Raw genomic sequence first — 59,486 nt, forward strand, 5'->3', positions numbered from 1 at the left:
CGGAGTGGGGACCCAAAGCCCATCTGTAGGCAACTGGACATTCCCTTATGAAAGGGTCACGGGGAGGAGCCGGTCAGGGTGCGGTGTAGCAATGATGAAACATACAACTTTCCTCTAGTTCCTAAATGCTTCCTCCCCCCAATCCCCACTATCATGATACCAATTCTACCTTGCAAGCCTGGCTAGACCAGAGGATGTACACTAGTACAGATTGGAACTGGAAACACAGGGAATCCAGGACAGATGATCCCTTCAGGACTAGTGGTGAGAGTGGCAATACTGGGAGGGTGGAAGGTGGGGTAGAAAGGGGGAACCGATTATAGGGATCTACATATAAGGGAGATGTCGGACCGTGTAAGATATGACAAAATAATAATTTATAAATTATCAAGGGTTCATGAGGCGGGAGCAGAGAGGGAGGGGGAAAAATGAGGAGCTGATGCCAGGGGCTTACGTGGAGAGCAAATGTTTTGAGAATGATGAGGCTTTATACAATTGATATATGTACGAATTATGATGAGTTGTATGAAACCCCAATAAAATGATTTAAAAAAAAGACTAGCCTTTTTAAGTCTAAGGAGTACTGTAATAATCTAACACCTACTGAGCTCTTATTATGTGCCAAGCACTATTCTAAACACCGTATAAGTATTAATTTAATTCCCATAACGCTGTGTGATAGATTGTCTATTGCCCTTATTTCACAAATGAGAAAACTGAGGCACAGAGTTTCAAGAGCACACTTAAGGTCACACAGTAAGTAAAGGCTACAGCCAACATTGAAATAGTTGGGAAATGGAATCAATCACTGTGCTGCACAGTAAACAGAAAGCTAGTGTGTATGCATAAATATATGTAGCTAGTTTGGGGAAAGGTAGGTGTTTTTATTTTCTCGGCAAGTATGAGGCAAGACCCCTATCAATACCTATGGTATTATATTAATGACCTCATGGTATTTTATTGTATGACTATACCATAATTTAAACAATCAGTTCCTATTGATGAGATTTTAAGCTTTCAGGTTTTAGCTATTACAATGTTGCAATGAATATTCTAGCTCATATATCTTTTGATAATAAATTCCAAAAGTAAAATTCTCACATCTGCACACCAAAAATTTTAATCAGACATTGTCAAACTAACTACCCTCTGTTGAAGTTATACTCTTATCAAAAGTGAATGAGAATATCTATTTTCCTCACTCTTAACATCATTTGGTGTTATCAATCCTTATAATATTTGACATTCTGATGGATTAAAAAAAGATGCCTCAACACCTAATGTCCAGATCTTGGTTTCTGAGTACCATTTTTCTAATATGAAAACTGGGGCTCTAATTTAATTATGAATAGTTGATTCGAGGGTTGGGGCATGCAAAATACTAGAGAAATCAGGAACAATTTGTAGTGCCAGACAAACCTAAATTAGGGGTATTCCATAAGATAATTGACAAGTAATTTTCCAAATTGCCAAGTAAGGAAAGGAAACTATTAAGGAACTGTCACAGATTTGATGAGACTACAATATCATATGCAATATCCGAGAGACTAGACTGTAGGAAAAACATAGCATCAGGATTGGCAAAAGGCTCCTGAACACCTATGATAAGCAGATGGTCCAGCCTTCCTTTTTTATTGAAGTCAAAACGATGTGAAACACTTACTGATGAAGTTCAAGGACTACCACCTTCAGTGTGGATTACACCTTAATGTAAAGAAAACAAAAATCCTCTCAACTGGACCAATCAAAACCATCATGATAAATGGGCAAACGATTGATGTTATCAAAGATTTTGTTTTACTTGGATCCACAATCCACATTCATGAATGCAACAATCACGAAAACAAAGGATATATTACACTGGGAAAATCTTCGTACAAAGAACTCTTTAAAGTATTAAACAGCAAAGACGTCACTTTCAGGGCTTAGGTACGCCTGACTCCAGCCATGGTATGTTCAATCACCTCATATGAATGCAAATACACGACAACGAACAAAGAGGATTGGAGAAAAACTGATGCATTTACATTCTGGTGTTGGCAATGAGTATTATGCATATCATGGACTGCCAGAAGAAAGAACACATCTGTTTTGGAACACACGCAGCTGGACTGATACTTGGAAGCACTGATGGTGAAATTTGCCTCGGGTACTTTGGAGAGGGCATCAGGAGGGACCAGTCCCTGGAGAAGAACAAACATCAGGCTTCGTAAAGTGGAGGGTCACAGTGATAAAGAGGAAGCTCTTCAACATGATAGACTGACATACTGACTACAACCAAGGGCTTAAATTGTGAGGATGTGCAGGACTGGGGTGTTTCCTTCAGTTGTACATAGGTCCAGTGAATCAGAACCAACTCCAAGACATTATCAAGAAGACGTGATAATGAAATGCAATGTAGGACCCTTGATTTGATCCTGGATCAGAAAAGGTAATTAGTGGAATAACACAAATTTTAAAATATTTGTAAATCAGTTAATAGTACTGTACCAATATTAGTATCTTGGTTTTGAAAAGTGCACTATGATTATATGTGATGTTAACATTAGAGGAAGGTATACCAGAATTCTTTGTACAATTTTTGTGATTGTTCTATTAAATCTAAAAAAAGAGTTAGCTCCTTGTCCTAATTTGCATTACTTTTTTAGCAAGTCTGAACAATTTTACAGTTTATGGCCAGTTATATTTCGTTTTCTATGATTTTGTTCTTTTTCCCACTTTTCTATTGCATTGTTATTAGCCTTTGTATGTTAAGAAAATGACATATATGTTGTTTAGGAAATTAACTTCTTAAATGTGACAAGTACATTTTTAGGTTTTCTTGAGATATCTTATTGGTGGGATTTTGTGTAGATGTGTACAAAGGGGCTTCAAAATGTTTATGAAAAAAATGGACCAACAAATAATGGTAATACTTTTTGAAGCCCCATTAACAAATGTTTTGAGCTGACGATTTTTCCTAAGAAATATAGTTTCAAAGTGGCTTGAAGTCTTAAATAATGGTCTCCTCCAGTTTTTCTTTCCTTCTGTGGAACTTGCATTTATTTTTAAATTTACATACAGTAATCTTTTTGTTACAGTTCTGAGTTTTGACAAATGCATAGTCATGTAAATACAATCAACATAAATTTCCATGATGAAAAAAATCCCTTGAGCTTTCACTTTGCAGATACAATATACAGAAGAGTTTCATGATTTAATATACTATCCCTCATGTTATCCACTTGTAACCCTTGCGTCCACTGATCTGCTTTCCAACATTAATAGGTTTGGAGTCATATAGTTAGCATTTTGAGTTTGGCTTCTTTTGCTTAGCATAATACATTTGAGATTCATTCATGTTGCTACATATAGTCATCAGATTTTATTGCTGAGTAAAACCCCATTTTCTGGATATACCAGTTTGGTTTTCTATGAACCAGTTGGAAGACATTTCCATGTATATTTCCCTCTATAATTAGTAGTTTATATGCCTACTTAAGAGCAGAGGTGAGATTTCCACTGAACAGGAAGGGGTTTCTTAGAAGAGTCTGCTTAAAAGTATATCCCAAAGAAACAAGTTCAAGCTGCTATGTCATGATTCAGTACATCTTGACCCTTAAACTCTATAGAAAATTGGAGAACTCATCCTAAGTGAATTCAAAGGAATAAGAGTATGTCCTGAGTATTTTCAGATGATATCTCTATAGCAGGTCTAGAAAACATAAAGGAAAACAAGTCACTAGCTAAGTATATTTTGCTCTTTAAAAAATACTGAAAAAAGTAAAAATCAACCCAAATCACACGACTTTAAAAATGTTATAAAGCAAAAGTCCTCTTTTTGATCAATCTAATTCCATCTTCTAAATGTTGACAATGTGGTAGAATATATATATAATGGTTTTCAGTTTTCCACTAAATTTATTCAGATATATCTCTATATACACATATACCTTACATACAAATATTTTGTATTTTTAAAAAAAGTATTAATATTATACATATTTCTAGACTCTGATTTTTAACTTAAGACAAAACTGTGGCTATCAGTCCAGGTCAGAATATATGGATAGCAATTGCTCAGATTTTAAATAGCTGCATAGTATTCTATTGGAAAGGATGTGTCATAATTTATTCAGACAATCTCCTATTGATGGATATTTGCATTGTACCTGACTTATTTTGGAGACATCTTACTGATACACAATTCACACACCATACAATTCATGCATTTAAAGTACACAAGTCACTGGTTTTTAGTATATACACACAGTGGTGCAATCATTCCAATTAATTTTATAACATTTTCACCAACTCCTAAAAGAAACCTTGAACACATCAGCTAGCACCCTTAAACGCCTTCATCTCTTAATGTATCTATAGAGTTGCTAATTATTAGCCTTTCCTATAAATGGAATAATATAAAAGGGGCCCTGCTGGCCCTGTAGATTAAGCATTGGGTTGCTAAGCAAAAGGTAAGTAGTTGGAACCCATGATCTGCTCCACAGGAGAAAGATGGGACCATGATTCCAAACAGATTGCTAGCCTCCGAACCCCTAGAGGGCCAGTTCTACTCGGTCCAAGCAGGTCACTATGCATTGGAATCTACTCAACTGCAGTGGTATGGGTTTGGATGATTAATGATGGTGACCCTTTTTTTTGGGGGGGGGGGGTACACTAAATCCATGTATTTAAAATCAGAGCACATCTAAGTTATAAAACCTCACGTCTGCTACACAGCTAACTTTTGGGGGGAAGTATTCATTTCTTCCTTGATCCTGTTTCCTACAAGTAATGTGAAGCTGCTGTCTGTATTCTGAAGATTATAGCTGACAAACACTTGTTTGTTGGTCTACCTGGCTAAATACTGGGCTAGACCAGTGGCTGTTGTGTCAGACGTGTCTCAAGGAGGGAGGGGAACGCAGGAATGGAGTCATAACGGTTGCACATGGCTATGGCGAGGTGTGTATGTGCGGCGCGGGCCCAACCCATAGAAAAAGCAAGACCATCAGTCACGTAACGTGAAAGTGGTCAAGTTGCTCCAATAGCCTATCGCTGAAATTAAGCCAGGAGACGTCCTGCTGTGACAGCTGGCGGCTCCCTCCACGCTAAAGAGTGCCACCACCTGGAGCCTACCTTAGCTGCAGTTCCAACCAGAAGGGTGAGATGGAGTGCTGCAGAGACACAGGGTAAGACCTGGTGGCAAGGTGTGTTTTCACTTCTGGATTCGTGGGGCGGGGCAAGGCCATGAGCATCTTTTCATGAGTACATATTTTTCAGATAAAGTGCAATCCAGATCCTTCGTCCATCGTAAAATTGAATTATTTGTCTTTTTAGAATGAAGTTTGGTACATATATTTTGGATACAAGTCCCTCATCAGATATGTAATTTACAAATATTTTCTTTCGTTTTGTGGGGTCAATCTTGATCCTGTCCTTTGAAACACAAGTTTTTAATCTTGAATGAAGTACAATTTATGTTTTATTTCATTGCTTGTGCTTTTGGTGTCACAAATAAGAATCCACTGCCAAAATCCAAGGCAAAAAAGATTTATTCATATGCTTTTCTTCTAACAGTGTATGGCTTTAGTACTTATATTCAGGTCTTTGAACCACTCTGTGTTAAGTTTTATATATGCTATGAGGTAAGGATTCAACTTCATTCTTTCGCCTATGGCTACACAGTTACCCCAGCACCTTTTTTAAACGAATAGACATTTCATTGTGTCCAGCACCTTTTTTTTGAAAAAGACTTTTCTTCTCTCATTGAGTAGTCTTGGCATCCTTATAAAAAATTAATTGATAACTAAAAATAAAATTAAAAATTACTTGATAACTGATAAGTGAATTAGTTTTAGAATTTCAGTTTTATTCCATTGATTTATATGTCTACCCTATGGCAGTACTACATAACTTTGATTTCTGTGCCTTGTATAGAAAAGATTTTGAAACTAGGATACCTAAGTCCTCTGAGTTTGTCCAAGACTGTTTTGTTTCTTATGGGTCCCTTGAATGTCTATATGAATTTTAGAATAAGCTGCCAATTTCTAAAAAGATGTCAGATGGCATTCTGACAAGGACTGCAATAAATGTATAGATCAATTTTGGAAATATTGTCATATTAATAATATTGTCTTCTAATCAATGGAGACAGGATTTCTTTCCATTTATTTAGGTCTTAATTTTTTTCCAACAATGTTTTATAGTTTTCACAGTATACATTTTGGGAGTTTTGTATACTCCACTTATATTGGAAACTTTGATAAATGCATTAGTTCTAATGGCTTTTTAGCAGACTGCTTAGGATTTCCTACATAAAAGATCACATCGCCTGCAAAGATAATTTTGTTTCATCTTCTCCAGTACAGAGTTAACGGTCTTGGAAACTCGATGGCAGTGAATTTAGTTTGGGGGGTTTTAAAAAAATCCAAATGGCTATTATTTCCTTTGTGTTGCTTAATTGACATGGCTCAAAACTCCAGTACCATGCTTAATAGCAATGATGAAAGCAGGGCCCCTGTTTTATTCTAGAGAAGAATGTGGATTCTGCTGCTGCTGGGGGGTGTTCTATAGCTGTCTATTAGCTTTAGCTGGCTTACAGTACTTTCCAAGAATTGTTATTTCCCTGTTGGTCATCTGCCTAATTTTCTATCCATTACTGAAAGTGGTGTGTCAAAGCCTCCAATTATTATTGCTGACTTAACTATTCTCCTTTGTGACTTTCAGTTTTTGTTTCTTGTATTTTGGTGTTTACGATTAGGTATCTAAATGTCTCTGTTTTCATGTTATTTTTATCATAAAATGTCACCCTTTATTGCTAGTACCTCTTTTTTACTGTTGGTATTTACATTACATATCTTTGCTTTTAACACTCAATTTACACCTTTGAATCTAAAGTCTTTTTTCTAGTAGACAGAATAGAGTTAGAGTTTTCCCTTTTTTTAATCCCATCTGACAATCTTTCTTTTTTGATTGGACTATTTGAGTTGTCCATGTTTAATGTAATTATTGATCAGTGGATATCTGGCTGCCATTTTACTGACAGGTTTGTATAGGTCTTGTGTCCCTGTTTTTCCTTTAATCCTCTAGTACTGCTTTCTTTTGTATTTCATATTTTCTAATGTAATATTGTAATTTCTTTAACTATACTATACTTTTTGAGTTATTTTCCTAGTGATTGCCCTAGGGCTTATCATATACATCTTTTCAGAATTTGATTCAGTCTTATACAAACTAACTAAATCCAATGAGATATACAAATGTTATGCCTATATAATTCTACCCACCCCCTCCCCTTTTTATGGTATTACAGTTACATATATATTACTTCTATAAATTACAAAACCAGCAATATATTGTCATGATTATTTGTTTACATACCATTTTATCTTTTAAAGAAGCCAAGAGATGACGGAAATAGAAAACACAATTTCACAGCTTTGGGTACATTAATCTTATTTCCTATTTCTGTTTTCTCAATTTGTTCCTATAGATTTATCATGTAGTCATTGCTTTAGTCCAATACATCTGTGATTCTATCCACCTCCTCTGTGCTATTATTTTCAACCATATTTCTTTATGCTATAAACCCAACATTATAATGATATCCATTTTGTTTTATATAGTTGCTTTTCAAATCAGCTAAGAAAAAGAAATGAACATTTATACTGTCTTTTATAATCACTATTTACCTTTCCCCCTTTCACATTTATTGTCTGTTGACATTTGTTTTCAGCCTACAGAGCTTCCTTTACTATTTCTTGTAAATTGGATCTCTTAGCAATGAATCCTTGCAGGTTTCTATGATCTAGGAACGGCTTTATTTCACTTTCATTATTGAAAAAGCTTTGCTGGATATAGGAGTCTGGCTGAGCCATTTTGTTTTTCCTTATATGTATTCTGAAAAATATTATTTCACTGCTGCTTCCACTGTTTCTGATGAGAAGCCCACTCTTAACCTTACTGGTATCCCTTGTTTTATCCATGTTGTTCTCAGATTTTCCGTCTTTGCCTTTCAGCATTTTCACGAGGAAGAGTCTATTAGGGATTTCTTGCTGCTCATTGAACTTGGATGTTGTCAAACTTAAGATGTTATCAGTCAATTAGATCTTAAAATGTTTTCTGTTGTTTTCTCTTTTTCTCCTGTCATTCCTATTGTATATGTGTTGGTGTGCTTTATGGTATCCCAAGGGATCCAGACTGTTGACATTTTTTACTCTTCAATGTTTCTCTTCCTCAGCCTGCACAATACCAATTTATTTAATCTTTACAACTCAGTGAGGTCATTCTTATTATTATCCTCATTTAAAAGAAAACCGAGGCTTAGGTTCGGTGAACTGTCAATTCCACAGGGTGATAAGTACAGCTATAACAAGTTGTACTACTTCCATGTAACTCTATTGTCTATTCTCCAGCAGCCATAAACAAACAATTGGGGAGTTGGGGATGGCTACCTGTCTTCTAGAGATTTCTTTCTTCCCACTCCCCTTTAATACTCTTCACTAGTATATTCATTCCTCTTCAAAAATTCAGATATCTAATATCATCATCTATGAGAAAATAGGTTAATTTTATTGCTTTGAATTGAATGATTATTTCATGGTGGCTATCTTAAAGCTCCATAAGAACACCAATGTGTTAATTTAAATGATTCTTTAAAAATATATATATAGCTTTTTGAAGCACTGACCACATAGTGGGGAAGCACTCATTAAATGTCAACTGATTTATGAAACTACCTACTGCTATTGTTGATATGTAGGCCTAGGATTCTGGAGGTGGATGAAATTGAAAACAGATGAATTTTAGTACCGGTACATAATATTTCAAAATTAAACTCATTTTTTCTTTTGTTCTGTGAAGAGGAGACAGTTGGGTAAAAAACATAATCTCGCCGGACAAATATTGAATACCCCAGAAAAAGTATAAAGATTAAAGAATCCTTTCTCATTCATTGTGAGAAAAGGATACTTTTTGTGCCCTACCCTTCATTCTCGGCATGTCACCTGGCCATATAGTCCTTGATCGTAGAAGATGTTTTCTTTCTAGTCTCTCCAAGGGATTGTCCTAATGACTCCCCCTACTGTGTTCGTTTCTCCCTTTCAATTCTAAACAAACTGCTACATATACACAAACCCTAGATCTAAGAGTCTATGTCAAGAAAGACCGCCCAGGACTCACAATCTCTTTATCTTTTAGCTGTCACTGATTTCTGTGGTGTTATCTGTAGCACATGATAAGCGAGAATCAGTCTGGAGGTTTGATTGTGGTGTTTTGTTCTTTCCAAACTCTATCACCAATATTTTCCCATGGAGTTTATATCCATTTACTAGGTGCAATGCTTGCCATGCTACATCCTTATCTAAAAGAGAGAGAGAGAAAAATAACACAGATATTAGTATTGAGGACATTTTTTTTTCAAAACCATTTTATTGGAAGCTAATACAGATATCATATTATTCCTCAGTTCAATCATATCAAGCAGTATTGTACAACTGCTACCACAATCAATTTTTAAAACCTTTTCTTCCTTCTTGAAATCATTGATATCAGCTCCCCTTTCCCCCTCTTCACCCACCGTATAACCCAGAAACCCTCCTTCTGGTTGTTTTCTCTATAGGTTAATCAATTCTGGGTTTTATGTAGTGAAAAACAGACAAACAAACACATAACACAGATTTAAGAAGGCTACCCACAATGACAAAATTCCATCAAAGATAACCCCCAATATGAAAACATACCAAAAAAACCCACAGAAAATATTAAAACCAGATCTAGCCCAAAGTGTATCAGAGGGAAGATCAAGCGACAGGGTTTTAACTGCTCAAGTTAGAGTTATCATTTTGATCTCCTATAGTCATCTCTACAATATTCTTTGGTAACCAGTTTATTCTCATCCTTCAATTATGGTCAGAAGGAAATCACAGAGGTTTTTCCTTGTGTAGATCCGGCAAATGTATTTTGTGCTTCCACTGTCATCCAAGCCTTCTAAAAAACAGAATCTCACCACTTAAGCTCGGGTATTACTCCCTCATTCAGCTTTGGATTATATCATTCACAACACTTGGGTCATGGATGTTGATGTGCTTCAATGGCTGCTTGTTTGGAAATATTTTTGACAGGTGAATAGTCATAGGAGTTCTCAGATGGAATAAATAAGTCTCAGAATTCTCTTATAGGCAGGTGGGAACTTGAGGTGTGACAATATATTGCATATAGCAGGAGTATTCAACTTGTGGGCTCCTAGCTGGGATGTGTAAATAAAGGATGGAATTATTGCTAAGACTCTATGAATTCATCCATAGACCAAAGGCCTTTAGAATGAACCAGTAATTTGATATATAACCCAACTGCTCAAATATGTATAGCTGCTGTTATGATTTATTAAAAAGTTATCTATTTAAAATTGACATTGAACTTAGGTCTTTAAATTAATGGATCATATAATGTAGGGAAAACTGAGAAATCCTTTTTAAGTTTAAAAGGGATCTTCACAATTTAAAAGATGGGAAAGCACTGGTATAGAGGGTTCACTAACCTTAAATCAGATAGAAAAGGTGGTACCAGTCTAGATTAAAGCAGTAGAACGTGTGTGGCAGTACTGATGCTTGGAAGTACTTGCCTACACATATGTGAGTAGGTAAAAAAACGATGAGTTTAGGAACGATGGAAGGTATAGCCCCTACCTAACCTCCTCCTATCTCAAAAGATATATTATCTAGTCTGTCATAGAAATGGAAATTCCTGTATTATTCTACTGAAGCCATGAGTTTATATAAGAAAAATATTTAGAAGACTGTATCACCACCCATTAATTATGAATTATCAATGAATTAGCATATTAGATTGCAGTCACTGAATCCTAAAGGCAAGTACATGAATTCTGATCCAAATACCAATCTATTAATTAATAAGAAGTATAATTATCCCTTGAACTAGAAATACTATTGTCAGGAGAGGCCAAGTAAATTTCATTATAGTAGGTAAGAAATGCCAGGATTGTGGAAATTGTGATCCACCTTATTAAAATAGGACTATGGGGTAAGGTGGTCCTGCACTGTCAATGGAGGAAAAAAACAAACCAAACTCACTGGCACTGAGTCGATGCCAATTCAGAGCGATGCTATGGGGTATGGTAGAACTGTCCCCTGTGGATTTCTGAGACTGGAACTCTTTATGGGAGTAGATAACTCTGTCTTTCTCCCGTGGAGGGGCTGATGGTTTCGCACTGCTGACCTTACGGATAGCAGCCCAACGAGTAACCACTATGCCACCAAGAAAGCACAAAAATGGGATTTGAATAACTCTAAAAACATATTTTCCTTACTTCCTTATTCAAAAGCCTGTTGATTCCTGGGCTGTGGAAAAGTCAAAGAGCGATCATCGAAATCAGAGCGGTTACAGGTGGTCTCCGGGGAATGTGTGCGTAGTCATTTAGAAAAGATACTTACCGGGGAAGGTGATGAAAGCCTGGCCCCTCATGCGTCCAGTCATCATTCGAAATTGAATTGGAGGTCCTTTTTTCTCCTGGAACCGGGCGAACAATGAGACCAGATCCCTTTCAGTCACCTGAGGGCTAAGGTTCTTCAGATATAACACCTAATACAAACCAATAACAACAGAAATATCACATTAGGAAGGTAGGCTAGTCAAATTAGTTTCAGATAAAGATGGTAGATTAAATATATACATCTAATTGAAGTCCTTCCAGAAATACCTCTAAAATTATAGGGATATTTTTTTGAACAAAACAAAACAAAACAACCCACAAGGTCAAGAATAAAAATGAAGGTAAGAGCAAAAATATTTTAGAAACTGGAAAATAATTGACTAAGTAGGAACTGATTAAACACACCCAACAAAGTTGAATCTCAAACCCAAAGTGGAAGAAAGCCAATCCATACTTGAGACTCCTCACACCATTCAAGAATTTATACCTTTGGTAGCTCTGGAAATGATGTGAACAGATAGATAGGTTTAAAATAAGGTAAATAAGTTGAAAACTGTTTCAAAACCAATTTGAACATTGTAAACACCAATAAAGAAACGTTTCAATACCTTCTCCTACTATATGTTACTGGGTGATGTCCCATCCACAATTCTAGGAAAATATTGGAGATCCATTCTCTGAAGATGGGAATGCCAGACCTGGTGAGAGTGTGTCTACTGTCTTTGAGGGCAAGGAGATTAAGACAAAGAATGTATACTAAATTCCAAGGAGCCTTGTCTGTCCTTCTGGTTGGCTCCTAAACTACTGGGAGCACCCCGCCCCCCCAAACAAGAGTTTGGAACCGTTTCCTCTGATAAACCTCAAAACTACATATCTACAGAAACTAATTTAGGAGGAGAATTTCTCCAACATACGGTTCAGCCAGATCATCTTAAAATGAAGCACAACATCAACAAAGACGTCCAATCAGCTTTTAGTATCCTACTATAAATATGAACATACATTGTCAGATACCTGAGTAAAGCTTTTAATGTGAAAGACAGGGACCAGAATATACGGAACAGAAAACAAATAGGGGAAAATAGAGATCATAAGGGGAAAAAATTTCAAAAAAATCATTAATACCCCAGAAAAGAACTGGAAATATATATACATATGAACATTCTAGAGAACAAAGAAGAGTTCTGATAAATTAGCTACCATGAGTTACAAACTTTATAGCTTAAGAAACTTAGGAACAATTCAGATGGTAGTTGCCAAAACAAGCTGAAAATTAAGAGCCGACTTGAATGACCTAACAAATGAAGTATATGAATAAATGCAATAAACATTGTAAGAAATAAGAGAAACTTTTATGTCTTCAAGTCTGTAAAAACTAGATATTCTCCTGTTTAGGATTTAGGTGTAGTATTTTTTTTTTAGGTATAGTAACTTAGAGGTGAGGGCAGTCAGTTATTGACTTGTGATTCATCTAAGTAATTTTAGGTGATCTAGAGTCTTGGCTTTCAAATCCTCATCATGAAAGCATCATCAAATTAAATAGCCACAGAAAGGAGTATAAGAAAACAGACTACAAGTTTCTCACGAGTTATTTAGTACTTAAGGCGAGTTATTTAGTATTTAAGGCGTATACTAAGACTGTTGAAGATACAGCAAGGCTCAGAAATATGATAAACATTTCCATAAAAAAGAAAAACTTCTAAGTGATAAGAAAGGAATGAAGCTCTTTCTGGTATTCTTATGAATTAATTTGCATGCTTTTAACTTGATATAAATGGCATATAAATTGTATGCATTCTCATCAATGGTGCTTCAAAGTGGGAAAAATGTAATAAAAAGATAATAAAATCTTTCTATGAACTTTTTGAAGCCTCCTCATACAGTTTCTTATCCCTTTTTAAATACTTTAATTTTTACAAAATATTGACAAAATAGAGTTCCTCTATATTCTGTACTCAGTTTCTCTATTATTAATATCTTATATTAGTATGGTACATCGGTTATAATTGATAAACTGATATTGGTTTATTATTATTAGTCCATAGTTATTTTGACTTCCTATATTATTCCCCTAAAGTATTTTGTAGGATTCTTCATGACTGAAATTTGTCTGATAACTTTCTCATTGTTAAATTGGGGTTGTGGGGCATTGAGTTGAAGACAATGGAGGTCAACTGCCATTTCCATTATATCATAACAAGTATACTTAACACCAACGTGAAGTATGGCTGCTGATGTGGATCTTGATCACTTAAATGAGGTCGTGATGTAAAGGTTTCTCTATGGCAAACCTACCAAGCTCTTTCTCCCTTTCTGGGGAGAAGCCCTGGTAGCATAGTGGGTTTTGTATTGGGGTAGTAACCACAAGATCAGCAGTTTGAAATCAGCAGCCTCTCCAAGGGAGAAAGATGAGGCTTTCTATTTCCATAATGATTTACAGTCCCAGAAATCCATAGGGACAATTCTACTCTATCCTATAGGATCACTTGAGTTAAAATGGACTCCATGGCCGTGAGTCCTTTTCATGACATAATCTTTGGAAGGAAGTCACCATGAACAGCCTGCAGAGTAGGGAGTTATTCTGCCCTTCCTTGAGGGTTGGCGTTATCAATGTCAATCATTTGGAATTCTTCTCCAAGGGAGATTTATCTATTCTCTCCCATTTATTTATTTATCCAATCCCTTTATCCATATCTGCATGGATTCGTGGATCTTTATTGTATACTTTGGGTTATAATCCTATACCATTTTAATTTTTGCACAAAAGGCTGTATTTTTGAACCTTTGAAGCTCCTGTGACATACCCCTAACAATGGTTTCTATGTTTATCTTGAGCACATTCTGGTATTAATCTTACATATTTCCTGCCCCAGTTTTTGAAATAACAGTTTTCCCAAGAAGCCTGAGTTATTTTTAATGGAAAATAGTATTAGCAACTAAGAGCAGGATATTGAGGCTATTGGGCTATCAAAATTCTAGGCTCTCTCGGCTGACGGATCAAAAAAGATATGCATAACTTGTGTATATACACTTATAAATATTTCTATAAGTAACCATCTGTAGCTATGGTAAGATATAAATACATTCTGATGTCTCAAACTCTAACCCCTTACCATAGGCTCCCCCTTACTTGCAAACTTTCATTGTAATGAGAGCTAGCTCTTTTACCTAATGATTCTGTTACATGCATAATAGTATCAGAATCATTAACCTATACCCTCAGGGGAAACAACTTTATGAGCTAGAGTATAGTGTTTATATGCAATCCATTAATTTTTTCCCACGTGTTTAAAATGAACTTGGTTGTCACTAAAGACTCCAAGTCCATTTCAATTTGACTTTTCCTCCTTTTCTTAGCCACTCAATCAATATTTAGGTTCAAGAGGTAAGTCTTCTGGAGGCCTCTCCCAGCCCCAAAGAAGCACACTGTGTACAGATACAATGCATTTCAAGAAATGAAATAAAAAACAATATTCAGTTAAATCTTCCATAAATGTGGTGTCCCCCCCCCCTTTCCCTAGCTTCCCTCCTCAATATCCTAATCCTCCCCTCTCCCTGTCCCTGGCCTCCTGCTTTCAGTCTTACAGACTCCACACATTTCCAAAGACATTTAGGTGAACAACCTTTTCCCCTAGTTCTTTCAGTGAAATTAGTTAATAGCTCTGTAATGCAGTTTGATTCTCCTGTAATAGTTTATCATCTTTCATGCCCAACCCCCCAACCTCTGAAATTATTTTGAAGTATTTGTATCCACAGAATATCAGAAAGGTTATTATTTTATTTGAGTGTTAACAACTCTGATCATAACAAATTAAGGATAACATTTGAGAACGACAATTTAATTGTGCACATGTGGAACCTGTACATGTATCAAAGGCAGTGATTTTAATAGAACATGGGGATGATGCATAATTTGAAATGGCAAAGGTATAAAGGCATGTGTCCTTTTATCTAACTTTTTTACTCCTTATGCTGAATACATCATCTGAGAATTATATAAAGAAGAATGCGGGATCAGGATTGGAGGAAAGCTCTAGTAATCTCTGCTATACAGATAATAGAACCTTGATTGTCAAAAAAGAATACGACATCATCAGTTACTACAGAAAGTCTAAGATTACAGTCTTCAGTTTAGATTATACCTGCATATGCAGTAAACGAAAATCCTCATGACCTTACTGCTCAATGCCACCATGATAAATGGAGAAGAAACCGAAGATGCCAACAATTTCATTCTACTTGGCACACCAACAACAGTCACGGAAGCAGCAGTCAAGAAATCAAATGATATACAGCATTGGGCAATTCTGTTGTAAAATGCCTCTTCAAGGTTTTAAGAAGCAAAGCTGTCACCTCTAAAGCATGTGAAATTTGGCTCATGTTAAAAAGAAGACAGAAAAATTGGTGTATCCAAACTGTACTGGTGATGAAGAAATATTGGGCAGAGTTAAAAATAGTCAATAAGAAAATGGATAAGTAAATTATGGTGTTTTTCTATCATTAAATACTACATACCTCCTTGTGCAATGGAAATAAATTCCAATGCATATTGAGTGAAAAATTGAGTTGTAGAAGAAATATATAGCGTATGATAGAGTTTATGTAGTTTTAAAATGTGTAAAACTATATGTTGTCTAAGTGATTTACTACTAGCCAAAAGGTCAGTGGTTCAAATCCACCCAGAAGCAACTCAGAAGCTAGGGCTGGCAATCTATTTCTGAAACGTCACAGCCTTGAAAATCCTACGGATCAGTTCTCCTCTGAACACACGAGGTCATTGGGAGCCAGTTACATCAATGGCAACTAACAACAACAAATATTCAGTAAAAAACATAAAAACATGTAAGAGCCTTAGCTCTGGAATAAACTGAAGGGAATGGGAATGGCAGAGGATACATAGAAGTCTTCATGTATAGCTATAATACTTTATTTTTAAAATTAAAGAAACATGGAAAATGCTAAGACTTTATTCAGAGGACTCTTTGAGTACGAAGGTGTTTGCTATAGTATTCTAAGTTTTTATTAGTAATTAGTAATGTTTCATAACACATAAAGAGACAATTACCCTGCAACTAATAGCAAGAATATATTAGAAATTCAAACACTAAAAGGAACCTGCTTTCATAGCCCTAAAAAATACATAATACATACATAAAACCTGGGACTGTAAGAAACGACCATTATTTGGGGGGGTTGTTTATTAAATTAAACACAACAAAGCCTATTTTGCAGAAGTTTGTGTTGCCTCTGGGTGACATAATAATGAAACTTTTATTCCACATATAACACATATACTATGAAGGTGCTACAATGATTTATCTGATCAGTAAAACAATAGTTATAACTTCACTCAGATGTATGTTTGCCAGGTCCTCAAGCTTTTGAGGACCTGCGTTTGTCAGTGCTGCTCAGCTACCTGCAACAGAAGTCACAGGAAGACACATGTCAGGTGAAAGCCATATAGAGCATTCTGAATAGAAAGCTCATGTGGCAAATGGCACCTATGAGGCAATCAATTATTTATTGATTAGTTCCAGAGGCACAATGACTACTGGATATGGTGGTCCTATAAGAATTCCTTGATTATTATTTTAAAATATTATTATTATTATTTCCATTCAGAGCTTCAGCAGGTTTAAACTTGCATTTCATAAAAGTAACTTTAAAATTCCCACGGTGGTTTAGAAAAAGTATAAAGTGGATCATAAGGACTATGTTATATTTAGACTACTTATGAAGTATGTAGAGGATCAATAGTCAAAGTGGAGAACAAACATAATCACTACACCTTCCGTGATTCTTTAGCAGAATCAAAGCTAATTTAGAAGTATTACATTAGGGAGAGGGAAATAGAAGTGAGAAGCACCCATTTTTTAAAATTGATTTGGCCTATACCTTGTTTGGCTCCCCTGGATTATATGAAGAAAACATGGGAATTTTTCGGATCTCTTCCTCTGACAAACGATTTCTCTGGATCTCATCTTCTGGGACAAATGTTATTGGCTGCGTCAGCTTCTTAGGCCCAGTCCAACACTGCTGAGGTAGAATCTCAATAACTTTTGCCACATGGAGACTGGGACCTTTACCCTGTGCTGCCTGTTTTCCCTTGTCCTGGAGTAATGACGGGTTCTCAGCTGTGCCACTATCTCCCACTGATGTAGCTGACACCAGTGAGTGGGAAGCAAAGGGTTCACCTCTCATAAGTTGGAACTCTTCAAGACGTTTTTTCATTATCATCTCTTGGTAAAAACTTTCCAGGTTGTTCATGGGATCACCTTTGTTCTTCTTTTGGGGATCATCTGGATCAAGACAAAGAGATAGGGAAGTTCTACAAAGCCTAGCAACGCAACCTTTGATAAATTTATAAATTCAATCTTGGATCTGAGATACAGAAACTCTGCTGGGGTAGGTCTTTACAATTGGTGATAAATGACAACAGTATATAGCATCCCAAGTGAGGTTGGGACTATGAGGAAGTAAGTGGGGCACCTAAGCTGCACAATTTAAGGAGGCACTCACTCTCAGGTTATATAAGTGCATGCAACTTTAATGAAGGGATAAGGACATTTAAACGATATAACTAGTATGGCATATATTTCTCATAATTCATAAAATTAATAATTCCTTAGCATCGTCATCTAATACCAAGTTCAAATTTAAACTGCTCTATCTCAAAAAATTATTTTTTTAACAATCGGTTGCTCAATTTAGGATCTAAACAAATATTTTGCTTTTAGGTCTTTTAGGTTTTTAAAATTCTAAAACAGTACCCCTTCCTTCTAGGCTCCCAGTCCATTTCCCCCCATATCATTGATTTATTAGAGAAACCAGGTCATTTACAAAACAATTAATGATAAATATTTGATTAAGAGCTTCCTCATGATATTAATATTCCTTTATCTATTTTCGATAAACTGGTATTTAAGTCTAGAGGTATGCTAGCTAATACAGTATCCACTAGTCACATGTAGCTATTTTAATTAATTTTTAAAATACCATTTCCCTAGGCCTACTGGTCACATTTCATGTATTCAATACTACATGTGGCTAGAGAATACCATGTGGGACAGAGTAGATAAAGGGCATTTATATCACTGCAGAAAGTCAAATTGTAGTGCTGACCTAGAGATTTTTATTAAATGCAGGCTGAATTTTTTTAAGGGAGAACAATGGTTCTATGTATATCGAATTGCATTGTCTCAGAAGATATAAGCTTGGTGGAGCCATACATAGTGACACTGAAATTTATCAATGAATTCAGGTGGTATTAGCCTGATCTTTCCACGACAAATATATCCCATTACCTTTCACCTAAAGCCTTTAAAGAAACCCTGGTGGTGCTGTGGGATAAGCATTGGGGTACTAACCACAAGGTGAGCAGTTCAAACCCACTGACCACTCCGAGAAAGAAAGTTGAGGCTTTCTACTCTCAAAAAGATTTAGTCTAGGAAACCCTATGGAGCAGTGTTACTTTGTCCTATACAGAATCACAATACTCAATACTGAGATACTCACAGCCATGGAGTTCATTCTGACTTATAGTGACCTTATATAGGAAAGAGAAGAATTGCCCCTGTGGGTTTCTGAGGTTGTAAACCATTAGGAAAGCAGAAAACCTCATCTTTCTCTCCGGGAACACTTAGTGGGTTCACACTGCTGACTTTGTGGTTAGCAGCCCAAGCCATTGCTATAAGTTGACTTGATGGCTTTGGATTATTTGTAAGGTATTTTACAGCTACTGATGACCACTGCCTAGATCTATTAACTTATCAACGGTTATAAAATGAGGATCTCCTAATTCTTTTATGTCTTTCTCATTTGTTAGTTGGAATTCTATAATGAACAAACTATCATAAATGATTTCATGTCCCTAAATAGCTCGCTGAGAAAAAGCAAGATAAATTTTGATTATTTTATATTTCTTCTAGGAAAATTCCAATGATAGCCAATGATTATTTTTAGTGTCATTAAGAAGGGACTTATTTTTGTATATTTGATGTTTTTGAATTACCTATAGTCATGATTCTTTTTAATGTCAAATTATCCTACCCAAACCTGGAATAGTTTTCTAGAGATCCCTTGTTTCTATAATTGAGAAATGGTTTCCAGAAACCACAGTACATTGCTAAAAGTGTTCATTGCTTTTGGGTTGTTGTTGCTTCTAAGCTTTTGTTCAGTGGCAAAGCTAAAAAGACAGATTTTTATAAAGAAGGTCACAAGGAAAGGACAAGCCAGCCAGGGTGGAGTATAACACTGACAAAACATACAACATTCCTCTAATTCTTTAATGCTTCCTCCCCACCTACTATCATGACCCCACATCTACTTTACAAATCCGGCTAGACCAGCATGTACACAGATACAGATAGGAGCTCTCCACACATGGAATCCAGGACAAATAAACCCCTCAAGAACAATAATGGGAGTAGCGATATGAAGGTAGGTGGAAGGAGGGGGAGAAAGGGGAAACTGATTTCAACAACCGATGTATAATCCCCCTACCCAAGGTGAGAAACAACAGAAATGTGGGTGAAGGGAGACAGCGGATGGTGCAAAATATGAAAAAATGAGAAGCTGATGCCAAGGGCTCAGGTAGAAAGAAAACGTTTTGAAAAGGATGATGGCAACATATGTGCAAATGTGCTTGACACAATGGATGTATGGATTGTTATAAGAGTTGTAAGAGCTTCCAATAATATTATTTTTAAGGTCATGAGTCTTATTGGTATGTACAGTTAGGGCACTAGGGGTCAGTACAGGCTTGATGGCACCTAACAACAACCTCACGCTATATATGAAAATTAAACCAAAATGGACTGATAAAGAAAACAGGCATAAAGCTTCTAGACCTTGTATTTTTACAATGGATTTGTAGATATGATACCTAAACCACAAGCCACAAATGAAAAAGGAGATACACTGAATTTCATCATTATTAAAATAATATGCATCAAGGGACAGCAAGAAAGTGAAAGGTAAAACAAAACAAAAAACTGAAAATGTCCCCCCAAAAATGGGGAAAGGATTAAAGACACATTTTGCCCATGAAGATACAAAAGGCTATTAAACATATGAAAAGATATGCTTAGCATCATTAATAATGATGAAAACCTCTTTATTAATTAGGGTAATACAAATAAAACTCACAATGGGATACCACTTCACACTCATTAGGGTAGCTACAAATTAAAATAATAAGTGTTGGTGAGTATGTGGAGAAATTGAACACTTATACATTGCTAGTGGAAATGTAAAGTAGTATAGTTATGGGGAATTATTTGGTGGTTCATTGAAGTTAAGCATAGAACTGCCATATAACCAAACAAGTACACTCCAATAACTACCAATTCCCTAACCTTGGGATTGTGTTTGTCTGCTTCTTCTCTCTAGGGAATTCCAGCCTAGAGTTCAAGAGAATATTTTAGTTCCTTAGTTCTGCTACAAGTGAGTTCAAGAACATCAACTGAGACTCTTCTCAAGAAGATCAATTAATCCTGGCCATATACCAGTGTTCTATGGACATCCTAAACCAACAGACAGCTCTACAAGAGTAATTAGTGATGGCGGTGCGGGTGGTAGGGAGAGATGCCTGTATAGGAGAAAGCAAATGCACTTCTGATGGTGGGTATGATGGGTGGGACACTCCGACATTGAGAAAAATGCTTAGAATACACGTGGTAGGATGTTCCTAATTAGCCACTGAACAGAGACCATTTCACCCAGTGGGGTTTCCAATTTGGTTTCTTCTAGTTTGTTCTGTGATGAGTGTTGTGTATGTCAAAAGGAAAAGAGTCCTATGTCCCAGTTGTCTATAGGATGCTGCCTGTGTCACCAGGGGGTGGTTACAAACTACGTCAAAAGTAAAGGGGAGGATTGTATTCCTCAAGATGGAGCAGAAAAATCAAAAGTGGGGGCAGGGCAAGTTATTGAGGAGTTGGATATGTAGTTTCTGTTGTTAAATTCCAAAATTGATGATCTGAAATGTAAACTCCCACCTAATTCATAATACAAAATTATGTTTCAAAAGGGCAGATGATTTCTATCTCTGAAGGATCCATACAAATTGTCGATAAGCTTACAAAAATATACTTATTATAATGTTACATGGAACCACCAAGATAATACACACAGTATTATTTACTGACATTGTTAAAAAAAGAATAAAAAGTTAAACAGTGTCAAGTGCTACCTATAAGAGTAGGAGAAATATTACAAAAATACTAGTCAAGTCCGTGGTGAGGAGGGAACTGAAATTTTTTGAAGGGTATATGGTGCATTAGGAGTACTGGCAAGATTCTATTTATTGATGTGGCTGGACATATGAGTTAAAGAGTTCTTTAGCATTATCTATCCCACAATAAAAAATGGCTTTGAAGAGTGAATTAGAGTGATATCAGTAAGATAGTAGCATAAGCAGCTGCACATTTCTGTCTTCCCACAGAAACCAACAAACCAAAAAAGTAGAAACTAGAAGGATCAACTTTGTCAGAAGACTGGAAAATAGTCAAAGGTTTACAGACACGAAGGGAAAACTGAATCATGAAAAAGGTCACTTTAAAACAGCAGACACACTTTCTTGGTCTATTGCTATGGACCCCATCTCCTCCTGCTCCGCTCATCAGCAGTCATAAAGCAGTCATAAAGCCAGCACTCTCAGACCATCCTTTGGTTCCAGAGGGAGCAAAAGCAGAAAAGTACTGCACGTGTTTGTTCCAGCCTTCAGGGCTACCTGAAGGATTTATGGAATTCATTTGTTATGCGCCTATCTCAGAACTCATATGGAGTGAAGAAATTGAAGAAATTACTTTCAAGGATACAAACACTTGAAGTTAAAGGATATGACTGACGCACGTACCAACAAACAAACAAACACATTCACTGCCACTGAGTCAATTCTGACTCATGGCCCTAGTAGTGAAGTGGTTATGTGTTGGCTGCTAATCACAAGGTTAGCAGTGCAAACCCACCAGGCACTCTTCAGGGGGAAAGAGTAGTCTTTGTTTGTTGTTGTTTGTTTGTTGGTACGTGCGTCAGTCATATCCTTTAACTTCAAGTGTTTGTATCCTTGAAAGTAATTTCTTCAATTTCTTCACTCCATATGAGTTCTGAGATAGGCGCATAACAAATGAATTCCATAAATCCTTCAGGTAGCCCTGAAGGCTGGAACAAACACGTGCAGTACTTTTCTGCTTTTGCTCCCTCTGGAACCGTACTCCCATACGGCTGAAGCTGTCAAGGTTTTTATCTTACTGTTCATTCAAGCAGCGGTCAAGAGATGAAAAGACGAGTTGCATTAGGTAAATCCGCTGCACAAGACCTCTTTAGAGTATTGAAAAGCAAGGATGTTATTTTAGCTTGGGTGCCTGATCCAAGCTAATGGTATTTTCAACTGCCTCATACACATGTGAAAGTTAGACAATGAATAATGAAGACTAAAGAAGAATGTATGCATTCGGATTGTGGTTCTAGAGAAGAATATTGAAAATAAGTACCATGGACCAAGTAGAGGGGCAGCGTAAAAGAGGAAGACCCTCAAGGAGATGAACTGACACAGTGACTGCAATAATGGGCTCAAGCATAGGAACAATTGTGAGGATGGGGCAGGACAGGGCAGTGCTTCATTCTGTTGAGCAGAGGGTCACTATAGACCAGAACCAACTGGACGGCACCTAACAACAACAACTCCTGCAAAGAGCTGTAGTCTTGGAAACCCCTAAGGGTAGTTCTACCTTGTCCTGTAAGGTCGCTGTGATGAAGTACACAATAGATACCTAAAACCTGAGCTGGGAGAAAAAGCCAGAGAGATAGATTCTTTGTGGAATTACAGTATTAGAAAGCAGCCATGGATACAGTGGAATTTAGAAAGGCAAGGGAAAGCTGTACACTCAAAAGTACCAGAAAAACACTTCACCTCTAGCTGATCCCTAAGCTCAAAGCAAACCTGGATAAGAGTTGAAGGAGTTCCTCCATACAGAGTAAACTTAAAAAGACTAGTAGGACGTGCTTTCTTTATAATAGACACCATTCAAGCAAATCTGTCAAAACAAGTGGTACTCTTTGCAAAAAAAAAAAACACCAAACTACTCTACCTTTCAACAACAGAGAGCCCTACATGAATTTCTTATAAGGAGAGAGAATTTGTTATAGTATATTATGATAGTCATCATATTATAATACTGGTAGCCCTGATTTACAACACACTCAAATTATGTCTATCTGTTTTTGTACATCTTAGCATTAGTGATCTGTACTACATACAATGCTGCAGCATCTAACTTGCTGATGCCACCGTTCCTTCATGTTCACTCACAGATTTTCACTGTTATGGTTTATAAAGATACTGATAATAAAAGGCAATAACAGTGAAACTAAGAAAGGGAAATATTTGACTGGTGTCAAAACTGACTTAGGATGGAGTCAGTGGAACAGAATGCTGTCATAAGCCATAGACCACTGTATTCAAATGTCAAATGCCCCCTTTTCAGTAAGAAAGTCTAAAGGCCTACAAAGAAATAGGAAAGAACAGTTCATCCAAAAGAATAACATGAAGTAAAACAAGTACCCTGAGAAAGGTAAGATGATGGACTGTTTAAAAAAAGACTTTAAAACAAACAAATGGGGATGATCGGTAAGATTCACTACCAATAAAGTAACATGGAGGTTTTGAAAGGTAGTCAAAGGCAGATAAAAACGGATCTAGAAAAGGGTTTCAGGTTTGCACTAAATCCTAACTCCAATTTAAGACCAATTAGCTCTTACATAATGACTCTGCTAGATACTCTCCCTCAGGAAGGGAACGATAGCAGAGTGTGGTGAAGATATTAGATAGCATCCGACTATCAGATCGAATAGTGTCTGGGGGCTTAAAGGCTTTTCTCCAAACAAGCAGCCATCTAAATGCGATGTCAACTAAGTCCACATGGAAGAAGCACACCAGTGACCCAAGGACTGTAAATCATTTAATCCGAAGCTGAAGGAGGGAATGACATTAGAGCCTAAATTTTGAGAACCTGGTTTGCAGAAGGCTATGGATGACAGTGGGAGCCTAAGAAATATTTGTGGGATCTACTTAGGAAATAAGCCTCCAGTGATTTCTCTCTCCATACTAGAGTGATGGGAAGAAACTGGTTTCCAGAGTTCCTTGGAGAGATGAGTATAGAGGATCAAAAGGATAAACCTGACTTGAACAGTTAAAATCTTGTCAGTTGGTCCCCGTACTCCCCCCCCCCCCGCCCCCACTCCCCCTCTGACCTGATCTGGTTTCCTCTATTTTGCTTGTTTGTTTATATTGGGGTTTATTTCAGATGTGTTATGTCATAGGGGGTCCCTCTTGAACTTTTGTTAAATGTTTTTCAGTATATGAAACCCAGGAGTGATGAAACTATAGGAACTGCAAGTAGAATAAGGGTTTCTGGGGGGCACCGTGGTGAGGGGTGAGGATGGGTAAAAGGGAGCTGATGTCCAGAAGTTCAGGAAAAAACAGAATGTTTTGAAACTGATTGTGGTGGTAGCAATTATATAATACTACCTGATGTGATGAACCATGGAATGATATATCTGTATTTACTCCCAATAAAATGATTTTGAAACAAACAAATATATTAAGTAGGCTTAAAACAAAACAAAAACATAAATGAACTGAGGGAAAACAGGAAAATGATGCAGAACAGAATGAGAACATCAATGGAGAGAATTATACTGAGGGACAAGACAGACTATCGGAAATGACATGTGTCAGAATGCAAAGGGAAATTCACTGGAGGGGCTAAAATCAGTTTTGAGGATAGAGAAGAGAGAATGAGCAAACGGGATGAGCAAACCATGCACACTTATTGAGTCTACATAGTAAAGAAGCTGAACAATCTCCAAGCAAGAGACACTATAAAAGATCCATAATGAAATATGTTATAATTTAAGTATAAAGTGAAACAGACACACAACCTTATCCACCAGAACACACCCCTTACCAAGAAGGTTCATATACCATATAGCATCTTAGTGACAAGGTCATACGTGGGACTCACCTGACACAATTGAAAATACAGTAGCCCCATTTATATATTTTGTAAGTGAAAAAAAAGCAAAAGAAAAATAAACTCAGAGCCATTGAGTCAATTATGATCTACAGTCACCCTACATAGGATAGAGCAGAACTGCTCACTAGGGTTCCTGAAACGCAAACTTATGGAAGGAAAGAGCCTCATCTTTTTTTCTGTAAAGCAGGTAATAGATTTTAACTGCCCACCTTGCAGTTAGTAGCCTAATGTTTAACCTGTGGTAGCACGGGAGCTCAGTAAGTGAGGAAAACAAAATTATTAGATGCACATGTTTAAGGAAAAAGTCCTCGTAACAATTACAGTTCCTCTTTCTGTAAACAGTCATATAGCTGGGATTTAGAAATACTTTCATCATCTATTTTTGCATCTAGATCTATGACTGTACAAGTCCCAGAGGTGAAAGTGCCAAAAGGTGAAGTACAATTTGATAAACTTTGAAAATGCTACGTGTGTGAAATAAATGAATCAGTAAAAAGAAAACATTGTATGATCCCATTTTTATGAAATATCTACAATAGGGAAATGTCTAAAGATAGAAAGTAGGTGAGTCGTCATCAGGGTTGGAAGAAGGGAAAAATAAGGAAGTATTGCTTAATGGGTACAAAATGATGGTGAGATGATAAGAAATAGTCTTGGAACTAAATAGTGGTTACATCACACAAATATGAAATGATATACTTCAAAAGGCTAAAATGGAAACTTATGATATATGAATATATGTATATATATATATAAATAAATCTACAATAAAAAGAATAGGATGTAAAGAAGTGAAAATACTGAATACAGAAACTCTTCAAGTGGTGTTGACCAACCCAGGGACAAGGGGGCAACAAGTGATCCAAAATTAGTGGCAAGGTCGGCTATCAAAAGATACAGCAAAAAAAAAAAAAAAGATACAGCATCTGGGGTCATAAAGACTTGAAGGTAAACAAACGGCCATCTAGCTCAGAAGAAACAAAGACCAGATGGAAGAAGCACATCAGTCTGTGCTATCAAGAGGTGTCAAAGGGATCAGGTATCAGGCATTATCAGAACAAAAAATCATATCATTGTGAATCAGGGGGAGTGAGGAGTGGGGAACCAAAGCCCATCTGTAGGCAATTGGACATCCTCTTAAGGAGGGATCGCAGGACATCCTCTTAAGGAGGGATCGCAGGGAGGAGACGAGTCAGTTAGGGTGCAGTGTAGCAACGATGAAACATATAACTTTCCTCTAGTTCCTAAATGCTTCTTTCCAACCCACTATCATGATCCCAATTTTACCTTACAAATCTGGCTAGACCAGAGGATGTACACTGATATAGATAGGAACCGGAAACACAGGGAATCCAGGGTGCATGATCTCTTCAGAACCAGTGCTGGGAGTGGTGATACCAAGAGGGTGGAGGGAGGGTGAGGTGGAAAGGGGGAACCAATTACAAGGATCTACATATAACCTCCTCCCTGGGGGACGGACAACAGAAAAGTGGGTGAAGGGAGACATGGGACAGTGCAAGATATGACAAAATAAAAATTTATAAATTATCAAGGGTTCATGAAGGAGGTAGGAGAGGGGAAAAAAGTGAGGAGCTGATGCCAGGGGCTTAAGTCGACAGCAAATGTTTTGAGAATGATGAGGTCAATGAATGTGTAAACGTGCTTGACACAATTGATGTATGTATGGATTGTGATAAGAATTGTACAAGCCCCAATAAAATGATTTTCAAAAGAGAAAAAAGAGAATAAAACTCTTCAACAAAATTTCATTATGAGAAGACCTAAATCTCCAAAAGGCTATTTCAAATGAAACCTTTACACAGAAGAACACATACTGTACGGTTCCATTTGTCTGACATTTTTGAACTGACAAAACGAATGCTGGAAACGATCAAAACCCTGTGAGAGGGTGGGTAGAAATTGGGACGGAGCAGGATAGAACTTTCTGGGTTGATGATAATGTTCTATGTCTTGATAAAGTTTAGGTGATACTGGTACGGTGGTATACTGGAGGCGATCCAATGACTGTGTGCACCTCTTCCCATTTTCTGTGATGATATGTTGGCCACGTGGGAGTATGTTCACCAAAAACACTAGCAAAAGGTAAACATCAGTGTCTTTTTGTCTGGGCAGGATGCTTGCAGGCTGAGGCGAATGGGGTGTAACAACTGGGGCTCGTGACTGAGTACGCTGTCCGTTGAGTTCTGGTTCAGGAACAATGTGCGGGCGTGGGAGCCCCTTGGATCTGTGAGTGTGGATGGCCTGGATGCGAGGTGGGGTCCTGCCCAAGAGCCTCAGCGGGCTGTTCCACTCCTCTTCAGGCAGCGGCGCTCTAGGTGGCTGGTGCCATCCAGGATGAGTTGAGCCTCAGGGGTTGCTGGGGCGGTGCTGTGTGCGTCCTGGCACCACTGGGCAGGTTCCTCAAATTGGACGCAGCCCTGGCTTTGCTCAAGATGGTTGGCCTCCAGCAGCTAAACAGGTCCCTGTTCTGTCAACTCTACAGCCTCTATGAGTCAATTCAGGAGTACAAGGGAGTGTGCCAGGGAGCTTCCAGCCCAGACTGCGTGCGGGAACTGGAAAATAACTTTTTTGATGAAGCGGAGGCGTTATTTCCAGGAGCAGGACCAGCTGCTTGACAGCAGTGAGTGGGGAGCCCCTCGGGATGTGATGCTGTCCTTCTCGCCTCTGTCAAGTAGTAAGTAACTGGATCCTGGAGCCCGTCTAGGTTCCTCAGGAGGACTGTGACTGTGGGGGAAACGCTTATGGTAGGATACACCTCAGCACTTGCTTCTCGTTCTTGCAGATGATACGCCTTTCACGGTCCTTCTGTGCTTCTCCAGTGGATGGCATGTGGGCTGGACAATACCAGGTTACTTTGTGAGCAGGCGTTCTCATGAGCACATGTGGGTAGTCTGCTTTGATGAAGGGAGTTTCAGCCTGGACAGACCTGCAGGGCTTAGCAGTCGGTATCCCTGACTTAACTCTTGCTGGGGAGTCATCGCATATACTGATGAAAAGGTCTCTGCAACCTGCCCCAGGGGTGTTTGACTCGGGTGGTGATGGTGCTGGATAACTCACTGCCTTAAAAACAGCAGGACACCTTCTCGCCTCAAGGTTTGGCCTTCGGAAAAATAACATTTCACTCTTTCCCTTTCCTCCAGATGCTTTATAGCTACTCTTGCTATTTAAACAGCTTCCTAGTTACGCTGTTTAGCTTTGCTTATCTGTAAGCTGCATTACTATTTGTCCAAACAAGTCAGTGAAAGAAAGCATTGTGCTGAAGAAGTAAACATTTTAGATCACACCAATCTAGAGTTTTTCCCCTTTGATCTATAAAAACTTGAGATCGGATGAGATCCGGCATGTTCAAGATGGTATGGCCGTAGACAAAAAAAAAAAAAAAGTGAGATTCCCCCCCCCCACACCAGATATAATTAGGTGGAAGGAAGATATGCTGAATGAAAAACAAATCTGGGCAAGCTAATGCTCTGTTTTCTTAGTTGTAAGATGGTAAACTTTTTGTTTTTAAAGGTTTGAAAGTAAAAGGCTATATTTTGGATGTACCAGTATGTAAACTAACCTGCTCCTCATAAAACAATGATTACTTTAAGCCTTAATATTTTTATTAAACTATTTAATGAGAACTTTAAAAAAAAAGTCTTTTTGTCTATTAAGCTGGTTGTTAAATAAATATTTACTAGCAAATCACTACACAGGTTTGGACATCAGTCAAAAATTCAGCAAATGAACACTTAATGTATTTAATTGCATGCACATTAAAAAAATCATTTTATTGGGGGCTCCTACAACTCTTACCACAATCCATACATACATCAATTGTGTCAAGCAAATTTGTACATTCATTGCCCTCATCATTCTCAAAATATTTGCTGTCCATTTAAGCCCTTGGTATCAGCGCCTTGTTTTTTCCCCTCTCCCTCCCCACTCCGCCCTTCCTCATGAACCCTTGATAATCTATAAATTATTATTATTTTGTCATGTCCTACACTGTCCGACGTCTCCCTTCACCCACTTTTCTGTTGTCCGTCCCCCAGGGAGGAGGTTATATGTAGATCCTTGTAATAGGTTCCCCCTTTCCACCCCATCCTCCTTCCACCCTCCCGGTACCACCACTCTCAGCACTGGTCCTGAAGGGATCATCTGTCTTGGATTCCCTGTGTTTCCAGTTCCTATGTGTACCAGTGCACATCATCTGGTCTAGCCTGAGTTAAAAGATAGAATTGGGATCATGATAATGGCGGGGAGGAAGCATTTAAGAATTAGAGGAAAGTTGTAGTTTTCATTGTTGCTACACTGCACACTGACGGGCTCAACTCCTACACAAGACCCTTCTGTAAGGGGGTGTCCTGTTACCTACAGATGGGCTTTGGGTCTCCATTCTTCACTCCCCCTCATTTACAATGATATGCTTTTTTGTTCTTTGATTGCATGCATATTTTACACGAAAAGAAAAAAATGGAACTCAATTGTGGTAGTTATATAATCTGTTGTCAATTTGAGACTTAAGAGTGAAGGGGCGGAGCTTAGCCTATCAATTGGGTTGCAGCTTGATACCTCATTTGGAGGTGCTAAGGAGATAAATAGCCACTGGAGGCCAGATACAAGGATGCCCTGTGAGACTTTATTAAGGATGAGCCTGATGGAGCTACACTGAAGCAGCCTGGAGTTGGAGGAGCCACATGGAGACCCACACCAGCGCTGAGATGCTTCTACCACCAATGGATCCACTAGACTTTTCACCCACTGGCCTGTGATTTTCCTGCATTCGGCATCATTGCATGTGTTTTTTGAATCTGAAGAGGAATTTATAGATTGGTATTGGACATATGGGCTAATATTGGACTTATGGACTTGATCTGGACTGGGCTGGGATGTTTTCTCAATATTCAATTCCTCCGGTATATAAAGCTCTTTCTCATACACATATGAATATCTCTGGATTTGTTTCCCTAGTCTACCCAGACTAACATAACAATATTTAACCCTAGCTACTCATATACATACTGAAGTATTTAAGGAGGCATGTATCTAGTCAGCAATTTATTTTAGATATATCAATATAATTAGATGCACACATACAAGGATAGAAAGATGCATGATAAAATGAAAGGTAAATGGTAGCATCTAGATGATGGCATAATGGGTATTAGGATGCAATTCTTTCAACCTTCATGTTTGAAATTTCTCATTACAAATGGAGTGACAAATATCAAGTGATTATTAATATATATGTATTTAATATAATTTTTTTAGAGTTCCAACTTTTACATTTAATTATGAAACCAACTGCTACTTATTGTGGGTATACTGACTGGAGAAGACACAAGTACATAGTTCTTCGAACAGCTAAACAGCTGAAGGACATTTTTTTGATAGTGGGGATAGGTCCTTGTTGGAAATATATATGCCATGAATCTTGCAAAAGATACAACTTATATATTAAAGTTGTGAAAGGAAACTGCAATTATTTGGGATAACTGACTGAGGTCCTTGACGAGAAAACAGGTAAGGAATCAACCCAAAGGTATAGAGATAAAACCTTAGAATCTTCCCAGGTGACGCCTAGTGGGAAATATGTGTACTACAAAAGCTGCGCCCCATGGAGCTGTTTTCCCTTTTTTGGCTGGAGGTTACTGGCTCTTATGTATGCCTAATACAGGGTGAGAGTCAAGTACACCGATTTTTGTGTATGAACAGATCTAGATTTAAGTCCTAGAATGGCCATTTACAAACTATGACCCTGAGGAAATCCTTTCTCTCTGAAGCTCAATTTCATCATTCATGAAATGGACATTTATCTCCAGGGCTGTTTTAAGGTTTAAATGACTTAATGTGCAAAAATGCCTAGCAAAGAACTGGCCCAAATTAAACCTTCAAAAACAATTATACAGTACAATTAAAAGTCCCAATTACAGATAAGATGAAGTGAGCTTCACCGTATCTTGTTTCTTCATTCACTCACTCACTCACTCACTCACTCCAGTTCTAAATCATGGAGAGAATGCATGCAGCATGTGAATACTGTGAAAAGGAAATGATTGCAGGTGGAATGACCATGAAACCCAGAATTAAAAATAACAAAGGACCCATGCCCAGATATAATAACATTTCTGCAGATAGAAAGAAAAAAAATTAAGCCTTACATATATACTTAATGGGTTTTCCATAAACATACCAAGACAATTCAATGGGAAGTATAGTCTGTTCAGCAAAAGGGGCTAGAGCAATTGGATATCCATATGCAAAGAGATTAATTTAAACTTTATACTATACACTAGAACTAATTTAAAATGCTTCAGAGATCTAAGTATATTGCTCCAACTATAAATATTCTAGAGGAACACACATGAGAAATCTTTATGAGCTTGGCTTAGAAAAAGAAATATTAGTTATAAGACCATAAAGTAGAAGTAATAAAGGAGGGGAGAGTTAGATTTTAATAATATTACAAACTTTTGTACCTCAAAAGATATGATAAAGAGATAAATGACAATGGTGGAACAAAGACATCCCTAAATTTTCTCCTCTATAAAAGCAGCCCCCTTCCCTTATTGCCATTGAGTCGCCTCTGACTCCTAGGAACTCTACAGGACCGGGTAGAAATGCCCCTGTGAGTTTCTGAGACTGTTTACGGGAGTAGAAAGCCTCATGTTTCTCCTAGTGGTTTCGAACTGCTGACTTTGTGGTTTTAACCACTATGCCACTAGGGCTACCACTGGCAAAAACTGTTGGAATCAACTTCCTCTCAGGACCCTGGAAATTAACCAGGGCTTTAAACTGATTCAGTCATGGCTGATGGCATGTAACCAGAATGAACCCTAATTATCAGAAAAATGTGGGAGGACCATAATGACAATGGAAGGGGGAAATTGCGGGTCAATGCCATTAGAACTTAATCTTCCTTTAAGGAAAGAAGGGCAGTGTGTGCTTTGTACAATAACCAAATTTCCATGACTGGCAGAGCTGTAAACAGAGCTCCTTTGAATGTGTGTCTCTCTCCAGATTCCGAGCAATAGTCCAATCTCCCACACCAGACTCTTGAAAGGACTCTTCTGAGTGCCTCATTCCAGGGCTTCCACCTGGAATTTTCCCTGTTCTGGTTATTCCACTACACGCACATTTTCGAAATTTGGATCTGTTCTGACTTCACTTTATCAGCTACAGCTGAACTGGTTCGAATTGGATAGAGGCTCTGAAATTCACCAAAGGCTTACAGCAATCTGTAGAGAGTTTACTTGTGGAAAACCACTGAATCTTCAATGAACCTTTGTGGCATTTTCACTTTCCCTGTTTGGATCCTTTTTTCCTAGCTCTATGCTTTCTTTGAAAACCAACAACCCCAAAAGCACAGTCAATAATAGCCTGAGGCCTGGAAGGTACTGAAGGAGCCCTGGTGGCACTGCGAGGTAAGCAATGGGCTGCTAACCAGCAAGTTTGGTGATTTAAACCCCTAGCCACTCAGAGGGAGAATGACAGGGCTACCTGCTCCCAGGAAGACTGACAGGTTCAGGAACCCTGCAGAGGAGAGGGTTGCTATGAATTGGAACCAACTTGTTGGCAGTAGTGGTGCCTGGCACGGGAGGGGGAAGAACAGGGTTGGTGCTCCTTCAAACTGTCACTCCCAGGGAATTGTCATTACTTGACCAATAAACTGGGTCCCTGAAAGACCACACAAACAAGGTTGCCTTTATGTGACCTTGACAAGGACAGGGAATACCTCCTGACTGGTCCCACTGATGAGTCACCATACAGCAGAAAAGAGGAGGCTAGAGGCCAGGAATCTGACCATCCAGGGCCCTGCCAAATAAGGACATAGTGGTGTCTCAGCCAACCAGGGACAACGACCGTTTTTTGAAAAAACCCAGCCCTGAGCTCAATGGCCCCTGTCAGACATATAAGAAGGTCCTGCCAGCTCTGGACTGCCTCTCACTATTTTTACCCTTTCGGTAGTGTAGGCCTGCTGGGGGCCTGTCTGCAGAGTTTCTTGAGTTTATTGTTCTATAAACCTGCTATTCTGCTTCCTCCTGTTTGTTCAGTCTCTGCATTGGTGCCACTGTACCACTCCTTTTGAGAAGCCAGTAGCACTGGGATTCACCAGGAAAAGGGATCACTGCACCCTAACAACCTGACTCAAAGCTCACAAAGAGCTAACAGCCTTTTCCCCAGAAGCTTTTGTCAAAAACTATCAGAGGCAGCAGTTGAGTATTGTGGCTCTGGTAGACAAACAATAGGTTTGTCTGATGGACAAAAAGCTCTGATGGAAAAGTCAGGAAATAGATGTCCACAGAGAGCTTTGAAAAGCTCTAACATTTGGGGGAGGGTGGGGATCTAAAAGACCATATGTGTGTATTCATGCCCAGGGCTATATGGATTCTAAGAAAAGATCTGAAAAATCCCAAAGCTGCCATCTCTGACACCTTGAGGCTTTCAGAAAGCAGGCAATGAAGGCTAAGGTGGAGTTGTGAACTGCAGGGCTGAAAGTTGAAGATGTACCTAATACATACACAGACCCTCTCGATAAAGCCTGAGACATGCATTGGTTCCAGGCACAATGGAAACATTATTCTAAGCAAAAGAAGCCATACACAAAAGGCCACATATTATATGATTCCATTTATGTGCAACATCTACCATAGGCAAATCCATAAAGACAGACTGTGTTGCCTGGGTTTGGAGTGTAATGGGGGTTGAGAGTTAGTTCTCTTTGGGGTGATGACAGAGTTCTGAAATCGGACTGTGGTGATCGGTGACCAAATCTGTAGGATGATTGCACATCACTGAAACTTACGATGAATAAATGCTATGGGTTTTAAAAGTATAACTCAATAGCTGTGAAAAAAATGACCCAACAAGATGTTACATCTAAAACACTCATTTTCAAGTGTAATGATATAGGATAAAAGGAAAATGGAACACCCGGAAAAAAATACCGAGAATGTGCAGCTTTGTGGGGAATGTCACCAATGTCACCTGTGAAGAAATTCCTGAATGAGAATCTAAACACCTGCATAAACCTATACCAAAAACATCCTTTTAAAAAAATCAACAAAATGGAGAGAAAGTATTTCCAAAATGTTGGAGAAAAGAACCTCTGAAAATCCTCTCCATAAAAACAAAAACGAATACTGGAAAACTTTTCAAAACCAACTTCCTTAGAACTTTGAAAATTTGCCAAAGGTGTGAGAAATTTTGACAATAATTTTACTCAAATCTCAGTGAGCTTTCTAACATTTTCCCTTGTCCTAACCCCGTGTTCCTCCCTCCAGCTACTCAGTAGGCTTCAACACTTATCTACCTCACAACTATGGTAGTTGGAAAAACCAGCAGACGAGCCCACCCTGGAAGGGGCCAAATAGGTCTGGAGCACCTAAAAAAACTCATCCACAGAGAATTGCCAGTTTGATCTGTCTCTGAAAGCTACATTCTGAGGTCTTGTCTTTGACCTGGATCAGCTTTTACTCTGGGGGAAAAATGCTATCTCCAGAGCATTAGTTAACAACATTCAATTGGGTTGTTGAAGATCAAAGCTGCCTGAGATAGTGCAACACACTTGAACTCTCAAGAGGCCTGATGAAAAAATTAAAAGGAAAATAGGGAAAGAGATGTTAATATGGGGTCTAGAAAAGCTTGGATACATTTCGGGGAATCTAAGCCATGGATGTACATGTACACACACACACACACATACACACACACGGATGTACATGTACACACACACACACACACACACACACCTGCCCCGACAAAGGCTGGGAGATATTCTGGTTCAAGAGATTTAGGGCAAAATCTCTCTAATCATTACAGGGCCACTTACTATGATACTAAATAGGTTTCCACAGCCCTTTTGAAAATCAGCCAATGAAATTCTTATGAAACATGACCATCTGATATGCAGCTCATCGTGAGAATGGTGTAGAACTAGGCAGTGTTTCCTTACAGTATGCATGAGATCACCATGAGTCAGGGTCAACTTGATAGCAACCTGAATGCTAACTGTAAGCACTGGACTACTATCCACAGGGCCAGTGCTTTAAACTCACCAACCGGTCCATGGGAGATTATCTGCTCCCATATAGATGTACAGCCTCTGAAACCCTATATAGGGTTGCTATGGATCAAAATCAACTTAGTGGCAGTCGGTGGTTTTTAACGAAGCAGAAACTTAAGTAGCCACATATAAAAGAGAATACAGAATTTATCTGATCTGTCTACAAAGTCCCTAGACAAATCGACAACATCAACAAGAAACTCTGGAAGAGGGTCAAGATGGCATCCAGGTAGAATCACCCACCAGGTACTCCTGCTGTTGTTAGATCAGAAAATTAAGAAGAAGACCAATATTGGAAGGCTTGGTGTTAAAAATAGATTCAGTGTATTAAGGTCTGGTTCAATCTCCCCCTGAGATTTTCGCCCACAGATGAATTTGAGAACTCATTGAATTGCTAAATTCACCACATCTGCCCTCGGGCTCTGTTACCTCACCACATCCAGCAGGACTGCGTCCACCACCCTTCCTACACCTAAGAATCGAGAGCCACAGCATGCATTAATTTCTCCAGGCTGCTGTCTAAAGGTTGTCATAATCCCAGGCTTTCAGAGAGCCTCCAAGAACTAGCCACAAGACCTCACACTGGAGTTTCCCTCAAGCTATCCACCCCATTCCTGCATACTCAGGCTTTGCATCCTCCCTTCCCAGGCAGGAACAAAGTGACTTCATCAGTAATCCCCTTTCTCCATCTCCCCAGCTCTGTGCCTGGCAGCATGGGTAGCGATAGATATTTAGACTGTAATTTGCAGCAATTGAAGAGCTGCTGGGATATTTAACCGTGACAGAACATAGTTTTCCCAGAGCACAGCCTGCATAGCTGTGCAGGAGAGAGCTGAGAGTGACACAGGAGAGCAGCTGGGGGAGAATTCAGATCTAGTTCACCCCAAACACACTCAGCTAATCTGGCCCACTTCCCTAGGTGACAGAGCGGCACAGTCCTGATACCAAGGCACCCCACAAGCCTACTCTAAAACAAAAATTTTTAAATTAAAAAAAAAATTAATGCCTACAATTCCAGGCTGTGTTGTTTTGTATAATTTGAATGTAAGCCTCCAGAAACCTGGCCCTGGTCCATAAGCATAATATTAACATAACAAGAAAGGAAGAATTCTAATCCTTAGAGCACAGCCCAGGATTTCAACATAAAAAAAAACAAAAACAGGAAAAGCCAGGGGCTGAAAGCTACAGCTCAAGCAAAAAACTGGTTCTACCATTTTGGGACTCCAAAGAGAGTCTTTAAAAGACTACAAATTGTGGCCAGACAGTCCAGACTAGGCCTGTGCCCATGCTGTAGGCCCACCCCAACTCGGCCCGGTGGCATACCTTCAGTTGCTGGCCACAGCCCACCCTCCGAGGTCCCCCCGCCACAGGCCACTGAGTTGGGTATGCAGTAGCCTGACCCACCACCATAGTATGCCCCAGGTAGTCCCTGAAACTACTCCTACCAGTCATACAGAGAAAGAGTTCAAGGCCCCTCAGTCTCCTGAGAACATGGTGCCCAGTTTTTCCAAAATAACATGCAGACAGAATCATACCTCACACCCTCAATAAGAAAACAAGAAAATAAAATGCAACAGTTGAAGAAGTTCTAAACACAACAACACTCATAGAAGAAAAAGATGTTGATCTGCAACAACAAAAAAATTCAGAATGCTGATTGGAGTAATACAGGATATGAGGGAGGCAATGCACAATAAGGACACAGTGATAGAGGGGATGAAGTCCACCCACCAAAGAGAAATACAAGAATTGATGGATGAGGCAACAGAAACACAAGATAAACAGACTAGAAGAGGCGAAGAATCGTACCACCCAACTCGAGGACAATCAGACAGACTTCAACAAATGGGAGAGACAACCAAATATGATCATCAAAGAGGTGGAAGAAAACCTGAGAACAATGACAGATGCTATGAAAAGGAACAATATTCGAATAATTGGTTTTCCAGAACAAGACACAACAAAGAAGTCATTGAAAATCCCAAAAGCTCCATAGCAGGAGTACTGGCAGCAATAGAGGAATATAGAAGAATGCCAGGATAAAAGATCAACAAACAGAAGTCTATTGGTTTGCTATATACATGGGACAAGAACATGGACAAGATGCTCAGCAAGGCAGTACCTTACACAATAGCCAAGAACAAATAGAAATATGTAGGGATATATTTAAGAAAAACAACAAAAGATTTATACAAGGAAAACTACTCGACCCTACTCCAGGAAACCAAAAGCGACATCCACAAATGGAAGAATATCCCATACTTTTGGACTGGGAGACTCAATATAGTAAAGATGTCAATCTTACGCAAGGCACTATAAAAGTTTGCTATCCCGATTCAAATACCGACAACCTTATACAAAGAACTGGAAAAACTGAGCACCTATTTCACATGGAGAGGGAAGTCCAGAACTAGCAGAGAACTCCTTATGAAGTCAGAGGGCTCCCCTTACTGACATTAACACCTACTACATAGTCACAGTGGTCAGAAGAGTGTGGTTCTGGAATAATGGCAGATGTTAGACCAATGGAAAAAAAACAAAACCACCCAGAAATAAAATTATTAGCATATACACAACTGATCTTTGATAAGGGCCCCAAAAGCATCAAGTGGGAGGTGGATGCCCTCTTTAACAAGTGGTGCTGGAAACAATGAATATCCACTTGTAGAAAAATGAAACGAGATCTTTGCCCCATTCACAAGAACAAACTCCAGGTGGATCACAGACCTAGAAGTAAAATCAAAAACTATCAATGAAGGAATCGGGACAAACCTAAGAACTTTGGCTCAGGGAATACATAGGCTAACTGCAATAGGGAAGGGTACACACACAGGTGAACCTGAAATCGACAAGTGGGATATACTAAGGATAAAACACCTGTGTGTGTTGAAAGACTTCACCAAGAAAGTAACAAGAGAACCCACAGACTGGGAGAGGATTTTTAGCAATGACACAACAGACAAAGGGCTTATTACTAAAATCTACAATACCCTCCTAGCCTGCAAACAGAAAACACTTAATCCCCTGAGGAAGCGGGCAAAAGACCTGAAAAAAGTTTTACTAGTGAGGAAACCTGAATGGCCAATAAACATATGAGAAAATATTCCCGGTCATTGCCATCAGAGAAATGCAAATTAAAACAACTATGAGATACCACCTAACACTCTTGAGGATGGTCCAAATCAGAAAATCGGAGAACAGAGAGCGAAAAATGTTGGAGGGGATGTGGTGAGATAGGAATTCTCTTCCATTGCTGGTGGTCAAATAAATATTTATAGCCACTGTGGAAAACCATCAGGAGATACAGTATTAAAAGCAAATGGAAATTGAGTTACCTTATGACCCAGCAATCTCTCTACTGGTCACATACCCAGAAGAGGTAAGAAATAGACCATGACCACTCATCTGCGTGCCAATGTTTATTGCGGCACAATTCATAGTCACAAAGAATTGAAAACAACCTAAATTTCCATCCATATACCAGTGGATTAGAAACCTCTGGCACATATACACAGCGGAGTACTACACATCATTAAAAAGTACTGATGATCACATGAAGCACGGCGTTTCATGGGACAAGCTGGAGGAAATCATTCTAAGCAAAGCTACCCAATCACAAAAGGACAAGTACAACATGAATCCACTGAGGTAAGTATCATCAGCACAGTAGGTATAGGAGAAAAGCCACTTATCTCACACTATACAGGTTGAGGTACAGGCAGTTGGGTGAGGGATAGGCCAAACCCAAGGATGTACATGGCATTCTAACACAAAAAAGGGGTAAGGGGAGAAAAGGGGGAAAAAGAGGGAGACAATGGCACTGGGGGAGTAGGGCACTAATCCACCCAGGGGGAGGGTATTATTTATGTCTCCACAGAAAAGGGAGTGTGAGTACAGAGCCACCACATTGCGCCAAACTTTGAGGGCAACATAACCACATGGAGCAACTCATGAACAGAGAGAGCTACAGGGCCGGTCCCAATCAGAGCCAAACTGACACCCCGTTCCCCTAGAAGTATGTGCTACAGAGGACAACACTAAACCTATAGGTTGGGGAGAGGGGTCAGCCTGCCATGTCCATACAGAAGCAAACCAAAAAGGAAAAGGGAGAGCAAGGGACTGGGTCCTGAGGATGACGTCCATTCATGGAGATGCTAAGGCACAGGGAGAACTATAGGGCAGACAACCACTTGAGACATGATGTCCCCTTGTTGAAGCATACCAGGACAGAGGACAATACTGGGGACACAAGGGGGTGAGTGAGTCTGGTCTGACTGCCCCCACAGAAGGATAAACCAAGAAGGAAACATAACAGATCAGTTCCCGAGGAGCCCCCCAAATATACTTCAGGCTAGGAGGGGCAGTTCCTGAAATCTCCCAGGACCAGTAGGGAGATAGTCATAAAGGTCAGTGGATATACCTGGAATTATGTATTCTTTGTTTTTTGGCGTTGTTTTTTTTCTTATCTTTTTATTCAATCTTTTGTTTTCATTTTGCTTTGTCTCTGTTACTGTTGGTTTGCCTACCTGTATAAGACAAGCATGGAAAGCATGCCTTAGGAGAAAGCAACAGGACTGACAATTTCGGAGGGACTTTGGGGTGGAGGAGGCAGGAGAAGGGAGCGGTGAGCAAACAACACCATAGACAGGAAAATAACTAGGATATTGAAATCAACAACTAGGTGGGCATATAGATGCTGGGGGTATTGGAGGAACAGCAATCTAGCGGAGAGGGATTACTAAGAGGCAGAAGGACAAGCGTGATGTTGGAGCATGCGGAAGATAAAAGGAAACGGGAAAGATCTAGGAAACAAAACTGTGGACAGAGGTCTAAACATAGGTGTGCACTTATGTAATTATATTATTGATAAAAATAAAGGTATTTGCATATGTGCATATATTTATATGGCAATACATTATTGAGGAAGTGAACGGACTTTGGGCCTCTGCTAAAACTCTCCCTCAGCCCAAGAATACTTTGTTCTAACAACCTGGAATTCTGTGATGCTCATCCTCCCAACACGATTGCTGAAGACAAAATGGATGTACAAGCAAATGTGATGAGGAAAGCTAATGGTGCCTGGCTATCAAAAGATATAGTGTCTGGGGTCTTAAAGGCTTGAAGTTAAACAAGCGGCCATTTAGCAGAGAAGCAACAAGCCCACATGGAAGAAGCACACCAGCCTGTGCAATCATGAGGTGTCGATGGAATCAGGTTACAGGCACCAGAAGACCCAAACCAATCTAAAACAAAAAACATATTGTTGAGAATGAGGGGGTTCGGAGCAGGGACCCAAAACCCACTGGTTGACAATAGGACATCCCCCTCACAGAAGGGTCACAAGGAAAGGATGGGTCTACCATGGCTCAGGGTACAGCACCCATGAAACACACACTGTTCCACTGATTCTTTGAAGCTTCCTCACCCCCACTATCATGACTCCAATACTATATTTCACGTCTGGCTAGACTGGCGCATGTACACTGGTACAGATAAGAGCTCATGACACACAGAATCCAGGTCAGATAAAGCCCTCCGGAACAGAAATGGGAGTAGCAATTCCAGAAGGGTAGGGAGAAGGTGGGGGGAAGAGGGGAAGAAGGGGAAACTGAAGGCAAGGATGGACCTCTCCCCCAGTTGGGGGAACGAACAACAGTAATCGTGGAGGGTGGGAAACAGCGGTTGGTGTAAGATATGAAAATAATCATAATTTATAATTTATCAAGGAGTCATGAGGGTGGGAGGTGGGGAGGGAGGGAAAAAGAAGAGCTGATATCAAGGGTTCAAATAGAAAGAAAATATTTAGAAATTGATGATGGCAACATATGTACAAAGATGCCTGATACAATTGATGTATGAAATGTTATAAGAACTGTAAGAGCCTCCAATAAATTGATTTTTTAAATACCAAGAAACTCTAGGTGTGTGTTGGGGGGAAACATTTCTAGAATTGCCATGCTGTACTATTTAAAATGTCCAAATTTACCAAAAATTTCGACTTGGAAAACAAACTAGGAAAAAATGGAACATGGACAAGGGAGAAAGCTATCATCGATAGAAAGTGTGTGGAGAAAGCACAGACACAGTGCTTGCTAGACAAATATTTTAAATAAGTACTTTTAATTTTTCTAACAGCTAGAGGAAACTGCATCTACAGAACAAAAGAAGTTTGAGAATGATGTCAGCATATAAGGGATAACATAATGTGTTAGGGGTTATAAAAACAGCAATAGGAATTCTGGAGTTGAACAGCATAACTGAAATGAAAAATTCATTCGAAAGACTCCAAAGAAGATCTGATCTGACAGAAGAAAGAATCAGTGAACCTAAAGAGAAATCAATTGAGATTACCCCGTCTAAGGAGCAGACCGAAAAAGGAATGAAGAAAAATTAACAGTGCTTCACAGACCTTGTGAAAGGCTATGAAGAATACTAACATTTGTATATTGGGAGTCCCAGAAGCAAAGAAAGGGGCACAAAGAATATTTGAAGAGTTAATAGCTGAGAGATCCTGGAATTTGCTGAAAATACTACTCCACACATCAAAGAAGCTAAATGGACTCCAAGTATAATAAACTCAAGGAGATTATTCTACCTAGACTTAGCAGAATACTGTCAAAGACAAAAGTCAAAGAGCAACTCTTGAAATCAGCAAGAGGGAAGAGACTTATTATGGATAAGTGTCCTCCATAAGATTAATAGTTGACTTTTCAACAGAAATTATAGGGCTAGAATATACTGCAATGACAGATTCAAAATACCCAAAGGAAAGAAATACCCATTTCTATATCCAGTAAAAGCTATTCTTCAAAATTGGTGAGACCTGATCATCTGGAGAAGGGTGGTGGTATGAGCACCTCCACACTGTTTACACACATACACACACACTATACAAACATACAAACAAAAGTACTTTGGAAGCTATTCAAAGGCTAATAGCAATTATGCAAATACTGAGGCAAGAAAAAGATGTCGAAAACAGTAAGAAACCTCTGATTTCCTTATGTATTGCACCCTATCTCTCTGTAGCTCTCAGCTGTCCTCCACATTAGAGAAGGAGCCTGATATAGTATACAGAAAATATATAGTAAAATGGCAGGCAGAAATCCTATCTTCTCAGTAATTACATGAAAGCTAATGAAATGTAAATTAATTAAACTCTTGACCCAGAATGCAAAGATTGGAAGGATGGATTTAAAAAAATAAAATAAAATAAAATAGTAATCAGAGTAGAACTGGGGTTTAGTAATTTAAGTCTTGCTTTTTTTACCTTGGTCTGTCTAGCCAAAGAATTATGAATTTTGTAGGTCATTTCAGGGAATCAACTTTTGGTTACATAGATGTTTTACTGTTCTGTTTAATTTATTTTCACAGTAATCTTTATTTCCTTCTATCTGCTTCATCTGGGTTCAACTCGCTCTTCTTTTTCTATGTTCTTAAGGCAAAAGCTTTGGTTACTGACTTCAGCTCTTACTTCTTAATATGGGCATTTATGGTTATAAAATTTCCTCTAAATACTACTTCAATTGCATTCTGTAAGTTTCAGTATGTTGTGCTTTTGCTTTATTTCATCTCAAAGTAACTTTTAATTTGCTTTGTGTTCTCTGTTTGGTCCACTGACTATTCCCAAACTTACTGGTCTACAGCCCCCTTTCTAGAAAAAAAACAACCAAAAAAGTGCTCAGCCTCCCCCTGGCAATTAAATTTTTGTACTACAGCCCATAAATCAGATAAAGTGTAGACCCCCTGGATCCTTCCAGTACTTCCCAGAGGGTGGTATCTCCTACTGGGGAAACACTGCCATTGTGTTGTTTAATTTCCATTACTTAGAAATTTCCTGAATAGCCTACTGTTATTGAATTCTAACATCCCTCCATTGTAAAAAGAAGTTGTAGATATCCTGGTCTTGTTCCTGATCCTAGAAGGAAAGATTTCAATCTTTCACTACTAGTTATGATATTAAATATTAACACACAGATAAGGTTGATTTCTGAAAAAAAAATTTTTAAAGGTTGATTTCTGATAAAAGGCAAGTGCAAATAAATGGGAAAATATTACTCTTTTCAGTAATTGGTACTGGAAAAATTGGATATTCTTGCACACGAACAGTGAATCTTGAATCTCTTATCTTACATATAAACATCAAGTCAAAACGGATCATAGATTTCAATGTAAAATGTGCAACTTTAAGACTTTTAAAAGGAAACAGGAAGGAAAATTTTCCATGACCTCATGTTAGGTCATGGTGGCCCAAACCCACCAGTTATTCCAAGGAAGAAAGATTAGTCTGTCTGTTCCTGTAAAGATTTTGCCTTAGAAATCCTGTATAGAGTTGCTATGAGTCGGAACTGACTCAAAGGCAATGGATTTAAGATTTTCGTTTTGTTTTGTTTTTGGTGTTAGGTAAAGAGTCCTGAGACTTAATAACAAAAGCACAATCCATAAACAAACAAAAAATGTTAATTTATATTTTAATCCAAATTTAAAATATTTGCTCTGTGAAAGACTGTTCAAAAAAACAAGGCAAGACGCAGACTGAGGGAAATTGTCAATTGCGTAGTCAACAAAAGGTTCTCTTTAGAATACATAATGAAATCTCACAATTCAACAGGAAGAAAATGAGCTACCCAATTAAAAAGCAGCAAAATATTTTAAAATACCCGTCAGCAAAGAGGATATAAGGTGCAGATAAGCATATGTAAAGATATTCAACATCATTAGCCATAAGAAAGTGAAAATTAAAACTACAATGAGATACCATCACACACCTATTAGAGTAACTAAGATAAATATCAACAATACCACGATGACAAAAGGGCAGGAGCAACTCAGCTCTCGTACACTGACTTGTGGTAAATGATTGGACGGTTTCTTTTATACAAACACCATGTGACCCGGTAATCCCACTCCTAGGGATTTACCATAGAGGAATAAAAACTTACGTCCACATAAAAATCCTGTACAACATCTGGAAATGAACCAAATACACTGCAATGTGTATCTGGGTCAGCTTTCGTACATCTATGCAACGGAATGCTGCTCAGCAGAATAGAGGAACTATTGCTACATAACATGTGAGTGGAGCTCAAAGGCATGATGTTGAGCGAAAGAAGCCAGGCTCAAGGTTACAGATTATCCAATTCCATTTTTATGACATTCCCTAAAAGACAGAACTGTAGTGATGGAGAAAAGGTCAGTGGTTGGAAGGGATTATAAATAGGGTAGAGGCTGGAGGTAGTCTGAGTAAATTTCTTTTTACTATAATGGAACTGTTTTCTGATTGTAGTAATGGTTACATTTAAAAAAAAAAGAATCTATCTTATTGTAAGTAAATTTCAAAAATATCAATTATATTCTTATCATAACCATGATTATCAATAGTTATACTTTTCTGAATAATAAAAATACTCAAAATTAGTTGTGAAATAGTATTTAAAATCATTAAGGTCAATTTATAGATGGTACACTAATGTAAGGTTTAGAGAAAAAAACAATTAACAACACTAAATGTAAAAGCTTTGCAATTTCTAACTCCTCTCTTTAATATCTACTATCAGGAAATGCTCCCTCTAGATCAGCGGTTCTCAACCTGTGGGTCACAACCCCTTTGTGCGGGTCGAATGACCTTTTCACAGGGGTCGCCCGATTCACAACAATAGCAAAATTGCAGTTATGAAGTAGCAATGAGAATAATTTTATGGCTGGGGGGTCACTACCACATGAGGAACTTTATGAAAGGATCACGGCATTAGGAAGGTTGAGAACCACTGATCTAGATCATCATTTCCTATAAACATCGTCATCTATTGAATATGGAGTGAAATAAGTCCTTAACTCAGATATCTGGGATCCTAGGCTATATTCCTAAATCTAACACTTTAAGAAAAATCTCAACTTGCCTTTTGTTGCCTAATTTTATCTTCTTCATTGAGGTCATGTACTTGTCTGCACTTGTCTTTTTGTTGTATGCTGCGAAGGTTTAAAGCAAAGCATTTCAAAGATAGGAAACAGAAGAGATTCATCCACCTCTCTCCAAATATCAGGTACTATTCGAAGTGGTTTCCATGTATTACCTGATTCATTCATCACACTATTCCTGTAATGTGGCTAACTTTGAATCTTCTCACTTTGCAGTTGAAGAAACTAAGACAGAACACACAGTAACTTGCCCAACATCTCATAGCTGGTATGTGGAAGAGCCAGGACTTTCCCAGGCAGTCAGTTAGCCGATTTCTTAATCAGTAGGCTATCACTTCTTTTGACAAAAATCTACCCATTTGTTTATTCTTCCTTTCTCACTGCTGCTTTTTCAAGTTTATGGTGCTTATCTTAAATAACTGATTCATTCTGACAGCTTAACTGTAATCTAAGCATAGATAATTCCCAATTATTTATATATAGTACTGACTGCGCTTTTGCCCTTCTATGATGCATTTCCAGGTGCCTCTCCAATATCTGCATTTAATAAACCTACTACAACCAAGAGTTCAACATATTTCCTTACAATTTCTTCATAAGACTTTAATTTTGTCAATTGATGAGCCCTGGAATCTAGAAACATTTGACTTTTCTTTGACACATTCCTCCCCAATGAGCTTCCTATGTTATTCTCTGTCAGTAAGTTTTATTAATGCTTCCTTTGTAATTTCTCTTTCTTTCTAATTCAATTGCCATCATTCTAGACCAGACCCTCATGCCTCAATGATTATTAATACCCCCTAACCATTCTGCACACCACCAGTTCTTCCTCTCTCTAATTAATTTTATTTATTGGATTCCAGATGAACCATTTGAAAATATTTGCTTTTATTAGATTATTCCAGATTTTAAAATCTTCAACCATACTCACACTAACTCTGTAAACAATTACCTTAACTATTACATAATATTCATTTTTGCTCATTATAAAATCCACCAGTATTTGATTCGAACCTACCTTTTTAACCTCATTTCTCACAATTCTCCCAAACACTTCATTAGTGCTCACATTATCCTTTGTAATTGATGTGTTCCTTCCTCTTTCAAAAGAACGGGTAGTATTAAGAGATCACTTAAATCGTAAGCACTGGTGGCTTAGTGGGTTACCTCAACGTCAGCAATTTGAAATCACTAGCCTCTCCACTGGAAAAAGATGAGATTTTCTATTCCCGTAAAGAGTTATAGTCTCAGCAATCCACAGGGCAGTTCTATTATGTCTGTCCTATAGGGTTGCTATGAGTCAGAATTGACTCAATGGCAGTGAGTGAGTAAATCTTACCTCCTCTGAGAAGACTTCTTCAGCCACCACTACAATGGCATGTCCCTCTTCTGAACTCTTACAGTCCAGAACAACTCAACTCTATCTAACATTCTTACTCAATAGTCTAAATTTCCTTTCTAACCAGATTATAATTGGCACCACTCCTTAAACTTCTGTGAACCTTCCAAAAATCAAAAAACAAAACCCCAAACTCATTGCCATCAGTCAATGTTGACTCTTAGTGACCCCCTGTGGGCTAGAGAAGGTTAACAGTTTACAGAAGCAGAAAGCCCAGCCTTTCTCCCATGGAGCTGCTGGTGGTTTTGAGCTGCCAACCATGTGGACCGCAGCCCAACGTGTAACCACTATACCACCAGGGTTCCTGTGAACCTTCCAAGTGCCTCACAAAATATACCTGCCAAATGAATACTTTCAGGTTAAGACACCTACTGTGAAGCTACATATTTTGTGTTAATTCATAGCTGAGCATAAAGACCCTTCACAATCTAGTCTGTTGTACCTTTCCAGTGCCATCTGCTGTCATTCCCTGCCATGCTTTAGGCTCCTACCGTGTATAGACCTTACCCCTACACACAGCAGAACCTTTCATAGGTCTGTTCCTAATCAGCTTTATCTGTAATGTCCTTTTGCCCTTATTTCCCTGACAAAAGCCTTCAAGACTCAGTGCAAATGTCAACTCCTGAGTCCCCCAAGTGAACTAAGATAATCTATGTTCTGGGTTCCCTCAGCATTTTCTATACATCCCCATATACTGGCAATTTCCAGGTTGAATTGCAACTATCTGTTTGCATATTTATCTCTCCCATGGGGCTATACTTTCCGCAGAAGTAGAGAGAATTTCTTGTCTTCTCTTATTCCCTTCACCAACTTCTCATGTTTAATGAGCTTTTTTCAGTCTTTCTCGCAGTGAAGAACACATCAGAGTCATTAGGGAACACCTACCTTGGTAATAAAGCGCCTTAAGGAAGGAGTGGCGATCAGCACCCTGAAATAAAGACTTTTCAATTTCCATTTCTCGCCGAGTCAGCTGCTTGCTCTTTGCAAATCTCTGTGGCAAGCAAAGGATGTGCTGACGCTCTGTGATCCGTTTTTCAATATCTTGAAGACGGTTCTGTATTGCTTCAGGGGTTGCCCTTAGTCTTGTCCTCTGAAACCAGAGAAATCAGATGGCATCTCTCACACAGGCCACGCCTTGAGCTGATCACCTCAAGGAAGAAATAAGATGACAAGCAGGGCCTAGGAAAGGAACAGTTCTAGAAGTGGTGGCTAAAAAGTCAAGAATGGCTTCTCTTTTACCAAACTCCCCAGCCTAGGCCCACACACAGAGCTCAGTTTTGTGAGAACTAAAAATACAAAGTTTCTCAAGATTCAAGGAAGAATTCCTGCTCTTCACTGCCCTACTTACCTTTTCACCTGAAACATGGCTTTTCCAGATTAGGATCTCTGTTTCATTGAGCCCTAGTTCCCTGAGAGAAGCTGTTTCCTGGTCCTTTTTATGCAGGGTCTGGAACTGGGACAAAGTCATCGTCCCAGCCGCTTCTTTCCCAAAAGGTTTGTACAAAGTACCAGGAGCAAAACTCTCTTTCTTAGACATGCATCTGCAAAACAAGCAGGAGGAGTGTAAGATAATGCCTTGAGTTTGCCAAAATGCACAGAAACGGGGGATCTGCTTATAAGAGGTCTAAGAAATTCATCAGTCAATATCTCTCATACATCCTGTTTCCAGGCTGATACACCACTGCAGTGAAGGGCAACTCCAGCAACAGCCCCCTCTAGGATTTAGAAGCAGCCCTGGTGGCATAGTGGTTGCATGTTTGGCTGCTAACCACAAGGTCAGCAGTTCAAACTCCCCAGGTTTCTGCAGAAGAGAGATGAGGCTGTCTGCTCCCGTAAAGATTTACAGCCTCAGTCACCCAAAGGGGCAGTTCCACTCTGTCCTATAAGGTGGTTATGAACTGGAAGTGACTTGGTGGCAATAGTTTTAAGATTCAAAAATGACAGGATCAACAAAATTTTGAAGTAATTACTATGCATCAGTTGCTGTGCTCAGTATTGAGGATTAAATTATTAAACAGAGGGGAAAAATGTTTCTTAATTTTGTGGAAAAGTCACGTTCACGGACAGCGATAACATTGGGTTATACCTACTGTGTTGGGGGGAATACATGGGACATAGGAATTGTATTTAACCCAGAAAGAATGGGCTAGAGAAGGAAGAGCCCCAGAATCCAATCTTGTGTACAAAGTAGAAGTTTTCTAAGCTTACAGGGTGGGAGAAGAATGGTCCTTCCAGAGGGGGCTGCCACTTGAAGGGGAGCGTCTACAATACTCTCTCTTGTTTGAAAAAAAATCGATACCTACTCTTGAATAGAGACGGAGGTATCAAGTTGATGCTGAAGCAAGCTTTTCAGCTGCCTCTCCCCTTCTGTTTCCAACTCCTCCAGGACATGCTCATCACTCTTGACACAGCTGTTTACCCTGGGATAAATTAAAAACACAGTACAGAAAGTAGAAGACAGTCTGAAAAGATATATTTCTCTGTTCTCTACCACTAGTGACCGTATTTGTTCAGACACACTTCCCCAACAACTTAGTACCCTTGGTCATGCAGTCAGTCATAAGTATTTACTAAATACCTACCCCTAAGTAGAAGATCATGAATAAGAACATTATTCTAAGGGAAAGAAGTTAGTATGTGAGTTTTACCTTAATAATGCTGTATCAAAAAAAAAGAAACAAAACAAAGCACATGTACACATATACACACAAAGAAAACCAAAAGCTCCTACTACATAGAATGCATTATGCTCATTAATGATGGCTATGCTCGTTAAAACACTTTAGACAGAGTCCCTATCTTCAAGCTTACACACACTCCTATACGGAGAGGTAGAGAGAATAACAATACAAAGTAGAAGCATATTGCCAAATTAGTAGGGGTTCACAGAAGACAGAGAGAAGTGGGAGCTACCTGGTGAAGACTTTGGACAGGTAATTGTTAAAGCGGCCACTGAAGGCTAAGTTGTGATCAAGGAAAGAAGAGTGCAGGATAACGAGCAGTTTCATTGAGCTGACATTCCTGTATGGCTGTAATGGGAAATAATCTTGGGAGATAAATGTGGCTCCAATGATGTATACCTTTAAATCTACCACAGAAGGGGCCTGGACTTAAATCTGTAAGTGTTGGAAAGTAACTCGCTTGGGAGCTAAGCGACATCGTGCCAGTGATGTTTTAAAAGGAAGATGAATGTGGTTGAAATATGTGATATGGATTAGAAGGGAAGAAACCAAAAGAACTAGATAGGAAACCACTGAGATTTATGAGGTAGAAGGAGATGAAGGTCCTAAATGGATGGAGTGGTAATAGACATGAAGGGAAGAGTTAGATGAGTGGGCCTTTGGGGAAGTGGGGGTAAAGGACAGGTCAATTATTACTCCCAAATCATATGCTGTGGAACTGAGAGATGAAAAGAGGAAGGCCCAAGTGGAATCAATAATTTGGGAAAGGAAAGGCCAATATTGTTTTATCCATGCCAAGTCAGCTACCTACTACCACTAAAACACTGGCATGGTGGATCAGAAATGTTTCAAAGGCCTCTTAAATGCAAGTAATAGTGGCTATAAGTGTTACTGGCTAAAAGGAAACAGAGAGATGGGAGAAGTGTTGCTTAGATGAGAATCTGAGGTGGTACACGGAAATCTAAAGGTCATCTGTGTTGACAAGATTTGGATCTGTGAGAGTAGATGAAAACTATGAGGGAGAAAACATAGAAAGAAATGTAAACAGAGTAGGAACATTTGATAGCTTAGGCGTGGCTATGTAGAAAGCTAAGGAATGCTAGCTGCAACAAATAGCAAAAACAGCACAAAGGGGTAACTCCATCGGGAAAATAAACATTAAACATAGTGCTTACATGACAGCCTTTTACTGAGTAGGGACTTGATGAAGCCTAGAAAAAGTATCCCCTCCATAAAAACCAGATTCCCACATCCAAAAAGGCTTGGGCCTATTTTGGGAATCAAGAACATATCCTTAGGCCCAGGGTTTATAACTGCCCTTTTGGGTACCTTTAAGTTTTATTTACTGGTTAGCAAGTCCTTGTTCAGTTGAAAGTGGCTTCGATATGAAAAAAAAAATGAGTCACTACAGCAATCTCAAAAAGATGAATGTCAAACAGAAATATTGAGTGAGAAATCCATTAAAATTCATAACAAGACTCATTAATTTCTATAAAGATGCAAATGGACCCAAGCTACTAGCATATTGTGAAGGTCTAAATTAAGATATTTGTTTTAAATGTTGCTGTTGTTGATAACAATGATGAAACCAAAATTCAGGAGAGTGGTTACTTTGGGGAGGAGAGGAAGGAGAAGCAGCAGTCACGAAGGGCCCACAGCTGTGGCTTCTAAGGCACCAGCAATGCCATTTTTCTTAAGTTTAGAGTGGATGTGAGTGTTTAGTATTATGCTCTAAATCAAACACCTCCACTTAAAAAAGCCTTTCATACTGGGGTTTTGATGAAGCCAGAAACAGAGATCTTAAATATATATATATTTTGCATGCAAAACACACGTTTTTGAATGAATACGTACAGAATTTAAAAGGTTATTTTCAAACAGGAAAAAGATCAGAAAGTTTCTGGTTTCCTTTTAAAGATGCATGGAAATGGCAGAGCAGGAGAGCATATCGAGATTTTAAACTCGTTGCACTATTCGAGCGTGATGATTTTACATGCAGAGTGATTACACAACTAATTGAATGAGACGCCTTTAAAAAAGCGGTGTGTGCAACTGTCAAGAATTGAAGTTCAGGCTCACCACATTGACCAACTCCATGAAAAAGCTGCCTTTCCTCGCACAACCAGTAGGGGGAACTGCTCGCAACAATGCTTTTGTTTGTAACACATCAACCCGGCTTTGTGTTTGCCTTCTCAATGGGTAGAAGCAAAGTAGCACTTTCTGTTACAATGTCAAAGCACTGCGTGCTTCCCGAGGGGCCGGAGCGACTTTCCCTCCACGCACCAACACGACAAAACATGAGTCCCACGCCGAAGCGGAGTTACGGCAAATGGGGCAGGGGCTGTCCCAGGTCCCACCGGCATATGGTGTCGGTCAGCCCAGACCCTTTTGCCCCGCCGGGTCCGTCAGAAAACAGCAAGAGGCCACAGCATCCATTCGGCTCTTAAAGCCAGCCACTTGGCTTACAAATCTGTGCCAGCAAGACATTCCTCTGTAAGCTGGCACCCCTTTCTGCCCTTCCTGAACTTCGTCCTGCAGGCCTGCCTCGCCCGCCTCCCCTCCTCCCTGCTCCTTTGTGGCACCGCTCACATGAAACGGCACCCCGACAAAGTGACACACCCCAAACAGAAATGCATAAAACCCATTTTTTAAAAGTAAAAAGGGAGAAAAGAGCTCCGCTCGCCGCCGGCTCCTCAGACAAACCCTTACCTCTTCATGCTTCCACAGGCCCCTATTTCGAACTTGGGTAAATAGGGCTCGCACTACCGGTCCCAGAACCCTGAGCGGCCGACTCAAAGGGGATTGTGGTGGAACGGGGAACCCTGGGAGTTGTAGTATCGCTGAGCTAAAGCAATAGAAAGAGAAACTAGGCATTCAGTAAACCCTGTGTGGTATACATTGTTCAAATGTTCTCTGGTGCCGGCTATCAAAAGATAAAGCGTCTGGGGTCTTAAAGGCTTGAAGATAAACAAGCGGCCATCTAGCTGCGAAGCAGCAAGACCCACATGGACGAAGCACACCAGCCTGTGTGATCCCAAGGTGACGAAGGGATCAGATACCAGGCATCAAAGAACAAAAATTCATATCATTGTGAATGAGGGGGAGTGCAGATTGGGGACCCAAAGCCCATCTGTAGGCCACTGGACACCCCCTTACAGAAGGGTCGCGGGGAGAAGACGAACCAGTCAGGATGCAGTGTAGCAACGATGCAACATACAACTTTCCTCCAGTTTTAAATGCTTCCTTCCCCCCACTATCATGATCCCAATTCCACCTTACAAATCCGGCTAGACCAGAGGATGTGCACTGGTACAGATAGGAACTGGAAACACAGGGAATCCAGGACAGGTGATTGCTTCAGGACCAGTGGTGAGAGAGGCTATACAGGGAGGGTGGAGGGAAGGTAGGGTGGAAAGGGGGAACTGATTACAGGGATCTACATATAACTTCCTCCCTGGGGGACGGACAACAGAAAAGTGGGTGAAGGGAGACGTTGGACAGTGTAAGATATAACAAAATAATAATTTATAAATTATCAAAGGTACATGAGGGAGAGGGGAGCGGGGAGGGAGGGGAAAAAATGAGGAGCTGATACCAAGAGCTCAAGTAGAAAGCAAATGTTTTGACAATGATGAGGGCAACAAATGTACAAATGTGCTTGACACAAATGGATGTATGTATGGATTGTGCTAAGAGTTGTACGAGCTCCCAATAAAATGATTTTAAAAATGAAATAAAATGTTCTCTGGATATTATTCTATGAGTTAAAGGCAAAATCTAGGATATCCAACTCAAAAATCTCAAAGTTGTCTTTGCCTTCTTGTCTCTCTTATCCAATTTTCACTAAATCCTGACCCCTCTCTCCCTGCCATTTGTTTCTGCTTAACTGACCTTCCAGGAGCCTGAATCACAGCAACACTGGAGGACAGGGTAGACCTGCCCCTGTGAGTTTCTGAGACTAACTCGTTAAGGGAGGAGAAAGCTCCGTCTTCCATTCAGTGAGTGCCTGGTGGTTTCCAACTGCAAAGCGGAGCCGCTTTCAACTAGATGGCAGTAAGTTTGCTTTCCCTTTGGTCCAGGAGTCCTGGCTGTGTAGTGATTATGCGTTGGGCTGCTAACTGCAAGGTCAGCAGTTTGACCTCTTCGTGGGAGAAAGACGGGCTTTCTAGTCCCGAAAACTCACAGGGGCAGTTCTACCCACCGGGGCAGATAAACGCTGCGTCTCCATGGACCAATGTCAGTAAGAGTTGATTGTCCAATCTCCCAGTTGTGTCTCGAGTCCATCCTCTGCAGTCCACCTGACTTCATCAGTCCCCTAATGCTTCATTTCTAACAGAAACTTATCTCCCAAACAAGCATATCAGTCCTTTGATTCAGGATCAGAACTCCCTAAGCATTCAGACCCATGTATGGGTAACTTGCTATGGAGACTCAAGAGAGATATAGGTTAGTGGCTAAGAGCATGAGCTCTTCTTAGTTTCCAGAAATGGAAACACAAATGTCCTTGTGGATCTGAAAAGACATTCAAGCTCACTTATAAATGGGATGAAAGTTTAAAAATACATGGTCCACAAAACAACTGACAAGTACTCCAAACTGTCAAGGTTATCACAAACAAGGGGAGTCTGAGAAAGGGTCACAACCTAAGGAGATAGGACAACTAAATGAAATGTGGTATCTATGCTTTGTTATTGTTAGGGTCTGCCCAGCTGGTTCCCATAGCAAGCCCACGATAACGAGGAAACAGTCCTATGCCATCCCCACAAGCCTGGACTAGAAACAAGAACATTAGGGGGAAATGGAAGAAATACAAATAACAATGAATTTTAGGTGTGCTAATCCTGGCTAATTAAATGCTATAAGCCACAATTCTACTCCCACAGACATGGGTTCACCATCAGTTAGAGTCCATTTGACAGTAATAGTTTTTGGTTTTGAATATTGGTTTATTAGGTGTGGTGGCCAGTGGTTAAGCGCTCAGCTGCTGACCATAGGTCAGCAATTTGAACGAACTCACAAGCCACTCCCTCAGAGAAAAAGCCTGGCCGTCTGCTCCCATAACTACTACAGTCTATAAAACATATGGGGTCCACCATGTGTCCGAAGCCAGTTGATGGCATACAAGACCAGCGGTGTTAAATGTACCAGTTGTGCCAGGTGGTAACAATAGGATAAAATGGGTAGAGGCATAAATCACTTGGTTATTTGAGAACACTACAGTAACATGTATGGCCTATCCGATGGATAAAGACTCCGATTTTTTCTCAGTTGACAAACAACGAAATGGTCACTCTCGGCACATTGCTGGTACGAAGATAAGGTGGCGGTCTCTGTGGATGGCAACTTGAGGATCCCATCAAAATCTCAAATGCATATTCTCTTTCAAACGGCAACCCGGCAGCTCGGAATGTATCCTACCATATACCAAAATGTATACACATGTGCATATATGATTTTATACCTCACTACATATGCAGTGATTTGGTCCAATAGTGTGTGTAGTGGCAAACTATTAGAAACAAGTTAAATGGCGACCAATAGAAAGTAGGTATTCAATGAAGATGGCTACTTTCTCTGTGGAATGCTTTTAGACAGTCTCCCAGATACACTCGCTGCAAATGCAAGGTACAGAAATAGTGACAGTATGCTGCCATTTATGTGCTTTTGAAATGATATCTATGTATTTGCTTGTATATGTACAAATATCCCTGGAAGAAAATACATATGAGTGGTACCCGATTGTTTCCATGTAAGAGAACACTGGTTGGCTGAGGAACAAGGGCAGAAGAAAGATGCCTTCTCTATTTTGGGGGCGCACACGTTAGACTTTAAACCACGTGACTTGATTACCTTGTCATTAAATATTCAGTTAGGGCGAGCCTAAAAAAGAAATCGATTCTAAAAGACCATAAGTTGGAGGAACACATTCTTGGATTTAAATCACAGCTCCAAGTTAATGACAATGTAGCCGAGAAAGGCCTTGGAGACCCTGGGTGGTTCAAAGATCTAATGGGCTCAACTGCTAACTAAAATGTGGAAAGTCGACACCATAACCTGCTGTTGAAAACCCTCTGCAGCACCATTCTGCTCAGCCATGTACAGGGCTGCTGTGAGTCGGAATCATCTAGATCACAGACAACTCCTCAGGGCTTTGGAGGCCGTCTACACTTGAATCTTTGCATTGGTCAGTGAGTGCACTATGTGAGTTTCAGTAAGATTATGTAACTGGCCTAGGCTAGTTTCCTCATCTCCAAAATGGAGATAATAATCATGGGGGTAACTGGGAAGAAACGTGCACAAGTACACTGGTAAAAGTCACTCCCTGCATCGCCAGGGGGATCATCCAGGAGGGAATACTCCAAATTCGACAGTAGCTTCATTTACTTCAACTGGTCTGACGTGCTATGCGCAAGTCACAGCCCACGACCTAGGCAACCCTGTACTGCTTTCTGGCTTTGAGAACTCATCAGGGTTTCAAAACAAGATGGTATAAGTTATCCAAAACATATCGTTTGCACATACCAAGAAGGGCCTTTACTCCGGTAAAGAGTTACTCTCAGAAACTCACAGGGGCAGTTCTACCCTGTCGTTGAGGTTCGCTATGAGTCGGCATCGACTCGATGGCAGTGAGTGTAGTTCGGTGCTCTTGAAGTACATAGTACAGGCACAGCCCTCATTTTGCGGATTTGGCACAAAACATGGGCTGAATGTAAGACTAAGCAAAATGTTGGTCACATAGCCTGTACCAGGTAAATCATATGTGGCTGTGGGAGTAAATTTTACTACTTAACCACACTGTCCAATAGTCATGTTGATAGTAAGGAAATGGACAAATAGATCAAGGACTCGAGTATATCTGCTCCCTAGGAAGGTTGCCAAGGATGAAGCAGATACTACACCAGTCATCACCCCACAGGAACGCGCAACTTCTAATAAAACATGCAACCTATTGGCATGGAAATGTTTTACAGAATGCTTTGCAGATCCACTAGATGGGATGAGTGGAAAATGAATGTCTACAGAGAATCACATAACCATGGAAGTACAACTGAAAAGGTACTCTACATACATATGTCTAAATGTAGCCAGTCCAAATGGTTGGCAGTAAGGGGTGGTGCATTAAGAAAATCACACTGGAAGGAAAACCGTGCTACTTCTAGCTCTGTTAAACTTAGAAAACTGCAAGAGCCTTTCTGATTCTCACAGCATTCCTCTCCCAACCTAAAAAGTACATCAAGTCGTACATACAATCTCACTGCTATCGAGTCAATTCCAACTCATAGCAACCCTATAGGCCAGAGTAGAAGTACTCCTATGAGTTTCTGAGGTTATGAATCTTTTTTGGGTGTTTTGTTCCAATCACACTTCTGAAACAATTATAATTCATAGGTATGGATGAAGGCACCAAAAGGAAAAATTGCTTGAAGAGACAGAGCATCACACAGCTAAGAGTAAAGAATTATGCAAGTGTTCTTCAAGTTCTCCATATTTGAAATCGTGAGTGCTGCTAAAGAGAGACTATAGCACTCTTTCTAGAGGACAAACATTTAGATGAGCACTGAAAAGGTGTTAACATTACAAATTTAAGAATTCTTCATCAGCTAGTATCTTAATTGGTCTTTAACAATGGCTGGGGATAGGGGCGGGGATTAAGATTTCAGTGCCCAACCTGGAAAAGGACATCATGTTGGGTAGAGAGGCAGTGAAGAAGAGGAAGACCTTCAAGGAGATGGATTGGCTGGTGACTACAACAATGGGCTCAAGCATAGGAAGCATTGTGAGGCTGGTGCAGGGCCAGGCAGTGTTTTGTTCTGTTGTGCACATGGTCACTATGGGTCAGAACCAACTTGATGGCACCTAACATCAGTGACAACATCAATTTGCTTTAAAATTACTGACAGAAGTTCATTATTCTGTTTAAAATAGCCCTTGTTTAACAATGCTATCCTGTCTTTTAAACATTCCTTAGAACCAGAGTCAGAAAGAACCATACCCCAAACACTGGCATTGAGCTGATTCTGAATCATCAAGACCCTATACAGGGTTTCTGAGGCTGTAAATCTTTAAGGGAACAGTTAACTTTATCTTTTTCTTGTGGAGTGGATGGTGGATTTGAACTGACCGACCTTGTAGTTTACAGTCCAATGCTTACATGACAGAATGAGCAAGGATCGCTACGAAGGACCACAGATATGTTTTAGTCTAAGGCCCCAGGTTCTAGATAGTACATGGAAATATACTAGTCAATCTCTGTCTTACTGTGTGATCTGGAAGGCAGTTGTCATCCTCTGGCTTCTCCTATACTGTTAGAAAAACACTAGACCTCCCTGTGAGAATGGTACAAACTTCAATGGCACCATTGTAGCACACTAGCCAACAGCAGAACTAGATTATCCTCTTCCTCTAATTCACTTCCATTATCTACTAGGAGTGCAAAGACATAAAGGTATTTCAAAACATTAGAGAAGTGAAAACTAATTTCTTCTAATAAAACAGTTGGCTAAACTAATGACACTATCAATCTGCACTGGTTCCTCATTGGGCTGATAACTGCAAAGTCAGCAGTTTAAAGCCACCAGTCGGTTCTGCAGGGAGAAAAATGAAGCTTTCTACTCCTCTGAAGATTTGCAGGCTTGGAGACTCACAGGGGCAGTTCTACCCTGTTCTATATGGCCTCTGAGTCAGCATTGACTTGCTGGCAATGGAAGTGATGGCACAGGAGGATGAATGATATGATAATATTCTCCAGTATAAAGTGACAATGATGCCTCTAATGTGAACCATGATGTGTGAATGGATTTTGGGCTTGCACTTAATTCCAGCCCCAAGTCTAAGAACCATTAGTCTTATAATATGGCCCTGTTTGACGCTTGACCTCATGAAGAGATCACTGAATATATGGGTGCTTTATCAAAGTGTGGTGAAGAAAGCAGATGGTGCCTGACATTCAGAAAGAATTGTGTCTGGGTCTTTAAGGCTTGTTTTCATATAAGCAGCCATCTAAGTGAGGTGTCAGCTAAGTTCACATGGAAGATTACCTGTGATCCTACAATTGTAAATAATAAAATCCAAATTTAAAGGAAGGAATGGCATCAGAGCTTAAATTGTGAAAATCCAGTTGGCAGAAGACTATGGATGACAGTGGAAGCCCAAAATCCATATGTAGGGTGCACATATGGATTAAGCCTCATGAATATCTTCCGATCGTAATTGAGGAATGTGAGTAGCCCTATTATCAGCAAAGAGCACTGTAAAGTCGATTACAGCAGGAGTATTAAGTCAAAATGTACTATCTTATCATCTGATCTCCTTTTGGAGCCATTGTAAAGCTTTTTTTTTTTTAAGGGAAGGGAAATACATAGGTATTAAACCCCTACTGAATCCCCTCTGACCAGGGATGTGAATAGCTTTGCTAACATGCAGAATAGATTGAGAAATGGATTGTTGAAGATGCAGTTAGGATGTACACTGGTACAGATCAAAACTGGAAACACAGGGAATCCAGGAGAGATGAACCCCTCAAGACCAGTGGAGAGAGTAGTGATACCGGGAGGGTGGAGGGAAGATGGGGTAGAAAGGGGGAACCAAGCACAAGGACCTACATATAACCACCTCCCTGGGGGACAAACAACATAAAAGTGGGTGAAGGGAGACGTCGGACAATGTAAGACAGGGAAAAAATCATAATACTTTATAAATTATCAAGGGTTCATGAGAGAGGGGAGAACGGGGAGGGAGGGGAAAAAACGAGGAGCTGATACCAAGGGCTCAAGTAGAAAGCAAATGTTTTGAAAATGGTGATGGCAACAAATGTACAAATGTGCTTGACACAATGGATGTATGTATGGATTATGCTAAGAGTTGTACGAGCCCCCAATAAAATAATTTTTTTAATGTCATATAGAGGAAGAGCCAAGTCCCAGAATCTACTTTCTAGGGCACAGAGAAGGGTAAA

General features: G+C 39.4%; 1 protein-coding gene across 1 annotated transcript; it reads right to left on the reverse strand.

Annotated features, from left to right (window-relative positions):
* Positions 1-4,643: 4,643 nt before the first annotated feature.
* On the reverse strand, positions 4,644-50,009 carry RBM41 (RNA binding motif protein 41). The gene is made up of 8 exons (XM_045298545.1): positions 49,931-50,009; positions 49,499-49,508; positions 49,154-49,270; positions 48,199-48,391; positions 47,736-47,940; positions 17,324-17,727; positions 11,430-11,577; positions 4,644-9,340 (listed from the first exon to the last, which is right to left on the reverse strand). The coding sequence occupies exons 1-8, from the start codon at positions 50,007-50,009 to the stop codon at positions 9,174-9,176; spliced, it is 1,323 nt and encodes a 440-aa protein (XP_045154480.1). The 3' UTR covers positions 4,644-9,173.
* Positions 50,010-59,486: the final 9,477 nt, after the last annotated feature.

Source organism: Echinops telfairi, unplaced genomic scaffold (genome assembly GCF_000313985.2).
Source record: "Echinops telfairi isolate 266 unplaced genomic scaffold, ASM31398v2 ScPeMD7_7427;HRSCAF=8465, whole genome shotgun sequence".
NCBI lineage: Eukaryota > Metazoa > Chordata > Mammalia > Afrosoricida > Tenrecidae > Echinops > Echinops telfairi.

Excerpts from the sequence above, each read along its gene's own strand:
- RBM41 (XM_045298545.1), bottom strand. The coding sequence starts at position 50,009 with ATGTCGCTTAGCTCCCAAGCGAGTTACTTTCCAACACTTACAGATTTA. Across the intron at positions 17,728-47,735 it reads TAAGGCGCTTTATTACCAAG|ATGATCCCCAAAAGAAGAAC; the intron begins GTAGGTGTTCCC and ends GTCTTGATCCAG. Across the intron at positions 11,578-17,323 it reads ATCCAGGGGAGCCAAACAAG|GTGTTATATCTGAAGAACCT; the intron begins GTATAGGCCAAA and ends GGTTTGTATTAG.